General features: G+C 44.1%; 3 protein-coding genes across 3 annotated transcripts in view; all 3 read left to right on the top strand.

Moving 5' to 3' along the window:
- The first annotated feature begins 26,121 nt into the window (after positions 1-26,121).
- On the top strand, positions 26,122-30,510 carry LOC142768399 (uncharacterized). The gene is made up of 3 exons (XM_075870365.1): positions 26,122-26,232; positions 27,428-27,564; positions 28,925-30,510. The coding sequence occupies exon 3, from the start codon at positions 28,976-28,978 to the stop codon at positions 30,461-30,463; it is 1,488 nt and encodes a 495-aa protein (XP_075726480.1). The 5' UTR covers positions 26,122-26,232; positions 27,428-27,564; positions 28,925-28,975; the 3' UTR covers positions 30,464-30,510.
- Positions 30,511-34,227: 3,717 nt separating this feature from the next.
- LOC142768398 (uncharacterized) lies at positions 34,228-60,718 on the top strand. Its single transcript, XM_075870364.1, has 7 exons — positions 34,228-34,365; positions 36,672-36,766; positions 39,372-39,592; positions 40,549-40,705; positions 50,755-50,871; positions 54,940-55,085; positions 58,851-60,718. Exons 2-7 carry the CDS (start codon positions 36,688-36,690, stop codon positions 60,363-60,365), a joined length of 2,235 nt encoding a protein of 744 aa, XP_075726479.1. The 5' UTR covers positions 34,228-34,365; positions 36,672-36,687; the 3' UTR covers positions 60,366-60,718.
- A 5,021-nt stretch (positions 60,719-65,739) lies between these two features.
- The window catches only part of LOC142768397 (uncharacterized), an 18,614-nt gene continuing 12,264 nt past the window's right edge, over positions 65,740-72,089 (top strand). Inside the window, exon 1 of the mRNA XM_075870363.1 lies at positions 65,740-66,458. Coding sequence (XP_075726478.1) covers positions 66,101-66,458 — 358 coding nt within the window. The 5' untranslated portion in view covers positions 65,740-66,100. The remainder of the gene's footprint in view (positions 66,459-72,089) is intronic.

Genomic DNA, 72,089 nt, shown 5'->3' with positions numbered 1-72,089 from the left:
TGCGTGGTAGAATTAGGCGCCCATTGCCAGGGGGCGTCAAACATGTGATTATCAAAAAGGCTTCGGGCTTTAAAGCCGGTTATTCACCACAAAACTCCCCCATGCTACTTCGCCTCTTTTTTTTTTTTTTTGAGAACACATAGTGGGTACACAGCAATTGAAAAATGTTTCTTGCAATCACTGTTTGAAATACGCACTAGGAACAGGACATAGCTACCGTGGTTAATTCTTAAAGGCAAAGCTTTATGTTTGCTACTTTTTTCTTACTTCCTTCATCCCCCACCCTTCTCAGTGCGTACGTGTCTTAAAAAGAGCTCACCGTCATAATCATAACAATCGGCCTCAACATCATTTGTAAGTTGCCTTCGCAAAATATTTCTTCTTTTGGCGTCTCGACTGTGGCGGACTTCGTTCACAAGGATGGCCGTCCAGCAATCTCTAATTTTATTCGAGAGCCATAGAAAGTGTTGAAGTAATAGGAAAGCAACATCATTATTATTATTTCATTGAAATGGATGTGTGAATGCCATGGTACAATGTGTTAATTTTTCTTCCTTTCTTTGAAGAAATATATCTGACATAGACACTTCTACTTTGCTTGCTATCACTTCTATAATGTCTTCTTTTTGTTAGGTTATCACTGTTTTATTGTTACCGAATTTAAAGCCATAATTAAGCCAAATATTTATCAGCCAACGCTGATACATAAGTTACAATGCCGTAGTCCACCACTTAATTTTTAGTTAAGCAGGTTCGGTCTGGTGCTATCTCCTCTGTGCCCTAGTTTTAGTGAACCTGGACATATCAACCAGTGGCTACTAAACTGTTACTCGTTCAAGAATGAAAGCAAAACAAGGTTTTGGATTTGATTTAAAATTTAAAATCACACTGCTAAGTGCTGCAAATGTTCTTTTCTTTATGGCAGGTTCGTCAAAATAAAATAACACGAATGTATGCAGGGCCCTCCGAGAATCCCTGGGTGACACAAGGATATTACTTCACGCATTCATTGATCAGATTTGTTCCCAAAACAAATTTAAGTCCATCATTTCATCATTGTCCAACATAAATTCGCCTTAACCAAAGAAACTATCACGCACTAGGAATCATTTTTCTGAAGTCATTAAAAATCCGAATCCTTTTTATTAAACTTTTCATCATATACCGAATATTATCAAATTTAATTTTAAAATCACTTTTCTTTTTCTTGCCTTGGCCTCCATTTTTCTATTTATATTAACCACCAGCTTTTTGGACAACCCCATAATGGGTAGGAGTCAGATCAAAGAAAGAAACAAGCAAGGAATGAAACATCGACACGACTATCACCATCATTACGACCAGCATGACCATGGGCGTAGAGCAGCTTCCAAGAGTACCAGTGTACAAGTCTAAGAGGACGCGCTCAGCGGAATGCTAGGTAAGACTGAGAGTTTTTTTTTCGCCACTGTCAGCCACTGAACTCAGTCAGCTCAAAACCGTACGCCTCCCTCCCTCGGCTCACAGCCAACGGAAACTGTGACCGACGTTTCAATGTGTCGGGCCGGAAAGCTTGTCGTCAGGCTCGTTTGTGGTCGAACTATGAATGTTTAATGTTGACCTTTTTGAACACGTCTTTTCCAGGTGGCTCGAACGAGAGAACCGCCTTGCAAATTACATCCGTAGATAAGCCCTACAAATAAATGCAAGAGTTCCACTCACAGTCTTCACTCTGCCAGACGCAGAAAATGAGCATATTTCCCCCTTCTAAATACATTTGCGCGATTCCACGACGGCAACCACCCTACCCGTAGTTCCGGTTGGTGGTTCTCCTAAACACATATTTCTGGACCACTGGTTTTCAGTAGAAAAGCTTCGTTCAGTGCAAATTTCAGCAAATGTTGAGGTATAGCTGCTTCGGGAAACGTGATATTTTAGTTAGGAAGTACGAACAGTTAATTACTAACATGTGCAGTCTTTAGATCAGCAGTAGAAAAAAAGTACCAGTGGATACAGCGCTAAGCAGCATGACTCTATACTGCACATATCAAGAACATGTGCACCACAGTTATGGGGGCGGTGTCTCGATATATTTGGCTCACAACTAACCTTAGGCGCACTGCGCAAGCAGTAAGAAAGAAAAGGAACACGCTGAGATATTTCCTGTGTTCCTATTTTCTTTTTTTTCCTGCGAGCTAAGCTCGTCAACAGCTTTGAACGCCTCAACAAGATCATCTGTCAATCTAGTGATTCGATTCGTGGCATATATTTGTGTTCCAATCAGTAATAAACCCTCGAAATGGAGACGCAGGATATTTTCGTACGTCGCAAGCACAAAGAAAAATGCACATGACAAGGCAACGCGTTTTGTATAGACTGGTACCAGTTACACATCCAAATTACACATCCAAATATGATAATCACGACATGCGTGTCATGTAACAACGTGACTACATGCCACAACTGATGATGCGCTCGCGGCCGTTTCGCAAGCTTCACATATGCCAAATTTGATATTACGTGACGCCAATGGATGACGAAGGTATGTTACTTATGCAAACATGGTAGTCATGAGGTGCGTGTCATGTGAGAACATGACTACATGCCAAAGTCAAGGCACCAATACATTTCGACGTGACGTGGTGCGCGTTCTCCCCGGCGTTCATTTCGTCGCGTCACAACGGCGTTCCCAGCCAGGCGCCGGAACTGCAATATACTCGCAGGCGCGCGCCGCGCTGCGTTGCTTTGACGCATGCGCGTTTCAGCGCGTGCGGCGTCCCTCCGTCACAAAAAGAGGGAGACGCAGTGTTGTCTGGGTAACGCATCGGCGCGAAATGCAGCAGGTCGCATTTCGCGCTGGTTGCCGTCAGACCGCGCCGACGCACGCTGGTCGCGCCTGGCGTCAGATTATAGAATGCTCACGTTTTGCTAACGTAGCAGCACTGTGCCTAGCGTGCGCTTGCGTCAACGCTCCATTGGAGTAAATTGGGTGCTTCATGATGCGGTCACGGCCGTTTTGCTTGCTCCACATATACCAAATGTGGTGTTACGTGACGTAAATGGATGACGAAATATACTACTTGTGCAAACATGATAATCCTGACACGCGTATTATGTAAGAACATGAAACATGCCACGCTCATAGCGTTCTCGCGGCCGTCTCACTATAGCTCCACTTAAACTAAATTTGGTATCACGTGACGTGAATAGATTACAAAGGTAAAGGACACATCCAAACATTATAATCATAACATGGAAGTCATGTACGGCATCAATTATCTCCACCTTGTAACGTTGTGCTGATTTTAAAGTGGTATATCAACATTTCTCACTCGTGCTTCACATATCATCGATTCCCATTGTACGTCGGATCTGCCAATTTTTTTTCCTGAAAAATTAACTCTTTAATAACTGTATGGCGCAGGACCGCTTTCAAACAAATGCCTAAATTATTTTATATAGCAATTAATCCTGGTGTGAAGTAGCTTAAATAGTTTTTCTCGTGTGTGAAATAGTTTTCTCGTGAACCAGTTTGTTATGTTAACCTTGCACAAAAGTTTTATTAAAACGGTTGGATATAAGTTGTTCAGAATCGTTAAAGAGGTTTTCATCATTTAAAAACAGATCGAGTTTCACAGTGAAGCGTGAGCCGTATTACCGACAACCATTTCTGTTTCCACATATGGTGCAAATGGCATATACTACACTGTATCGTGACTCTCTCTACAGGGCTGATGCGATCTCCATGGCACTGGGACTCCTGCTGGTGGCGACGGTGGTCACCGGATGCGTGCCGCTGGTGTCATCCGTGACATACGCCCCATGTGAGTTGTTCATGACTTTGTATCGACATGAGTGGAGTCTGAAATGTTTGATGTGCATTGACGAAACGGATATAGTAATACCTGGCCTTTGCTGCATTTGTCAACTTTAGATGAGAAACGTGCAAAGGAAGTAGCCTCTTACATACTTTGGACGACTTGCAAACAAATCCTGTCCACCTTGCTGAACAAGTGGCTCTGACTGCTGAGCCAAATGTCACGGGTACGATCCTTGCCACTGCGGTTGCATTTCGATGGAAACGAAATGATAGAGACCCATGTACTGTACGAAGTCAGCACACGTTAAAGAACACCACATGTCCGAAATTTCATCTGCCTATCACTACGGATTTCTTGTAATCACACAATTTGGTGTGACGTAAAACCCCGAATAACATTAAAAATTACGGCAACAAAGTCCTGCTAGGATCTTCCCTCTGTATACAGAGACTCGGCATGTACGACCACGTTTCTGTACAAATTTCGGACTCCGAACGTTTCACAACCATCTTTCTATATCAAAAAACAAATAGGTAGATAGAGGTAAGAAACTTTATTGTGGTTCTGAAAATGTCATTGTGTCCGCCCAGTGGCGAAATTTTCAAGGCCCTTGACTAAAACGTGCCTCATGATGACGAGGTTCTGGCAGTTAAACCCCAGGTTTTACCATGACCTGAGTCCCGTTATCAGAGAAACGTTGTATCTATAAACGAATATCACGCATCACCTGGCGAAGATATTTCCAATTATTGCGGTCAATGCTGCTGTTCTATCATGTCGTAATGATGCATTCCTTCTCTCCTCTATTCCATGATTTATACCTCTTTTACAGAAGTCTTGGTGAGACAGTATTAAGTTTGAAAGTTCTTCCTACTGGTGTAACAATGAAAAAATAGAAAACAGGTGTCTTACGTATGACAGTCCTATAGTCCGATGACAGGGTGAGGAGAGGGGGCCGACCATAAAGAATGGAAGTTTTAAAAATGCATAGGCATATTGCAAGGATGAGTAACTTCGATGAAAAGAGATGTTATGATTGAGCTACGCAAAACTACAATTTAAAAGTAGTAATACCTAAAGGTACGAAATCAACAATTTGCAATAAGTGCAAATTGTCCAATAAGTACGAAATAATAGTTATTTATGATGACAAAAGGAACAACTCCCTGCTGTCACTTTAAATGTTTCTAGTGGAACAAAAATGGCGACAGCTCTTAGTAATAGAGGTAAGCCAAATCATTCGGATGAGCACAACGACACGTTGAAGCACTGGAAAGGCCCGATTGCTTTGTTCTTAGCAAACTTTAGTTGATTTATACTCCGACACCCATTTGCAAACAAATAGGTGTCGGGGTGGCCCCAAACGAACCGCACAGTAAGAGCTGAGCTATATCCACGTAAGCGTTATTTGTCGAGCCCTTAGTATACTGCACCCATCGACACCAACTTCTCGATGTAGTATTCGATTTCTGGATCGGAGTTGGCGCCAAGCACAACCTCGGTCCACTCTTTCTGATCTCTTTTGGAGCACCCGTGCGTTAAACATCTCCCGTCTGTTTCGAGAAGGTCTCGTGGGATGAAGCCCGTCTTGATGCTCCACCAGTGCAGCAAAAAAACTCTTTTCCTCGGAGACGTATCTCCGCATCTGCGTTCCCAAACTTTGCTGCCCTCATCTTCCAGAAAATTGGCTACTAAAGAAGAAATTCGTCGTTTCCTCAAATTATGGCTTAAATATACTTTCGCATAACAACAAATTTGCTGGACAGCTCCTCGGCTGTCAGGACTTCGTAGACAAGATGATGCTGTCTGTTCACACTTACTGTGACAGCAAGCCGCCACAATATCCTGTCGGGTGGGTTGTCGCGACAAGGACCACTTGTTTATCAGACTGGCTCGCCAGCACAAGCTGCGGTGGCCAAAAGGTCAGCAGGTTTGGAAACAAGGGCACCTGCAGGGTCAAATGGCTTAGTGACGGGTCTGCATAGCCGCTTTTCATTATCTTCCCTTTTCGTCAGGCGCCGTCTACCGCCCAGCCACCGTTCACCTGACCCAAACATAACTGAGACTAACTATTGCCGTTGCTTTGTACAGTGCCATCGCGTTCTTAGTGTGGAGATAGGTAAATAGATAAATAAATAAGTAAATAAATAGATAAATAAATAAATAAATAAATAGACAGATAAAGATATATATATACATATAAAATAAATAAAAAAATAAAGAGGTAGATAGATAGATAAATAGATAGATAAATAAATATATATATATATATATATATATATATATATATATATATATATATATATATATATATATATATGAATAGATAGATAGATAGATAGATAGATAGATAGATAGATAGATAGATAGATAGATAGATAGATAGATAGATAGATAGATACTACTGAGTATTTGTCTTCAACAGATGTCATGGAAGATTCCTGCGGTGGCGAGCCGCGCACAATCCAGCTTTCGCCTACCGGTCCCAGCTCGGCCATCGTCATCCGTTCCCACCAGGGGGCTCACTACAAGTCCGGTGTGACGTGCAGCTTCGTCGTCAAGACATCAAGCGACTATCGGCTAGCGGTCGTCTTCGAGACGCTGCAGTTCTCGGCGACCAGGGGCAACTGCGCCGACTCTTTACTGGTGACGTGAACAATAGAATTTAGTGCGGGATCGCCGAACGATAAAATCCCAAGGCCTTAAATGGCTCACCAAACGCGGAAGTATACCAACGAAGGTGGCAGCACCACAGTAAGCAATGATCATCAGTGATGATGGAGGACGAAGGATGCGGCATGATCGCGTGTGAATCTCATTGTGTGACGTCCTCAGAACCTCAAATATTACGAACAGTTGTCATCATTACGCCACTATGACACCAACTGCATGGACGTAAGATGATGACGTGATCTGATGGCCCCTTCGCTTGGTTAAATGTGGTCCGATCACGCAGACTGCAAAACCAGTGCAGGCTCATAAAGTTTGCAATGTATGCGGCTCTAAACACCGTGTAAAAGCAAGTTAGGTTTTGAAAGCTTACATAGAGCGGCGGGGAATGATTAACACATCTACTGACGAGGAAAAGAAAGATGTCTTTCGACTTCCAGTCGTAAGAGGCAAATTCAAAAAGAGCCACTTAATTTAGTTATATCACAAGCGGAAATTGAGGCGAGCACAAGTGCTTGAACACCTAAACTAAATTATACACACACGTCACAATGAGAAAAAGAAGGTTCTCATAAGAGGAATTTAGGTACGCCCACCTGAATGTAACTGCAATTGCCGAGTCAGGCTTAGAAAACCAAATCGTAGATCACTCTCATTTTCGCTGCAGGCGAAAATACTAGAGCGGCTGTATATACTTCGATCAGGGCGCTTGTTAAACACCAGATGATCGAAAGTTCTGAAGCCTTACACTACTGCATCTTTTATATTCGCATCGCAAGTTGAGAACTTTAAACCTGAACAATTATTTTATCACTTCCAGTCTTGCAGCAGTGTTCCGCTGGTTGCTTAAGTGGACATTTTCAATTTTATTCCTCCTGTTTTTTTTTCAATTAGGGTTTCGTGCAAGGCCGCCGCGTCCAAAACACCTGTGTCAGTGTTACAGAATAAAACAAAACATGCTTCGTTGTTTCACCGACTTACTCACAGCAAGCGCGTCTTCTCGCGTCTTCTTTCTCGCGTCTTCTTGTTTGCTCTGTCTCACTTTGTAACTGCATTTATATGGCACTAATACCTATAGCTCCAAAAAGTAAAAGGGCTTCACTGAAACCTTATGAAATAGGCCAGAAGAGTATTTTTTATTGTTGCTATCTAATAAATCTACTACGCTTCCCTGACTTCTTGCTGAGCAATCATTTTTAGGCATATTTCTGACCCTTCCAGCGGTACACTAGTGGGTAAGTCTCCTAGTTCATCTACACTGTGAGCCAATGCTTCTCTCATGAGTACTCTAGCACTCCCGAGGCTCATCTACTATCTTTCTCATTCATTAGCGTCTACTCGAAGCTAAGTTACCTCCAAGTGGCTCACCCTCTGGTGACTGTCAGTGCAATGGAGCGGACCTGTGACATGCGCATACTGACAGCCGAGCATATTCAGTCAGAAGCGGTCTCGTTAAACAAAACAGGCTATGCGAAAACTCTTAGCTGCAGGGTGTTTATAACTTATATGTTACAAAATAGCCTAGAAGGATAATTTTTAATGTTGCTATCTTATGAATCATTTAGAGTTCTCCGACTTCCCACGGAGCAGTTGTTTTAGCCATGTTTTTCCCCTGCCAGCGGTACACTTGTTCAATTTATTTATACATTCATTTATTTGTTTATTGATATGAGAGATTTACCGTTCCGAAACCACCATATGATTAAGAGAGGTGCCGTAGTGGAGGGCTCCGAAAATTTAGACCATCTAGGGTTCTTTAACCTGCACCCGAATCTGAGCACAGGGGTCTACAGCGTTTTCGCTTCCATAGAAACTGCAGCTGTCACAGCAGAGATTCAATCCCGTGACCGGCGGGTCGACAGCCGGGTACTTTAGCCACTAGACCACCGTGGCGGGGGCGGTACACTTGTTGGTAAGCCTCATATTCCATCTAAAATGTGAGCCAATGCTTTTAATAGGAATACTTGAGCACTCTCGAGGCTCATCTACTGTCTTTCCCTGTTTTTAGCCTCTCCTCGTACCTAAGTTTCCTTTGAGTGGCTTGCCCTCTGGTGACTTTCAGTGAAAAGGAGCGGACCTGTGATATGCGGATACTGACAGCCGAGTACACCCAATCGGAAGTAATCTTCTTACACGAGGCAGGATACGCGAAAACTCACAGCTATAGTGTCGAAAATCATTGCGGTAGCAATAACCATAATGCTCTGATCTTGTTTTTCGTGACAGTTGTCCAACGCCGAGGACCACTCCGGGCCGATATGCAACTCGGCCGTGAAGGAAGTGATCAGCAACAGCAGCGTCTTGCAAGTCACCTGGAAAACAGCGAACGGAGCGCCGGCGTCCACCAACGACGGTTTCAAGGCAGTCGTGACTGCATACAAGCGTAAGCTGAATCTTCGCCTAATTTTATGTTATATAACTCACAGACTATAGAGTGCTCGCGTTTTGCTAACATAGTCGTACGCGTTTCGCTAACGGCGTCAGACTATAGAGTGCTCACGTTTTGCTAACGTAGCGTCGCTGTGCCCAGCGTGCGCGCACGTCGACGCTACATTGGAGTGTATTAAGCTCTTCATGATGCGCTCGCGACCATTTTGCTAACTCCTCATATACCAAATTTGGTGTTACTTGACGTCAGTGCATGTCGAAAATATATGACTGGTGCAAAAATGATAATGTTGACAAGCGTGTCATTTAAGAAAATGACAACAAACTACGCTCATAGCGTGCTCGCGCTGGTTCGCTAGCTCGACATATACTATAGATTTGACATAACGTGACGTGAATAGATGAGGAAGGTAAACGACACATCCAAACATGATAACCATGACACGTAAGTCATGTATGGCATCATTTACGTCCACTTCGTAACATTGTGGTGATTTTAGAGTCACATATCAACTTTCCTCATTTGTGCTTCGCATGCCATCAATTCCCACTGTACGTGGGATCTGCCTATTTTTTCTTCTCTGTCAATGAATTGATCTCCCCGCTCTCTAGAGCTTTCTGTACCTAACGCCGTTTAGCGTGGCCTCATGAATCGTATGCATTGCAAGATTGCTGCAACCGACGTGCTTTCCAATGCCCGTGCGATCTGCCCATCTTTGACCAAGCATCAGTGTCATGTGATGGCGCTGTCGTGTAATGTCATGGTGTGTGACTTAATGGTGGCTTAATGACTACTTGACAATCTTTTATGGTCTTCGACGTCCTAACGTGATGATATCATGCTTCACTAGTATTGACACCGGCAAAGCGGTAGGTCGACGTTCAATTTTCACGTTTCATGAGGCATGTAAGGCTTACGCCCTTAATAGCATTCATTTTCGGTTACAACCAAGGAATAGGGACAAGATCCGTTCCCGGAACTGCGGTTCACCGGCCGTTTATTTGTGCAATAAATCCGTGCTACCTAGCTCCTTTTCCAACGTAAATACTAGTTTTCAGGTAATGTAACCTTGAAGCTCGTTTTGAATTAGATGTTCTTTGTTGCCGCTTTAACTGTCACACTTGAATGAGCCGTTATGCCGGAATGTTTGGCTGAAATTCTCCCGGGAGTTCCATTTTACACCTAAAAAACCAGGAACAAGAACATGTCTTTAAAAAGTGATGTCTCCACATGACACCCGTAAAAAGAGTGACTTTTCAATAATAAATTGGCGTTGGACATCTTTTTCGAAAATGCCAACATTTTGGAATATCCTGAATTGCTTTCGAACGAAACACTCGTCGTGAACTCGTTTGTTGCGTAATTTTTGTAAACAGGACTTCATCAAGTACAAGGCCCAGGGGACGGCTTTATGCTCTGCCGTAGTCGAGTACCTCGTACTCGAAATCGCTAGCAACTTTTTCTAAACACACCAAAACTCAATGTTTCGGGACTTGACTATGCTTTTCCAAGGCTGAGTACCTCGTACTCTAAATCATTAACAAATTTTTACAAACACATGCAGCTCTAAAATCCTAGTGCGGTGAAGTACAACGCAGCTGCGAATGGGCAAACCATAAGCTTCGAGGTCCGGTTGCCTGGTTCACCCGTTACCCGTTACCTGGTTACTGTGAACGGGTTCGTGGTGTGATTTTAAACGTGGCCTCATCAAGTGTGAGGCACATGAAAAGGCTGTATGCTCTCCAATAGTAGAGTACCAAGTACTCAATATCGTTCGCCACATTTTCTAAACACACATGAAGAGCATTACGCCACACCTGAGACGGCTCTGTGCTCTCCAATAGTAGAGTACAATGTGCTAAAAATCGATGAACACATTTTATAAACACGTCCGATTTTGTATATATGCATCTTAAAAATAAAGAAACACTATATGTGATAATTGCGTCGTAATGTTTGCCGCAAACATGCGTAATGTTGCTCTTCGATATACAATGTTGAAAAGTATGAACGCAGGAAGCAGATCAAAATGGCCGGGCGTTGAGGATGTGCTTGAACTTCTGTTGGGTGGGTGAATTATGCGACACACAGACCAAGAGAAAGAGAGACCACAATTTCTGCGTTGAGGTATCTCAAGAAGGACAACCATCTTTAAAAACTGCAATCGAATTAGAAATGTGTGCAAAATCTTTCTTATTGATTTATGTGTAGTTTAACATTCCAAAACCACCATATGATTATTACAGACGCCATAGTGAAGTGCTCCGGAAAGTCCGACCACCCTAGGTTGCGTAACGTGCCTCCGAATTTGAGCACACATGTCTACAGCATTGTCGCTCCATCGAAAGTGGAGGAGGCAACGACTATGAGTGGATAAAGTCTGCATTAATTATTAAGTTTCTAGCAAAAAAACTGCAGTTGACACGCGCACGCACACACACACACACACACACACACACACACACACACACACACACACATATATATATATATATATATATATATATATATATATATATATATATATATATATATATATATATATATATATATATATATAAGGGAAAGTACACTATACTTAAAGGCGCTCGCGTTTCCCTGTTTTGACACATTATTAATGAGATCTAACAGACAATAATGCTAAGGAAACTATAGGGTAACTTTTAGACCGAGTTGTAATGTATGTAACTATGAAGGAAAAAAAAGCGGATGGAAAGATAAGTTGCCGTGGGCATTTTTATTGGAACAGTGTCTTTCTTGATAACTTCCCCCTTCACTTCACTTCACTCTCTCGATAACTTCCTTCTTCACACACACACACACACACATATATATATATATATATATATATATATATATATATATATATATATATATATATATATATTAGAACAAAGTTTTTCTTGGCAACGCCTACGATTACGAGCGATGCCAAGCTTCTTAAAGAAATAAACGTTTCTGTTGCAATATAGCGTATGGCACATATGTAATAATCTCCTAGGACCATACGACAATACATGGGATTGATGTGAGTTCATATATTATTATTGTATCTATTTTATGTGTGTCATGAGGATTTCCGGTAAAGAAATGAACTTCTTGACCTCGCTCGTGGTACAATTCATCCTCACGCTAGCAAATATTGAAGGTGTGTAGCCTAAATTACGATAGGTTTATGGAACTCGTGTGAGTGCTGGCCCAGTCTGGCAATCTCGGCAATGAGGGCGCCAATATTATAGCCCGATGACTTATCATCCAGGCAAATAGCAACCCGAGATGTTATTTCTCGAGGAAGAGGGCCCACGCGTTTAAAACAAAAAGCACGCCTTGCCCGTCGTCTCTACCCTCTTCTCACCACTGCCTTTCTCACTCGCAACACTTCATCCGGAGGCGACCTGAGACGAGAATTCCACCCACTCTGCCTCACGTCGTATCCCGTTTCCGCCCGAATTTCTGCGGAGTGCATTCTCTGTGATGAATCACCGAGCAACCTAAACCAGATTCTCTTTAGCTGTTATGCCGATCCTCTTCCTCAGGGACAGCCCGCCATTGGCACATAGGAGGAATAAGAAGCCCTGTTCGCGTCACATCATCTAGACGCATAGCTTCGCATTGGGAACCGGGGTGCCAGTGTCCTTGTGCAGCAGGGTCTGGACACATACATACGCACAATTTGATGGCCGCACGGTGGCCCAGAGTCCGTAAAGGACCCAAGCATACGTGCCCATTGAAGTTTTTTCTTCCTTCCATCAGAAAGTCAAACAATATAATTACACAAAAAGAAACTGAGGATACAATGTTCATTGAACAGGGAACGAAGTCGGACCTTATATACGTTTCGACAAGTGGTGCTGCCGCTGTCAATGACTGTAGTAAGAACTTTGTCGGCGCCAAGATGGTGAGTTGGGCTATTTTGCTCACGTTCAGATTTCATAGATCAAGTTTACGATCACCAAAAAATGAAGAAAGTAGAAATGACAAGAACAGTACTCACACTCACAACTGACTCTCTCTATATATAAAGCCGATACACGACTATTCGCACATGTGTAACAGAGCAGGGCATAACAAAAAAGTCCGGGTCTGCATCACCACGATATCTTTAGGGAAGTGGAGTTTGCAAGCTCTGCCTTGTCAAAGGTATCAATTTCTTAAATATACACGTTAATTATTTTTTGGTGGTCATTACACTTTCTTGGTGTGTCTCTGAACTGTACACACAGCGAAAATCCCAGATTAAGAAAACGTGTTTACTAGAAAATGTCTTAGCCTCAAGCAACTTGGGCCCCGCCGCGGTGGTCTAGTGGCTAAGGTACTCGGCTGCTGACCCGCAGGTCGCGGGTTCAGTTCCCGGCTGCGGCGGCTGCATTTCCGATGGAGGCGGAGATGTTGTGGACCCGTGTGCTCAGATTTGGGTGCACGTTAAAGAACCCCAGGTGGTCAAAATTTCCGGAGTCCTCCACTACGGTGTCTCTCATAATCAAATGGTGGTTTTGGGACGTTAAAACCCCACAAATCAATCAATCAATCAATCAATCAAGCAACTTGGTTTAATTTTAACAGAATGATTCTTTGTATCACATCATTGCTTTATCTCCCACTCAAAGTATATCAGTTTTATCCCAAAACAACTTACATAAATTAGTTTCTATCCTTAAGATGGCAGTACTTTATCTGCTGCGCTTTCAGTGTTTTTATTTTAATGATGAGTGTCACTGCTCTACTTGGAACACAGCCACTTGATTGATTGATATGTGGGGTTTCAAGTCCCAAAGCCACCATATGATAATGAGATACGCCATAGTGAAGGCCTCCGGAAATTTAGAACACCTGAGCTTCTTTGAAGTGCACCCAAATCTGAGCACACGGGTCCACAACATTTCTGCCTCCATCGGAATCGCAGCCCCCGCAGCCGGGATTTGAACCCGCGACCTGCGGGTCAGCAGCCGAGTACCTTAGCCACTAGACCACCGCGGCGGGGCCCACACAGCCACTTGCTTGATATCTTCCTAAGGGAACGTTAATAAGAAGCCTGTGCGTGAAGGCATCAATAACGCTCTGCAGTTTTACCTTGTCCACAAGCGTTCAACCGTTTTCGCAGTACCGCATCAACCGACAAGTGTACAGCGGCAAAAACGCTTTATGCGGTGCTGTTTGTCACGCATCGTGTGAAGACGTTGGAATACATTGAGCTCGCAATGCATTGAGGTCTTAAACTGCAATATGATTTTCAGGCTCAGCCCCTTAGAGGATATACGCTTGTCGCCGTACCCAGTCGTCGCGATTGGTCATGTAGCCATGGTTCATCATAAAAATGGACATGCCCTACACTGTGGAACAGATGTCTATACAGAATGGCCACCCATTCTGCAAATCCGCGCCAGTTGTTTCATGGGAAACACGTTTGAAAACGCTACAGTTTGGTAGCACACGAGGGCAGTGATGTGGTTATTATTCTCGGGGTTTCACTAAGCCATGGAAAAATCCACAACGCAGCATGCACGCCTCCACAAAAAATTGAATCAGTTACCTCGAAATGCCCTATGTAATGCAACAAAATGCATTTGGTGCTTAGGTCAAAATCGCAAGTTTTGCATAACTCGCCACAAGTAAATAACAAGCTAAACGCCAGATAAAAATTTCTAACGAGAGCCACCTCATGGCAAAACTTGTCATCCACTTTATTTGACTTAAGTTAACCACGTTTTTGGCCAATATTCAGTTTTATAGTTAAAAAATGTAGTGTATAAACACGATATAGGCACTAACACTAAAAGCTTCAACAATTTACCATGCTGCATTGTCCACTCACATGTTAAGGTCGGACATTATAAAATGCAGTTCCTTTGAAAAATAGCATCAAGCGGCTCATGGGTACGCGAATGAGATGAAATCAGGACTGTGCGGCATGCTCCACAAATCACCTTTTTTATTGAGATGGCAATCATATGGACACTCTCGGCTGAATTTCGCCGCCGGCGTTGGCATCAATGTCGGCGTTGGCGTCACTTGCAGCAACCTATTTATATATGCCACTTACCGCTGCTGACGGGCAACTCGGAGGAGTTATCGTGTTTTCAGCCTTACCTGCAAGATGGCGCAATAAGCCCGCGTACCAACATCGCCTGGCGTAGCACGCTCTAATCTCCCACGCGTACGTTGTCCCACTTAAAGGGGAGAAGCGACGCTCCTTCGCACGCTCTTATCTCTCGTGGGGACGAGGGGAGGATCGTACGTCTTGGCTGGCCTCGTGCGTCACCTGGAACGGTTCTGTTGTAGTTACCGGGCGCACAAAGGTCACTACAATCATTACAGTCTCTGTTTGCAAAAAGCGCACGCTTTACAGACACAGCTAAGTAACAATTGAGACGCCTATTCACGTGCATCTGTACCTGTGAATTCGTTTTGGGCGTGATTTGTACGTGAGAAATGCGGGGCACGTTTCGATCTGATATATATACCACGCGAGACCTTCCAATTCGTTGCTATCACGTTCATTGCTTCGCCTTTGCGGCAAAGCTGGGACTTGAGATCCTCAATATTTTTTGATAATGTCCCAATGTAAACTCAATTTCGCAATTTCGCTTATTTGCAAGCGATATTTTTGTTTCTGTGTGCTTTAGGCAGTTTCACGCTGTTTTGCCTTTTCTTGACAAAACTTTGACAAAAGAGTATACTCACGGGGAAATTAGATGTACAAATAGTATCAATCACGCAAGCAAATAAAAATAGGAATAAAGCAGAGAATGTATTTTTGCAGCAGGCTACAGAGGGCACACTACAATAAACAGACGAAAAATATTATGTAAAGGACTAGTTAATGTATGGAATGCAAGCAGAGGAGAGCAAAGAGAGCACTTGTGCTAACAATGAGGGTATTATTAAAAGTACTTCTTGAATAATTATGCAGGAAGAACAAAGGTACACTACGTCAAAACATTTCATATTATGTCAATGCTTGTTTTAATGAATGTAGCATTGCCACCGATAGGGTGATGGTTGTTAGAATTACATTTGCATGTGATTTAAGTCAATGTTATCGTATGTATGTCAACATTGCCTCCGGAATATTTGAACTCACTGATGTATCAAAGCTGCAATATGCAAAGCAGCACCATTTTTGCATTTTTAAACTTTGCAATAAAACACCACGCAATACACACTCTGATAAAGACAGTGCAGCGGCATAAAGATGAGTGCGAATAACGTCGCAGGCATGGGAGTTCGCGCAGCACGGGACAGATGCTCTGAACAAGTGTCATGTCAACCTTGCCTCCGAAATATTTCAAATCATGTCAACCTTGCCTCCGAAATGTTTGGAACCACCAATGTGTGAAAGCTGCGATATGCAAAGCAGCATCATTTTTGCATTTTCGACACTTTGCAACGAAACACCACGCGATACACACTTTCATAAAGACAGTGCAGTGGCACAAAGATGAGTGTGAATGACGTTGCAGGCACGGGAGTACGCGCATCAAGGGACAGAGGCTCCGAACAAGCGTCGTGATGCCAACACAATTAAAAAGAAAGTAAATATTAAGAAAGCGGAAGATCAGCTGCATGGTCACCCACTCATTTTCGTCTAGATGTCTCGAGTGCAACCACGTGATTCTGCTGCAGCAATCAGAACACGTACACTTCATCATCTGTACTCGCTAGAGCACTATAGCAGAAACCTAATAGTGTCACAGCCCTTAGCTTCATTCGGGTGGCTTAGTGGCTGCTGCATATGCTGGAGCAGCCAATTTTAGGCATTGTTTAGTGTTTTTCATGATGGTGTTTCTATGGCAGAATCTTCTATCTTAAGATACACAATACAATGTTGAGTGTACCAAAAGTACAGATGCAGCTATCTTTTAGTACTGCTCGACACTGCTGGACATTAGTAAACAAGCTAAAATTATATATTTGTCACGCTTGCACCACAATAATGCTCCGTGCCACAACTAATAGGCCTCCAGGTACATATTGCAGCACAAAAAATCAAAACAAACGCCGCGCCGTGTGTGTGTGTGTGTGTGTGTGTGTGCGTGCGTGCGTGCGTGTGCGCGCGCGCGTGTGTGTGTGTGTATGTGTATATGTGTGTATGTGTGTGTGTGTGTGTGTGTGCGTGTGTGCGTGTGTGTGCGTGTGTGCGTGTGTGCGTGTGTGTGTGTGTGTGTGTGTGTGTGTGTGTGTGTGTGTGTGTGTGTGTGTGTGTGTGTGTGTGTGTGAAGAATTTAATAGCGAAGTACTGCGTGCGCCTATTACATGGGTGTGGCCATTACACGACACCTTATACTGTATGTATCTTACGCGTCTCGTTTTACTATACTACGTGCACTATTCAAATTTCCGTAATAATGTGAATAAAAAAGAGACAGAACGATCCCTCAGCGATTTGTTCTTGATTCAGCGTGCTGCTTCTTTATTTCGAAATCAGTTTACTGTCAGCTGTTTACGTAACTGGATAGGAAAAGCTCAGCAAACATTACTTCTACTAGGACGTAATCTCTCCGACTCGAGGCGAGTTGTATGCCTTCGTGCTTGGATTTCTTTTTGCAAGGATTGTCGGGTGAATTATACGCAATCTGCTAGAGAAATACAATGCCAACAGACGTCTGGGTTCGCGCATATCTATACTTTTTGCCATGGGCTGTATTTTTCTCCTCGGGGAACGTACTCCTTTACTTTTTGGATTTAGTTTGCAGTTTTCTGTTTGTTAACGTCTTTAATCACACAAAAATCCTACTCTGAATTGTGTGCTTTCTGTAGAGAGTTGTGATATTCCTACAATAACAGCCAATGTAAGTGTGTAGCAAAATGCACGAGCTAACAAGCAGTAATAAATTGCGCACTGAACGATACCAAATGAGTCATACGACGTTGTTGTCTTTAAAAGAAATATTGATGCACAGTTTCTATCAAGAAAACACTATGATGCGACTGTGAAAGGCGTCTTAGCGGGTGAAGCCGGAATAAATTTGACCAACTATATACGATCTCTCAACTATCTACCAGCACTGCTGAAGCTGCAAGGCGTACAAAGGCAGTATTCTTGCGAAGCACATCGTATGGTTCCCAATGGACTAGTTGATTCCAGAGGACTAGGACCATACTAGTCCTAGTGGACTAGTATGATTCCCAGTGTACTAGATAAGCGAGATACAAGAGACGACGAACAGACGAGGTGACGCCGATGAACATGTCTTGAGGGTATTACGCCTTTCCTATTGGCTAGCCTATTGGCTTTCCTATTACCTATTGCAGCGCCCGCAGCGCTGCAAGGTACTTCTCGAAGTACAGGTTCCTTTATGTACGATTACATCACTGTACACTGGTGTAATAAGGCTGGATCCTGAGCAGCTCATACAATCAGTTTCAGCAGGACTTCACAGTAATGTAAAAGTGTAGTGATATTGCAGAAATCACAATAATTCGTTTCATAGGTCGGCGAAAATTGCGGAGCTCACCAAGACTTACTTATGAAACATATTTCGCGCTTTGAACTCATTCAGGTGCCGACTCGCCAAAATTTTCTTGAGCCGGACTCACACAGACTATGGGTCACGAAAATTTTCTTCAAGCATACCTAATTGAACTCAAACTCGCCAAAATATTACTAACCCGGACTTACTCAAACTCGTAGGTGGACCAAAGTCTGAGTGAGTGGACATGAGTTCGTTAGCCTAGAATTAGCCTGGTCGACCATGATATGAATGCTTTTTAACGACGATATGTCACGTACGATGCTCTTCTTGGTGCCTTTTAACGTACCATGGAATACGAATCATAGTTGCTTTTATACGACGAAGGGGATTTTTAATGACAATAACATAACATATATTTATCAAAGTCTTTCCTAGACGACTTGATTGGGGAGGAGGGGGGAGTAAAGGCACTCCTTTCATAATTCACGCCTCTGATCAATCAATATTGAAATGGTGCATGAACGATACGTTTTTATAATAACTTTGAGTAGATGTGGGTATAAACGTGAATCTAGGTTAAGCAGATAGCAATGCCTAAGGTGAGTATGGATTGGGCAATAAGTCGGCATAAGTAACCGGGAGACACCCAGACTCACTGAAGATATATCTTTCGACTGTTTCGGACTCATACTCGACAAATGTACTTTAGCAGGACTCACTAGCACTCATTTCACTCACTAAAGTATTACTTACCGAGATTCTCCCAGACTCAAACTCACGGCCTGATTTGAGTCCGAATAAGTCGACTGAGGACTTAGCTCACCGACCTGTGCTTGTTTATGTAGAGTGCAATGTAATTTATCAGTTTTGTATTGTGGTATTTCTGCCCCGCCGTGGTGGTCTAGTGGCTAAGGTACTCGGCTGCTGACCCGCAGGGCGCGGGTTCGAATCCCGGCCGCGGCGGCTGCATTTCCGATGGAGGCGGAAATGTTGTAGGCCCGTGTGCTCAGATTTGGGTGCACGTTAAAGAACCCCAGGTGGTCAAAATTTCCGGAGCCCTCCACTACGGCGTCTCTCATAATCATATCGTGGTTTTGGGAGGTTAAATCCCACAAATCAATCAATTGTGGTATTTCTAATTCGAAGGAGTTACATCAAGTGCGCGAACTTGAAAAAAATATTATTACTTTCACAATTAGTTTCGAATAAGCAAGGCATATGCTCTTCCCCTTTGTCATAAAAAGCGATCAAAAAAGAAGACAAAAAGGCTGAGTGTGAGAATTTGAACAAATATTTCGATTGTGCATGAATGACGAACTTTTGGGAAAAATACTCTCGAAGTAACCGTTTACTTGCGCTTGTTTATGTAAGCTGCAGTGTAGCCCTGCCGCGGTGGTCTAGTGGCTAAGGTACTCGGCTGCTGACCCGCAGGGCGCGGGTTCGAATCCCGGCTGCGGCGGCTGCATTTCCGATGGAGGCGGAAATGTTGTAGGCCCGTGTGCTCAGATTTGGGTGCACGTTAAAGAACCCCAGGTGGTCAAAATTTCCGGAGCCCTCCACTACGGCGTCTCTTATAATCATATCGTGGTTTTGGGACGTTAAACCCCGCAAATCAATCAATCAAGCTGCAGTGTAATCTATCAGTTTTGCATTGTGGTATCTGTAACTTCAAGTGAGCAAATTCAAGAAAAGCATTAATACTTTCACACTTATTTTTGAGTAAAAAAGACATGCTCACTCCTTTTGTCATAAAAAATAAGTAGAAAAGAAGACAAAATACAGAGTTTAGGAATTTGAACGAATTTTTCAATTGTGCGTGAGTCATGAACATTTGAAAAAAACTACTCTAAAAGTAACTATAGACCCATGCTTGTTTATGTAAGGCGCAATGTAATCTATCAGTATTGCATTATGGTATTTATAAATGCTTTGGGATACTTCAAGTGAGCAAATTTAAGAAAAATATGATTATTTTAACGCTTTGTTTTTAACAAAAAAGACGCAGGCTCTTCCCAAAGAAGAAGTGTGTGAAATTGAGCGAATTTTTTTAATTGCGCAGGAGTCATATACTTGTGAAAAAAGTACTATAAGAGTAGCCTTATTGCTTTCCAATACCATTGAAATTTCAACGTGGATTACTTCCGGCCACCAGTGTTTTGTTGGGAAATACAAATACATTTAAAATTGTTACAATATGTTAGTATTGTAGTTTAACTGTCAGTTAGAAGTAATTTCACTATAATGGTTTTTTCGAAGTTCGAAGACAGCCTGGCATGCAGCTCTGAGGATACTTCTTTTCTCCGCGGTAAGGAGAAATAAAGCTATGCAGACATTAGAATAAATAGAAATAATGATATTACAGACTATTGGCTTGACACTTGCCTATGTTGCAATCTGAATTCTATCTGAAAAATGCAGGAGCGTAGCCAGAAAATTTTTCGTTGGATGAGGAAGGGGTTCAACCGTACTTTACGTAGGTTCGTACGTGTGTTTGATGTCTGCTTGTAAATATACATGAATAAAAATTAAAAGAAAAACTGGGGGGGGGGGGGGGGGGTTCTGCACCCTTCAACCCCATTCTCCTTTTCTACGCCGATGGTTCGCTGAACTATTTGGCGATTCACTCTATTGTTAAGTTCTGCTCACCACAAATGAATTCAATATAGGGTCTCTGGTCTTCGGCAGCACATGATAACAGTCTCCTGAGTGCCTTTCTTTGTCAAAGTTTTTTAAGTTTCAAAAATGGCTTCGACCAACACGTGCCATCAATCGCCGGCAAGATTCTGGTCAACAGTGTGAACACTGCGGTCAGTGTAGTTTTCAACATTGAGGCGAACATTGTAAACATTAGGGTCGATTGATTGATATGTGGGGTTTAACGTCCCAAAACCACCATATGATTATGAGAGACGCCGTAGTGGAGGGCTCCGGAAATTTCGACCTCCTAGGGTTCTTTAACGTGCACCCAAACCCGAGTACACGGGCCTACAACATTTCCGCCTCCATCGGAAATGCAGCCGCCGCAGCCGGGATTCGAACCCGCGCCCTGCGGGTCAGCAGCCGAGTACCTTAGCCACTAGACCACCGCGGCGGGGCGTAAACGTTAGGGTCAACTTGTTTTTCCAGCGTTGTCGTCATCACTGTGATCAGCAGTATAGCGTTTCCATTGCGAACATTGGGGTCACTATTTAGTAAATGTTACGGCTGAAATTCCCAGCTACGATATGAACATTAGGATCAGCACTGACGTCAGCGCTGTGGCTACGAGCATCGTGCTCGACTTTTCAGGAGCTTAGAAATGTTCCAATTTTCCCATTCACAGCGTCGGCTTTTTTCTCGATGGGCAGGACCTGGCAACCGTTATCACTTCGGTACCTTTCCTTCTAAGGCCTTTTCAATATTACACGCTAAACACCACGACATCACATGGAGAACGGGCATCCCCAATATAGGAACTTCGAAAACATCCAGGGTCTTTCTATTTTCTTTCTCTCTCTCTCTCTCTCTCTCTCGCATTCAATTTGAGGATCTACACGAGCCTCAACAGCGGCTTATACGCACTGGCACTACCAAAATGTGGGCTCAGTACTGGACAAATTTTTAATATGCTATTCACCCGGCCTCTGCTTTCTACGCTTGAATTAAACGCACGCACCACGCACGTTTTGTTCACCCCCCCCCTCTTACCAACGCCTTTGTTTTACACAGACCTCATTATTCCGTCCTATCTCATCGGCCTAACTTCTCCTAGAGGTCAACGGAGTCAAAGGGCTTTTCATAACAGATTTTGGCTCTTTTTTTTTTCCAGTTTGTCAGGTTTTGCGAGCTCAAAAAGCCCCCTGCTAGACTGACTGTTGAGGGATTGGCACGCCCAGAATGTAGAGTCAGTTCAGGGGGAAAAAAAATCACGCCATATCCACAGAACGGATGATAAGTGGGCACAGCTCGATAGCAGGAGATCGTCGGTAAAACGCAACTTCTCTGTAAATGTTAGCTCATTACATCATTAGAAAGACGTAAGACTGTGCGTATATTATACAAATCAACTTTTATGTTGAGTTATTCACAGCTGTTCGCCAACGCAGCTGCACAATGCCAACACACACGCCTGCGAATGTCGCTGACAGTGGTGGATCGGTGATGGCGCGTAGTGTTATGTTTGCAACGACGAAGCAGCGGACAGTTTGCAAAGCTGGTTACGAAACGGTAACAGGGGAAGGAAAGACACACGGCTTTAGAAGCTTCACAATTAAAAATGGTAACATGCGATTCACCCGAGCTATGTACACAAACGTTTAAACTATGCACACCACACACACTCTTTTCGCCTTACACTCGCCATCAACATTGACTTACACTGACCTTAATATGCCATGCTCTCCTGAGGACCTGCTGTTCAAGGTCGATTCGAAGGTTCTTTTTTTCTCCATACAGCTGCCACCGGTTGAATTCGTGGGAGCTCCAATTAAATAAAGCTGCGAAGCGAAACCTAATTAAGAAGTTTCAGGAGCTGCTTCATCCTGTGAGGCCGGATTACTCGCGAACTTGCATAGGTAACGGATCAGAGGCGGCACTTTGATGAAAGGGACCGAAATACTCCTTTAGGGCGAACCCTTTGATGCTTTATCAAACACAAATATTGACTGCTGGTGCCACTGGCGTCCATACGAGTGACACAAAGGTAATCACGTGACGACGCCATCATGATGTCACATTTCACTGCAACTTGTGGCTGAACGTTCACCACGATCACGTCATCATGACATCACAACGTGAAGTCAGGTGATGGCGTTATTGCATGAAATTGTCATTTGGCCCAAAGTCGGGCTGTTACGGAAGCAGTCAAAGTGAAACCGGGAGAGGAACCTGAATGCGTTCAATCTTGGAAACAGCGGAAAACAATGTTACATGCATAAACCTTTTTAAGGGAGGCGGGGTAAGATGAATATACGAGGCGCGTTAGAAAAAAAATTGAGACGGACAACACTGCGCACGATCGGGCGATGTTGTGTCTAAAGGGCTGAGCTGGACAAGTTTTTTTTTTTTTAAACTTCCTCAGTCGGAGTTACTATTCCGTACGGCTAACACAGCTTTGACCACGCCATAAGTGAACTTGAGTATTTATTTTGTGTGACAAAAACGGAGAATCGGAAATTAAAGCAGCATTGTGCCATACATTTTTTGTTAGAATTGTGAAACTTTGAGTAAGAATTTTCAAAAGATGATACAACCATATACGGAATAGCGTTTAACAAGATAACACGTTTTCCGCTGGCTCAAGACAATTTTGGAAGGCCTAAAAACTTAAAAGGCAAACCCCGCTTCGGGAGACATTGCAGACAAAAGGATGCTTCATCATGACAATGCACCGTGTGATATAGCTCTTTTTATTGGTAAATTTTCGACATCAAAACGGTATACAGTGTTTCCAAAACCCCTATTCAACTAAGTTGATTCCTCTTTCCTTTTTCCAAAATTGAAACATGTCCTGTTTAGAACTCCGGAGATCATCCATAAAACTGTGACCGACTAGTTGAAAGTCATAGCATTGATGATTTCAAGCGCCCCTACAAAGAGCAGCAACAATAACTCCACATGCCTAAAGGAACTACTTAGAAGGGTATAAGATTGTTGTTTGGAAAACTAAAAAAACTTTGGCGAGTACAACGAACGCAGACCCATTACTTTTCTAGAACACCTAGTATCGAGAGAGGCATCTTTATGAAAAAAAAATAGAATTTTTCACAAAAGCGTGGCTGCCACCACCTCAGAAAAAAAAAACATGGTTTTTGCCCTCGAGTCGTTTCAGGCGAATGCATAGGGGATCCTGGTATTTTTTTTTCAATTTAGCGCTTTTTTAATGTTTAAATTTGAGCAGCGTCTGGTAAAGCCGTATGTTTCTCTTGCCGAGACCTCTAGGCAGAAACAGCAGAAGACTTCAGCCTTAGTTTTATTTAGACTGAGGAGCGGCTTTAAAGCGAGCTGCTGTTTGTGACATTTCACTGTCAAGTTGTCATGTTGTTTCTCCCGTTATAACTGTCTAAACAACCTGCCTAAGAGAGTTTCTTGAACGCTGAATTGTGAAAGGCGGAGTAACCTCACCATACACGTTGCGTTGTTCGGTCACTGTATTTTGCTAGACGCTGAATTCTTAAGGTTACAGCGACGCCTGAAGAGGGAAAATCAAAGCATATGCCATTAACCAGAAAGACCCTGTGAACGTGAACATGCAATTGCTTAATCAGCTCAAAAATGCGCTATGCTATTTGAAGTTGTTCATGAAAAATGGCCCACGGGTCCCTGCTTGTAACTTATGTGCGCTTACAAGACAGATAGTAATATAGAATGAAAGCTTCATAAAATGTGGAATCATGAATAAAGATTTAAATAGTCTTGAATAGCCAGTGACACGACAATTTGTCTTGTGCTTTTGAAAGCCTCGAAGCAAACAATATAATTTCTCGAAAAAATGGCTGTATCCAAAAAACTTTTTCAACTTGTTAGTGCTTAGTATTACAATGTTTCAAGCTTGTTTTTCACATTTGCACAATTGGTTGTCTGCATTAATGTTTTCTTTTTGAATATATATATATACACTTGTGTGAACGTTTGTGCAACCTTGTGCCAATCGCGCAGTTCTCTAGAAGTGAAACAATAATGTATAAGGTCCCACGAAGACAAAAAGTTCAACTTCATACCAGGGAACAGCCCGCGAAAACAGGGCAAGAAATACAGGCCGCACGTTGCCCAGAATAACAACAGGGCCGTTAATTACGTGCGTGCAAACTTATTGGGCTCGAGAAGATAGCCTGCCGCCACCTACGTTCTAACGTCACTGACAGGTTCCCAGGTTGCATCGTGTGTTAGAACACCACATTTCTAGCACTTCTTCAGTACGCGTTTTCATCGCGGGCACCACGTGTGCTTCTCTCTTGCTTTGAAGTTAATTGCTTTAAGAAGCAATATGGCCTTATAATACGAACAAGCAAACCACTACTCAGTGCTAATCATGACACTCCTGTTTATAACGACGTGATACAATCATGACTTACAAGGGCCCTACTATGATTTTCAGGGTAGGTATGGAATGCAGTCACTGAGGGAGCTTGTTGCCTCAGAATTTCCCTGCCCCGAATTTTTTTAGAATTCGTCTAGTACAATCAGAGCTAAAGACATGCCACACGCCGCAATTGCACCCTTTTTTTATATTCCGATGAAATCACTGGAAACCAAGCAGGAGGGGATGAAATGGAGGAACAAAAACACGTCACGCATGCTGCATGACCGTGAGCACTTCTTTTTTCGAATTCGCTACTTTTTAGTGCGATTGCATGCGCACGCATGGACAAGTTGCAGACTCCCGCGGCAGGCCCCAGAAATGATCGTTCGCACTATCCTCAAATCAGCCGATAGCGGATGCTTCGTTGTTAGCTCACTCTAGTCCAGTGTGTGTTGTTTTCGTGCGTCAGTTGTGAATGAGCAGCGTGCTGCGCGTTTAGACGCGCTTGCCGTTCTCAGCTATACATTCGAAGTTGTTGCTATTGCATTCATTGATAAGCCCTTGCGGTAAACTGACTTTTTAAAGCTACGTGCACTTGGCGTGGTGCTGACTCTGGCCTCCAATGATGAATACCAGCTGGCACGCGTTCTGATCACTTCATTGTTCTTAACGAGTATTTCTGATACCTCTTGAAAACATTTTATTTGGGTGCCTAAAGCTTGCATCGCTTAATGACAGTTGCTTATTTGAGTCTACTCTGCGTGTGGTTTGGAAATCAATCTATTGATTCACATCAGAACAGCAGTATACAAAACCTGATGCTCATTTTCATTTTTTTTGCAGCTGGAACTGCGTTCTGCACTTTCAGCCAATTCAAATGCGCCAACCAGCGCTGCGTCGCCGACAACTTCGCGTGCGACGGCCACAACAACTGCGGTGATAACAGCGACGAAAAATGCGGTAAGAGATGAGTAAAGCGTAGCATTGAGTTTCATGATATACACTAGAGGGAAATTGGGAGGTGTCTAATAAAGATTAAACGCATAGTGCTTTCATTAGCATGAAAATAATGAGTAGTACATGAATTCGCCTGAGCTCCATATTTTTGGCTCTGTTTGGCTCGATGTGGTCTGCAGACGCTTTGTCTTCAGACGAGGTTCAGCAAGTTCAGTGATTGATTGATTGATTGATTTGTAGGCTTTAACATCCCAAAATCACCATATGATTATGAGAGACGCCGTAGTGGAGGGCTCCGGAAATTTAGACCACCTGGGGTTCTTTAACTTGCACCCAAATCTGAGTACACGGGCCTACAACATTTCCGCCTCCATCGGAAATGCAGCCGCCGCAGCCGGGATGAATGCTTCAGCCGGGATGAATGCTTAGTGAATGCTTCATGGCGCCGTTTCACTAAATAGACCTCTCTGGACCCACCAGTTTAAGTCAAATCTGGAACACCTCAACAGTATATTCTGGTATCCCAAACAAAAGTCAAAACAACAATAAACAAAGCCACGAGTGCATTTCCAGTGGGTATTATGAGTAGTAAGCAAATCAATGTGCCACCCATCAATACCACAGTGGCTGAGTCATGACAGCGCCATGGTTCTGTCTTGTAATACTGTAGAAAACTCTGTGATGCACGGAGAACTAGGCAGCATAAAAATGAAAACTATGAAAAACAACATCCGGTATTTCTATAGCCCAGTCATACGAGAAATGATTGGAAATTGAAAATAGGCGAGTGATATCTTCTATTCAGCTCACCTTGGTTGTGACGCCATTTTTTGAACAAACAGGCAATGGTCATTTATGGCCTGAAAAATTGATGATGCAGTATGTAAGGAGTCGAAGTCCTTGCTGATTAAGTCACAAAATAAAGCAGTAAAAACACGTACATTAGGAAATATTTCGCTACAAGGTAGCGAAAATCACTGCTCTAGGAAAGGATGAGCTTCAAAAGCATTGACTGCTGTGCTACTTCAGGCATCATTCTGATAGCGTTGAACGACAAAAAACGCAGAAGAGGAAGAAACGATGTCGACAAGATGTACACAAAGTTTCTTCCTTTGCTGTGATTTGAGTCACTCGATTATTCCAAAGTATGGGATACGTTTAGCCAGTCTACAGCGTCTACTTTGTGCTGTGCTCGCAGACTTCGGGCGAGGATTCTGGCACGACTGGGGCTCGACAGTGGTCATTGGTGTCATCGTCGTGGCGTTGAATGTATGTGCGATAGGGGTACTGCTGCATGCCAGGCGGTCATCGTCCTCACCGGAGTCAGCACAACCAGTAAGTGACCCTCGCGTGTGACAAAATCAGAACGTCTACAATGAGAGCCAAAGTAGAGACGAGAGCCCGCGGATTAAAGCATAGGGCTTTGTAGATGTAATTAGGTGACGCAGTCAGGAGGACAAAACGACGACAAGAATGTAGCATGTTTAGAACATTTTGCTGACTGCAAGCGAACATTATATCAAACAATATGTTAGAGATGACTATATTACACCATAGCTATGCGTGAGCAATAACTCGTATTAAATTATTTTTCTACTTGTCAGGTCAAGAGCTGCTATTTTGATTTTACTGGGCGAAGTTCTTTGAACAGCAATCTGAAATAATGTAGCGTAAAAGTAGTCAATAATTTTTGGCGTGTAGTAATCCATAGTGTTATTAAGACAATACTTTTTTTGGGACATCTAGAAGATGTTCATTCTACTTATGAATCTTTCCTTACGAATATGTCTATAGGATCATTTACTTACGAATTTGTCCATAGGATCATTTTAACGAGAAGGGCCAACAGCAAGAAAAACGACAGCACAGGGCGCTACCTTAAATGGCCCTGACTATTTTCATTTTCATTTTTGCCAAATATCCCAATGCAGCATGCAGCCTGCCCGCAAAACAAAATCAGCTTCATCATTGCTTGTTTTCACTATTCACGCCAACATTTTTATATTTTTTGTTTTTTTCATCAAAGAACATTCACTATAAGAAAGCAGATGGTATCTTGTGCAGTTTGTTCAGATCTTTCGAGAGAAAGTTGGGGGATGCAGCCTATACAGGGATGCAGCATTATATAGGGAGACTGACATTCGTGTGCCGTACGTGCAAATATCAGCCTGTGTGACACATATTATAGGTCAGAATAATAATATATTCTGCTAGAATGCAACCGGAGGGCTGAAGACTCTCTGAGGCAGAAAACAGCTCCACTCAGACGAGTGTCCGAGAGTGCGATCTATCACCACCTGCATCACCACGTGTGCTTGGTCAACGAACCTTTTCTGTTATAAGTGCTCTTCATCGTTGGCCAGCTGTCTTGAAAGTTATTATTATGAACATAAAGTCGAGCTATATGGTCAGAATTTATGTTGAAAAATGCGAACACTTATACAAGAGAGAAGTCAAGAAGAGCTGTCAGGACGAGAAAAGTCTGTGTTTAACACGCCCTTTTTTTCAAAATAATTTTTACTTTGCGCTCGTGAAACCAGTGTTTGCTGAAACTCTTCAAATTATTTGAAACTCTCGAACTTTTTAAATTTGTGTTTGTGTATTAGCGGTCGAGGTTCTTTCTTGACCATATTTCGCACCATTTCCATCTGCCAGCCTGGCCAACACGGTCACTTTTCATCATTTGACGTTTCAGCCGACTTGCGTCGTTCAGCAACCCGATGGCACATTTAGGAACGCGAACGCCATGCCACCCACTCCTTACCCCGCCGCTGGCCTGGCACCCAATGGCTTGGAGCCGAGGCCTCAAGCGGTGAGGGACTTCCCGGGCGTAACGGGCATACCCGTCAACCTGGAGACGGGCCGCCAGATGCGCTATCAAGCACCACCAGCCGAGCTTGCCGACGTCGACTATCCTCGCAGCACCCCGATCAACCCAATCGTCATGAGCCTGACGGACACCTCGGCACCTCCGCTGCCGGACGCGTTTGGCGAGGCACAGCCGAACGCTACCGGTGCCGTACCCAATGAGCAACAGGCTCCTCCACCGGGGTTCGCCGGTCTCCGGCAACCATTCCGCACTGCGAACGTGCAGATGCCTCCGAGGCAGAGGACGCCGCTGTACCAGCACAGCCACCCACCTCTGAGCCTGTACGACCAACCAGATCCACTCAGCTCTTTCGGTATATTCGGCATGGGTGGAGGACCTTTCGGGCCTTTCCCTTTCGGTGGAGGCCCCATCAACCTTGGTGGGCCAATGGGCATGCCGTTCGGTGGGCCCGTCGGGCCTTTTCCTCCTAGGATGCCAACGTTCATCATAATTGAGACTGGGGACGATGATGACGACGACGACTCGCAGTTGCAGGACCCACTCTTCATGCCTGGAATGCACGGTGGCCGCTTACCATCAAGCGCGAGCTCTTCAAACCTGGAGCCGGTGTTCCCAACCCTCTTGATTCAGGAAAGAGAGCGGCAAAGGCAGCAGCAGCGACAGCAGCGTGCCGAAGAGGAGGAACGCCGAGGTGGCAGGCGGCGCTCCAGGAGCCGTCGTCACAGAAGGACCGCTGGTACGCTGAGCCTCGCAACTCGTGGTGGGAACAGCGGGTTACAAAACACCATCCAGGAGAGTAAGGAGGAACAGAAGGAAGCCAAAGGGCAGCAACATCAAACAGAGAAGGCTTCGCTGAGAGCTCCCACACCAATAGAGGCCGTCCCGAAGTCTGCAGCGTCACCGAAGCCGGAAGACAAGAAAGACGTCGATGAGGATGCCACCACGGCCCCAGCTGCCAAGACGACAGTTATGCGCATCGACCACATAGAGACGCTAACGACAGCAGCAGAAGCTCTTCAAAAAGTGGGAATGTTCGGCGATCACAAAAACTCTTCGTCTGGCAAAAAATGCATCGTGCCTGACCCTCTGGTCATCAAGTGCTCCAAGTCCACATGGGACACTCCGCTCGAGTCTAAGCACGAGCAGAACGAGGTCATTATTGACCAGCTATCGTCATCAACTAGGGATTCCGCTAGCGCGAGCTCAAACTTGTCGACCACACACAGTGAGACGATGAGTTCGGTGACTACCACGACCACCGACTCTCCTGATTTGTGCCTAGGGGGGACCCTGCATGTGCAAGCATCCGGTGGTGACAGCGACGCCAGCTATTTGAGGCCCACTGTTTCACTGCAGAGCATCACGGAGCTCGAAAATGCTAAAAAAACTGACATGGACTTGTGATACAGAAGGGGAATAGAAAAACGGGAATTTGGAATGGCCGTACATAACCACCATTGCACTCCCCGTGAAAACAAAATTCAGATTAGATTGTTATAATTTGTTGTCACGGTAATTATTATAGAGTACATGATATTTAAACGTGTATTTTAGATTATGCTGACGATTATGAAGCGTGAAGGAAAGTTTCTGGGAACGCGCACTATTCTTTCACTGCGCCATTGTTGTTGTAGTAGCAGTGAATGAGGACTGCTGTTTTTGAACCAATAGGTGCTGAAATCTGTAGCGCTGCCAGCGCGAAATACTGAAATTGTAGGTCGTTCTGTGCATAACTGCTTTTAACACCGGTTGGTTCGAGATTAACTACAGCATCACGCAATAGTTACTTTCATTGAGTTTCGGAAATGTGTGATACAACGATCACAATATTCTTAACTACATAATCACTTCATGTGATTCTTAGGTTTTAAATTGGAACGGCTGCGCCACTTTCCTCCTGTCCAGACGAGCATCATTCATCATAGCCACAATTTTATGTATGTTGTTCTTTTCATGGCAAATATCTCCAGTTAACTTGCGATTTCATGCAAAAAAATTCACGTATTCTTGCTGTTGTAATAGCGGTTCCTTGAATAAACTGAAGATGGGCCATGTGACAACGTCATATTATTATAATAACCAGTGCGTACGAAATGGCCCAAATTTAAAGGGCCTCCAATTTTCGTCTTAACTAAAAATGTCGCAGAATCTTGAAACATTTTAATGTTTGATATTGTCTTCCCTGTTGGAGCCCCCACAGTATGTAGGAAATTTCATACTCTAAACATCTTGGTGAGATAGTTAGGAATATTTAAGGAAAATTTCAAGAACGCACTTGAAAGAAACAACGCGGACGAGCGCACCCACGCGAGTGATACACTTATTCTATTGTTCTGCTTCATATACACTGCAGTGTGTAGAATACCACATCAAAACAGCTTACAAGACATGAAACATGCTTAAGGACCTATGCGAGTACTTTCTGGGCTCGCTGACCCAACACTTTATGACCCGTATGCGTTACCGTGCCCCTTTTTTATTTTCCAATTGGTGTTAAAAAACAAAATATGCGCTTTGGATAGTTTTTTTACAATGGCACAGTAATCATAAACAAAGCCTTACGGCAGAAGCCATCTGTGCTTCAGCGTTTTCTGCTCCGGCGAACCCCAGCTGCGAGCCTGAGTAACGCTGTCATGCTTCCTTGTAGATAGAACCCAAGTCAAGCATCGCCACAAGTATTCATCCCACCACCAGCAGACAATGTCCAGTGCTCCACGGTGGTCCCAGGTAACTACTTGGCCGTCTGGCCGATCCACGTCTGATTCTTCCTTGGCGCAGACAGCCTCCGAACGCTACCAGAGCAGATCGAGTCGAGCGAAATGGCCACGAGTGTGCCATGCGCGTAGCATGTAGTCATGTTTTACGTGACACGCATGTCATGATTATCATGCTTGGATATTTCATTTACCTTCGTCGCCTATTCACGTCACGTGATTTCCAAATTTGGTATACGTGAAGCCAGCGAAATGGCCGCGAGCACGTCATGAGCGTGTTATGTAGTCAGGCTATTACGTGACACGCATATCTCGATTATCATGTTGGCACTAGTAGTATATCTTCGTCATCAGCTTACATCACGTAACGTGAAATTTGCAATTTGTGAAGCTAGCTAAATGGCCGCGAGCGCATTAAGACAGTAGCATGCAGTCATGTTCCAAATGACACGCTTGTCATGAGTATCATGTTTTGACATGTCATTTATTTTCATCGTCCGTTGGCGTCACGTAATACCAAATTTGCTATATGTGAAACTAGCGAAATGGCCACGAGTGCATCATGAGCAAGGCATGCAGTCATGTTCTTACATGACACGCATGTCATATTATCAAGTTTGCATCAGTCACATACCATCGTCATCCATTCACATTACGTAACATCAAATTTAGTATATGTGAAGCTATAGCTAAATGGCCGCGAGCACGATATGAGCGTAGCATATGCAGTCATCTTTCACATGACACGCATGTAAAAACTATGGTTGCATTAGTCTTATACCTTGGTCATCCATTCACATGACGTAATACTAAAGTCGGTATATGTGAAGCCGCCGAAACGACCGTGACTGCACCATGAGCAAGGCATGTAAACATACCACGCTCATGATGCATTCTTACTTGGGTGTCACGCATGATGCATGCGTGATGTAATCAGGCGTGATGCAATCTTACATGCGTGTTAACACGCTTTTTACATGCATTTCGTGTTCTTACATGACACGCATGTCAGGGCTATCATGTTTGCAGCAGTAACATACCGTCGTCATCCATTCACGTCACGTAATGCCAAATTTGGTTTATGTGAAGCTAGCGAAACGACCACGAGCGCATCATCAACGTGGCACGTAGTCATGTCTTTACATGACACGCACGTCATGATTATCACGTTTGCATTAGTCATATACCTTCGTAGACTGCCTAGAAAACTTGATTATTGAACCGTGAAGAAGAACAGCAACGCAAAGTCTTCGGTCTCTGAGTCCCACTGAATCTCGACCGACGATAAGGTAGATGAATGGGGGCTGAAGGTTAAATGTTGCTTCATTCTCTCTGTAATTAATTTTTGTAGTTCACCTCCACAACTCTGATTAAATTCTATTTACACGTTGCTTGCTATGTTGGAAAAAAAATACTCGACCACTTGCGGTACAATAGACCAGTACTTTCTTTGCCTCGAAGAGACCGGTACTTTCCAAGGTACCGCGAAAAATGAATGACCGCCCACGTTCCGTGCCGATGCCTACAAACCATACCTCTTATCGACCACAACACACCGAAGGCACTTTTTTCTTTTTCAGGCCGTACAACTCTGTTATGTTGAGGCTTCAAACTCCTTGGCAAATACACGCTTCATGCCGGGAAGGAAGCTCACCATATGTAGTATGGTGAGGTAGAAGAGTAAAATAACGACCAGGTGTCACACCATGGAAATTGCGTTACGAGTGGGTCATTAAACGCTTTCAACATCTTACAAACGGCTCAGACATCATTGTTCATCGCGATCTGCCGCAGCTACAAAGTACTAAATATTTCTTACAAATGTGAGCGGGTACGCTTCTCTGCAGAAAAATGAATATCACCGCAGTGGGTGCTTCTCATCTTGAGAAAACTTATTTATGCCGTAGTGGGACCCTAGCTAGTGTACTTGTTTTAGTAGTCTCGAAAATTTTACAGCAGACTCCAGAAATGGTGCTCTTCCAGCGTTGGCTGCGACTGTCCTGCGTTTTCCGCGTAGGTCCGGAGTCTTTTCAGGCGATGGTCTTCTACGAAAGACTGACTCATCGAATGGTCCAACACACTTCAGTGATTTCAATGCCTTTCTTTTTTCATCTCTTCTCTCTACATCTTTTTATACCGCTTTCCTAAGTCTTCTGCGCAGTATAACAAGAGTGTACTAGCCAACTGGAAGCTTTTATGCTTAACGTCCCCGCCATCTACTTTTTATTTTTTTCCTTCGTTCGCGTGTTTGCATGCCATGACCCTCTCTGACCTCTTCTAGCTTGTGGGTAAGTGTCTTGCTTGAAGTCAGAGACAAGACACCCTGGTCCCTAATCACAACAACCTGATTTAACAAACGCGAGATGTTAGTTAGGCCTTTATTATTTCTTTCACATACGACATGCCCCAATCACTCTTGTTTGCACGCCCAATCATTTCCTTGCAACAGGATGTCCGCTAGCGGGTAACAATACTGCAGCAGGAAAGACGACGAGGAAAACGTGGTTAGAGGTGCGTTTGTCCGTCAACACGGGCCAGCCTTCAAGGAGGCCAATGCGCAAGTCCAGGCGACCGTGCTCAGCGGAAAGCTAGGTAGGATTCATTTGTTTTAATACGTGCTGGTGCTTAGTGACCTACTTAGGTAGACCCCAATACCCAAGGCACCCCTCGGCTGTTCGACGGGCTTGCTGCTGACAAAGGCTTATCGCTAAGTTTGCAGAGACACGTGAAGACGGGCTGAGTTTTCTCGTCGTATCTATAGATCTGGCTGTCGGGTTGAAGTAACAGTTGGCGGGTCAGAGTGAGCGTGTAGGCGAGTTCTCTGAGCGTGGTCATCGCGTAGCAGGGCCAAAATGGAGGAAACTGCAGAGAAGGTGACACAAACAGCACTTTCTTGTGCCTTCTTGTTTTGTATCTTTTTGCGCTGTTCCTCAATGAGCACTTCCCAGATACCGAAGTTGCTACGCTTCCGTCAACGCAAATTCAATCTCCAGCTTGCTTGACAGGATGCGCTGAATTTCGGTCGAGTCGTGTATGGTTGGCTGCTTCTCTGATACGACGATGCTGGGGACGAGTTCGAACAAGCGAAACTGAAGTTCGAAAATCCGGTCGGTCGCACACTCGCAACTTTGTCAAGGTGTAGGAATGCGAGGACTTGCCATGATGGTGCCTAGCCTTTTCGAAGCCCTGCTAGTACATTTCTGTGTAACAGGTGCTCTGTATAGATGTGGAATCTTGTGCCGTCACCTTTGTTTCATTTAGAGTTTGTATCGTGGTCAAATTAAGGTTTTCTTGAACTGCACTTCGCCTGTTAACGGTGTGTGGGAGATAATAGTGAAGTTAAGGATTCGTTGAGAAAGAATGTTGCTTAAAAAGATTTTGGTGTGCTAGCATATGCCTAGAGATTACCTCAAAAGCATAGCCTCGTCGTTGATTCTCAATTGTAGAGTGCTGTTTTGTTAACGTAAATGTTAGCATAAATACAAAATAAGTCAGCACTCTTCCGACAAATGGAACAGATATGGGTGGTTATCGGTGACTTGATCTTTGATGAAATTCGCAAAGACTTGCAGACTTCTTAAGCAAACCACAGAAGTAAAGTACCCGTTGAGCAGTATCTGCTCTGGAAGATTACCAATATGAAATTCTTATAAGGTGTGAGGTGAACGGTGCCTTTCGCTTCGCTCAGTACTAACGTTCAATTGTGCTTGGAGCAGCAAGTTACTTGGCTTTACTTTCCACACATAATTCCCTCTTCAGCAGTACGTTTGAAAACATCCTTACTGAGTACCATCACGGTTCCCCTCAGTAACAACAATGGTGAACGTTGTTACAATTATCCGCTAGCACTCCTGCACTATAAGCAACTCATATGGAATTAGGGAAAGTTTAAAGGCTCATTTTTCTTTACTACATAACATTATTAGAACTAATAGACAACGCAAGGAAAGTATACAATCTAATATACAATCAGCAACCATGAAAGTGCCTCGCGAAGGTGGTCTGCTGGATGTGTGAGGCCATGTACGAGATTCTTGAACGAAGGGCAGGTAACTTCGACTGTAACCAGCTATTCGCTCCTGTTCGAATGATCGTTCGCAGCTGGTGTATTCAACTGGGATCCTTCCAACAGGAGTGAATCGCATGACTGCAATACGAGGTTGTGAAAGGGCCAGTTGGCAGCATTTGATTGGCATTGGCGCCTGGTGACGTTTATTGCCTTGTTCGCTCTTTGAAGCCATGAAACCTGGGTGTGCGGTTCCCCAGGGACTTCTAGCAAGACCTTCCCTTGTTCAATGCCTGGCGAGAGCGTGGTCTCATGGGACGGTGAACAGACTTTAAGTTCATTAGCACACTTTCGTGATCTCAGGATAAAGGCGAGTGCTGGCAGGTAAAAGCCACAATTAGGACACAGTCGACACAAATGAAGTACTCGTGAGAAACGAAGGAGAAGAACCGGACCCGTGCGTGTGGCGACGTCCACGATAAACAGAACAACTGAGCGAGCATGTGCCTGAGGCTCGTGCTCGGGCCTCCCACACCTTCTTCCTCCTTTACTTGTAACAGTCCCTGCCGCAATACTGGCTCCACTTACTACTACACTTTGTCGCGTACTACGAGCCCTGCCCCAGTGCATTTGTTCAGATACTGCCATGCAGTGTTCTCTGGTGTTAGCTAGCGAATAGCTATTGTCGTATAGGCCTGGCTATAGTGTGGGTAATGATGGCTAACGTAGTTCTTCACTAATGTTGACTAAATTGTAGCAATGCTGTCTTATTGAGGTGATTTTTCGGAGTAAGAGTCAGAAGCTCACACTAAGAAACTTATGATCTCACCTTTTTTGTTATCAAATTTGGGCATGGTCTCACGTAGCGCGCGCGCCTGCCCTTTATTTGCAGGACCGATGCAATCTCCATGGCATTGGGATTCCTGTTGGTGGCGGCTGTGGTCACGGCATGCGTGCCTCTGGTGTCATCGGTGATATACGTCCCCTGTGAGTCTCCGATTCTGGAATAATGCATTCGGAGCTATTGGTGTGTTCATCATCACAAGCCGAATACAGTGTGCTCTTCACAAAAATGAACCCGAGGGGCACCGCCTGTGCCTCATGTTTCTAGCACATGTCTTCCCGAAGTGTGCACTGTATTAACCTTTATTTTTCGCACAGGCATACACTCAGCGTAAAAACCTAGTCCATTGACACTTTGAGGTATAAGAACATAATATGAGGTATACGTGACATGTCAACTGCATTGTGAGGTCACTATACTCTGTTCTACTGGTCATGTGGAGTGAAGGTACCTATTTAAAGACAGTCGTATAAGTATTACGTCAGGGCTCTGTGAAAGAAGTCACACACACACGCTTTTTTAAGGACGATAGTCTTTCTGCGGATGTGTGTTAAAAAATTTGTCTAATGATTTAGAGTATCTAGTTCTCTACTGTGAGAGAGCATAAAACCGCCTCAGTAAATCACTCATAATGAATATCCAGATCAGTGCTTAGAAAAAGTTGTTAAAAATTTAAAAAAACTTCATACTCTACCTTGAGAGAGCAAAAATCCATCCCGTAGGCCTCACATTTCACAAGTTTGACGCAAACATTTAGTCTCAATTTTTTTTGTCACCCGCAATGGTTATATCCAATGACATCGGCAGTGCCACCAATACTGATCTGTTTTTGACAATCATAGTTGTGCGTAGTTTCGAAGGAAAGGACATATGGTGTCATCTGAGGTGCAACCACAAGACGTCAATATCTGTGGCGTGCTTTTTTACACTATAAAAGGCACACACAAGTGATTCTAAGGAACGTAGCCTTTGTTACACTGCACTGACAATTCAACGCTATGCACGAAAAAGCGGGCGATTCCTGCGCTTTGATGAGACGATACGGCAGTGGCACCTACCCGTCACCTTGCATTCTACAAATTATGGCCTCCGAGATAGCGCGCGCATGCCGCACGTTTGCTATAGACGGTTTTCAGCAGTGGCGAACGGGCGCTGCCACGTTTGAACACGTGGTCTAGTGGCCTTCCCGTTACCACTTCTTCACCGTCGTAGATGGCCAATGGCAGGCCGATTCGACGCTTCCGTCCTCGGGTTTAAGGCCAGCAAAGCGGGCGCAGCGCATAGTCCGCGCTGCCCATTCCTCTTTCTTTCTTTCTTTCTTTCTTTCTTTCTTTCTTTCTTTCTTTCTTTCTTTCTTTCTTTCTTTTTGTCTTAGACAATGCGCCATGTCGTGTTATGGCTGACAAAAATTAGGTTCCTTTTTGCTTCTTTAAGAATCACCACCACCGCCGTTTCTCGCTGTGGGCTGCAAGTCAATGTCCGCCACACGCCACATCGCGGCCGCGCCGCCGAGGAGAAGGCCGTGGCGATTCGGTGCGGTGGCGCCATCTAGTTTTGCATCAACAAACTAGCTGCGGAAAATAGTCTCTATTGGAGGCCATTCATTCCTTATCAGAGATTACTGCCGAATGACGCTAAAGTACCACTTATCACCATTAGAATTCTATTCAGCAATTTTCTGGCGCAGTACATCAAATAAAGTTTTTAATTACTGTTCCAGACGCAAGACTATCGTCTCTCGAAGACATTTTCATAAAAATATGCAGATACGGAGCCAATGTTTTTAGAGTGTACATATATTTCACAAATGGACAACTTGCCACCGCAAGACTTCATCGTGAAAAAAAAAAGACTTCAAATAAACTCATTTCTCTCTGGTGTATTTATAATGCTAGTTTTATCGGATTGGAACATACAAAAAATAACTTAAAATTATTCCTTCTCATCGAGAGCACTAAATTCTAATCTATACTTTCAAGGAGCCACTGAAGAGTTTAATGGCAGCTGAACAGCTTGTGTCGCGTGGCTAGATTAAAAACCTCATTGACGATTGCGCTGGTACCTCATGCGAATTCTAAACATGGTTGTTTAGGTATTTTGATTTTGCGACAAGTTCACGCAAGAGCAGCTTCAGAGAGTCATGCGTGTATGTGCAGTTGCATAACACGCTTTGAGTAGCAAGACCTTCAAGGAGGATTCCGTGCAGCAGATTTCGCATGAACTGCAGAGGGAGCGTTGCGTGACTACCTCGCTAACAGGGAAACAGCGAAAGGCAGTGCATCGGCGCGTTCCACAGCAGCCGATGCAGAGATTCATGCGTCTTTGTACTGATTTATTTGGACTTTCCGGAGTTCTCAAGGAAGAAGTCATTGGCTACCGCGCTACGGCATGCACCACTGTCACACCACAGGAGGCCGCCGCAGAACCTGCCGTCTCGCCCCTGTCGTTGCCTCCTCCTCACCCTGTCCTCGCTATCGCCGTCTTTCATAATCTGCAGCGCTTCGCGTTCGCTCTCTTTTCCTTTCCTTCGCTGAGCTGGTTAGGACGACAGCAACGCCGCCCAGCGCAGAAACGGGCGCCTAAAATAAATTATAGGAGTTCACCCGGACGCTAACAATTGGAGTTCCTCATACTGTATATTGTATGCAAGACAAATTCCTTGACCGTGAATAACAATAAACAACCTGCAATTTAAGCCCAAATAAAGTCAAAGTTTGTCTAATAGGAACAAATGTATCTCTTTAATAGATATCATGGAAGATGCATGCGATGGCCTGCCCCGAACTATTCAGCTTCCACCTACCGGTCCCGGCTCAGCCATCATCATGCGTTCCCACCAGGGGGCGCACTACAAATCGGGCCTCACGTGCAACTTCATGGTCAAGACGTCAAACGACTTCCGGATTTTGGTCGTCTTCGAGACACTCCAGTTCCCGGGGACTGGTGGGAACTGCTCCGACTCTTTGCTGGTGACCTGAACGCTTGTATATTTATACCATTTCTTGGATTCTCTAAGATTTTTATGAAATTAACAAAATCCACATTTAATGGCGCGTGTATTGCTGTTTCGCCAAGGCCAGTGATGAGCTTGTCTAATGGGAGGCGGGGGGGGGGCGGGGTGTTTCGTAAGTTGCGTAGTGCAGCTTAATGATCAACACGTCAAATCTTGGTGTTTTGCGATCCGAAACCACGTTATCATTGTGTGAGACACTGTAGTGAGTGAGTGAAAGAATCCAAAAATTTTCATTCTATGGTATTCTTTAACGTACACCTAACGCTAATCACACTGATCCCTAGCATTTTGCCGCCATCGAAATGCGACCGCTACAGCCAGCAATCGATCCCGCAACCTTCGGATTGGCAGTTTAGTGCCGTAATTACTAGACCACTGCAGTGGGCTCAAAGGTAACACCATTTTGCCAGATCATACTGTGAGAATGAAGGTCTACAGCGACGTTGCTCTATCAATGATGGTACTTTTAGCATCGGACAGTAGCGAAATTTTACGCTATCAGGCTGAAACATGGCGAAACGCTGTTTTGCGATACATTCCACCAGCTCAGCATGTGATGTCAAGTGATTGTATGAAACGGTTGTGCTGGCGTAAAAGACCACGCTGTTTACAAAGAAGTCAGGGAAAGTATATAGAGACTGATTATACTGATAGATAGATAGATAGATAGATAGATAGATAGATAGATAGATAGATAGATAGATAGATAGATAGATAGATAGATAGATAGATAGATAGATAGATAGATAGATAGATAGATAGATAGATAGATAGATAGATAGATAGATAGATAGATAGATAGATAGATAGATAGATAGATAGATAGATAGATAGATAGATAGATAGATAGATAGATAGATAGATAGATAGATAGATAGATAGATAGATAGATAGATCTCTTTCTCACCACAGCTGTCGAACGTTGAAGACCCTTCCGGCCCAATATGTACCTCAGCAGTCAAGGAAGTGATCAGCAAGGGTAACGTCATGAACGTCACCTGGAGCACGGGAGGCGGAGCTCCGGCGTCTGGCAACGATGGCTTTGAAGCTGTCGTAACAGCCTACAAGCGTAAGCACTAGTGTGGATTTTAATATTAAGTTCTGTGAAGCTATCTCAAGGCATCAAAACAATGAGCTCGGCTACTCATTTGCCTGCAATTTAATATGCGTCAAAAATACTTTTTAAATGCGAAGTTTTAGCAATAGATAAAACGACTCGGGAAGATGGATTACCTAGTTAAGGGTACCTATGAAATGTTGTCGTGCTTGTTCAATTTAGATTGCACACAGTGAAGTGAAAAGCGTCATTATGCCAGCATTCTTCGTAAGAAGAAAAGTGGACAGTTTGACTTATGAACAAATCAAACAAAAGCGGATGATTAACGGTGTAAGACATGCGAAAGGAAAACTACATTGAGTCCGTCTCTGTAGCTTAGTTCCGAAAGCGCATGTAGATTATGGTTGACAATGCATGAATCGAAGCACGGAAGGAAGCGGGTGGAGGGTATGTGTGAAAGGCATAGTCACTGTGCAAAATATGTGGCACATTGATTGGTATCATGCATGCTCGATAACCATTTTTGTTGATGTGGAAAGGGAGGACTAACACGATATGAAGCTGACAGAATCAAACTGTGCTCGCGTCATCGGCGCCTTGTAGAATAATGCACATGCGGCATCCGTCTTGTGAGAGATGCCGGGTCAAAAAAAAAAAAAAGGACTAGGCACTCACGTCACATACACAGGATGACCCGCGTTTACAAGTGTGATTCTAGAATCGGCTTCCAGTTTTAAAAATTAATTTTCTAATAAACTGAATGACTAAGGGTTGCGTAACTTGGCACATGTCACCATGGTACGAACGAGAACATATATGTTCAAAGTTTTATTGAAATCAGTGCATATCGAAACATCGCCAGGGTTCCGCTTAATTTGAGAAGGCTATACTAACATGAGAACGAAAAAAAAATAGGCATCGAGGAAAACAAACGCATGAGTAACAAATTGGCCCAGTATCTGCATGTTTCACTACAAATAACGTCGAAAGACGTCTTGCGCCTGGAGGGAGCGAATAAAACGTTTATTTGGTGAATGAATCGGTGAATGAGATTCTGGAGGCCCTGCGTGAGACATGAACGCCATCTGGCAGTAATCTTGGAAAACAATATGATGGCCTCCGGTGTCGTTATAGCGAGTGCATGGCGTGTTTGCAAGATCTCGGAGGCCATGATTTGTAGAAGGCAAGGCGCCGTATCGACTTAGCAAAGCGCACGAAACACCCACCTTTTCGTGCATACGTCACTGTACATTGAACAGTCGCTTCATTTTTGTACGTGACAACCTGTTATGGTATCCATGCTGCAGGGCTATGAATCGGATCGAATATATATATATATATATATATATATATATATATATATATATATATATATATATATATATATATATATATATATATATATATATATATATATATATATATATATATATACCGGATATATACAGGATGTTCCTGTTATCACGCAGCAAGATTTATTAAAAACAGAATGGCGTTACGTGATCCAAACTTAGTGTATATTATTCCCGGTGTACTGCAGTATCTAAAACATCTTTTTTTTGTTGACGAAGGCTACTTATTTAGTCACACTTTTGTTTGTAACTCAGAAAATGCAAATGAATCCATAAAAATGTAAATGAGGCAGATTTGCGCATTTTGAACCAGTCCCTGTCTACGCAACTTTCAAATACGTACCCATTGCACGCTCATTTTTTTCTCTTACTAAGGAAAAGCCGCGGAATATGAATAATAACACTTGACTGTGCTCCCACCCACAAAATAAAGCAGCACTCTCAAATATGCTGAACGCAAGCAACCGTTTTTCCACTTTTGCCCTTGCCAAGGGTTTCGTAATAAATATTGGCAAGTGTTTAGGGCGCCAACATTATGTGTCGCAATATTGCCGGAATTCAGAAAGGGAAAGAAGACAGTGACCCATTTGTAGCACGAAGCCACGAGTAAATTCAAACGGATTTATCAGAAAGAAAAGCCTCTTCGTGGCCGAAAATTTCATCCCGGCCCGAGGTTCGAACCTAGGATTAACGCCTATTTGTCTTCCTTCTGGTTGTCTTCTTTTCCTTTCTTAACCATTCCGCCACCTTACGGCTTTTCACAGAACTTATTTGTGATTGCCGGAATTCAATCCGCATGATTGTAAGTCACTATCGTTATCTATATTTCGCCGGTTCTCACTGATAACGCGGCCGGAGCACTGTTCTGATTACAGCTTGGCCGTGTAATCTCTAAGCGGTGCGTGTCTTCGTACTGGAAGTGGCAGATACACTGATCACTACTTTTTTTGCTTATTTCTTTTGGTAATACTAGCTACCTCAGTGTGAGCCTGTTTATGTGCGCTGCTTTTCGATGCGCGGCCACGTGCTCACACGTTCACGTACCGCTCTACGTAAAAGATGCACAACGCTAAGCACCATCCCTCCCCCTTTTTTCTCATCAATGTAGTCTGTTGGTGTTACATTAAGCCCGCGGCTCTCAGCGAAAACGTCGAAATGTTCGCCTACCTTGAAAGAAAATCGCTTGTTCTAAGAATGTATTGCTCCGCGCGTGATTGCTTCATTTCGACGCGTTCAGGGCGCGAGCAGCGGAACGTAAAACTGCATCTCTCGCTCTGAAAGCGGACCACTAATCGGCTAACTCGCTCGTCGAAATCGTGAGGTCTATGCAGTCCCTAGCACGGTCTTGGCCCACTACGTTATCGCTAATGTGAGCAGTAGCGGCACTCGGCTAAAGGCGTTTGATGTCAAGACTTATGCTAACTAGACAGACACGCACATGACCTCATTTTACAGAAAGAACCGAACGTGTTAGAGGTGCATTTGAAGTAAGTCAAAAGCATACCTTCTAATTGATTGATTGATATGTGGGGTTTAACGTCCCAAAACCACTATATGATTATGAGAGACGCCGTAGTGGTGGGCTCCGGAAATTTAGACCACCTGGGGTTCTTTAACGTGCAAAGCATACCTTCTAATCACGCAGAGAACGATCCGAAGCAATCGCGATGAACGGCACGCTGTTATTTTGCTTTTGGGTCGTCCTTGGAAAATGAAAACACCCGGACCTCCAGTACATTGTCAAAGGTGGTGGGCCCGCCGCATTGCCCCATTGGGAGAGCTTGCAGGTGTGTACTGCGCGAACATTCAGTGAACGAAGCACATCATGTCACCTTGCAGCACTTCACAGACGCAGAAAAACATGGTCATATCTGTGCATTCGCCAAAAGAAACACCGGCATCCCACGACAGCCTTTGTCAGGCTTAGCAACCCTGCTATCTCAAACGGCGGGAGCAAGCATGCGCACGTTAACTCGACTTGAGTCGAGGGTGAAAACTGAGTGACGTCAGAAGTCGTGCCCAGGTGTGAGCAGGCCGCGGTGAAGGTTACTTCAGGTGAGCGAACCCGGCGAAGCGAGCGCTTGGCGGGGAGGGACCGAATGTGTTCTCGTTTGTGGCATGCCGATAGATGACTCGTCGGACTGAGGACCTTGGCGGGCTGTTGAAAAATTCCGCTATGCATATCCGGCACGTTGGCAACGGTTTCCGAATCTGACAAAACCGGGTTAACGCACAATAACAACCACGCGACACGCGTAAAGTTACGCTGTGAAAGAAAACATGATAAGGGAGGAGGTTGACAGTGCGGCGAGTGTGTTGTGGCGACGATAAATGAGCGCCGCTACTTTCCTCCCACGGGCATTTCCTACACCGATAAGAGGGGGGAAGGAGAGAACTGGGCAAAGTTTGTAGCGCCATTTCTCGGGTTCCTTGCGAAGCAGAACATTATCGGGCAGCGGATAGTACCAGCGTTCGCTCATCTAAAATATTCTTGCGCCGTGGAGCAGGCCTAAATCCTTTTTCTGTGTGTCATTGGCCGTTCGCCCTTTTTAGCCATGTGATGAGCGCATAAGCTGAGGTAAGAGAGAGTTAACTCTCTCTTGACGAGAAAAGATAGTCTCTCTCTTGCGCTCAAGTAAATCGACCGTCACGACAGCAGGAACAGCGGACGATGGACGGTGCACACCGACACGCTAACCCCTTGTTCACACTGAAGCATGCGTTTTCTACAGCGAGCGAAATTTCCCTGTCACCGTGTCATTCGCACTGGACGCGCAACGCGCCGCCGAATTCGCCAAATAGCCATAACGCCATCTGCCGAGTGAACAATCAACCACGGGTCGAACGCGGGATGGATGCGCGTTTCTTCGGATGTTGTAGGTGGCTCGCAAGTTCAGTGCGCCCGTTATGAGTTAGATATTCGTGTTTTGCACGTTTGAACGCTACTTGCAACTCGGAAGAGAAAGGCAACTACAGCACAAGGTGCTTGCGATTTCAGACGCAAAGCAACATCGGAAGAAGAACTCGTACTTGCCAGTAAATACGAGCTTCGTTTCTTCTAATTTTTCTTTTTAAGTCACAACAAGCTGTACTTGCGCTTGGGGTGACATTTATCGTATGGGACGGATTGGTTGCGCAACATTTCATCGCACATTTTCGCAAAGCGCACGTTACGTGACTGTGACACGACGAGCGCGTCAGACTTGGACACCCTTTTTTTTTCATATTCTTCGGCTAGCACTCCCATTGTTTCCTGGCGAGCCGATCTAGCAGCGGACGCGGCGAAATTCGGTCCGAGAGTCATTGGCGCAAAGAGCGTCCTTTCGGCGGATTTCGGCGCCGCCGAATTGCCCTTTCGGCAGTCGGAACGCCCAGTGTGAACTAGCCGTAATACCTTAGTTGGCACGGCAAAGCGGGCAAGCAGGCTGCTTCAGAGCGACGAGGCAGCGAGTGCATGGACCTGTTCAGACCACACGCTTTCTTTGGCTGACCGCGCGGTAGGCCTCTCGCGCATGTGTCGCTATCACGTGGCAGTGCTTTTCCAAAGGGTACACCACCGCCGTACCTCCACCACGTGGCGTTCTCATTGGCTGCGGCAAAGCGGTCAAATTCGGCGTGCCGCAAAATATCTCTCCGAGAGTGATCGCACTCTCGGCTTCGTTTTCTGTCCGCCTTCGCCTCCTGAAGAGGAGGGTTTTTCCCGTTTTCCGCTTTGCTGCTTTGGCCTCCCCACTTTCGGTGTGAACGGGGTTTTAATGCGTTTCGCCCCTAAAACAAAACGAGCAACGCTCGCGGCAATACGAAGTCGGTATGCTGTCACAGATCGCCAAGATTTGTAACATCAAGATTTCACAGGGACGTCAAATAGAGATGTCGTCACATGACCTTACCTGTCATCGCATGACATCACATGGCTTGGTCAAAAATTGGTATTTCCTGGAGGTGATACAGAAAGGTGGTGTTGCGGAAAGAGCTCACAATGCCTCCGACTTTCTAGGTCAGATGTATCAAACGTGACGCCTGCGAGGCACTCGGTTGTGGCCCACGACCCGCACCTGATTGTTGTCACTGGCATTTATTTTGTTTTCCGAATGAGTATGTTTGTGAGCTAAAGAGACATGACTAGTTTAAGGCGTTATCTTCGTGAGGTATCCCATGTGTTGATTATTTTTTAAAACATAACTATGAAACAGCAGTTATACTTCGGAATTGGCACCCAGATTTGAGAAATGCTGGAGATTGGTGTTGATGTACTTTTAAAATCTTGGCCTTCATCAACCCAATTGACCTTCATATAAGATGAGGTATGAGAAAGCTTTATTTTCTACCTTTCCATACAGTGGCTCTATAAACGCTTTTATCAAGGCGGTGATTTGTTGGGCTAGTTGGTTCGACATTTCGCCTCGGGAAACGCCGATTAGGCTAGGGAGGAATAACACACGACAGAAAAGACGCTCACTTGCAACAAAGCTTGTTGGAAAAAGTTTCACACCATCAAGATTATACGCAAGAGCTTTGACAACAAAACACGATCCCATAGAAAAAATTCCAAATTGATGGGAAATTTAGTTACAATCTAAGGTAGTTTCCTAACGGTACATTTAATTCCGTTCATTTATTTATTGTCGCCCCGCTGCGATGGTCTATTGGCTAAGGTACTCGGCTGCTAACCCGAACGTCGCGAAATCGAATCCTGGCTGCGATTGCTGCATTTCCGATGGAGGCGGAATTGTTGTAGGCCCGTTTGCTCAGATTTGGATGCACGTTAAAAAAAACCCAGGTGGTCGATATTTCCGGAGCCCTCCACTACGGCGTCTCTCATAATCATAAGATGGTTTTGGGACGTTAAACTCCACAAATCAATTTATTTATTGTCAGGGAAGTTTCCTTCTTCATGATGAAATGCACCGAAGGCGCACTGATACACAGGTGACCACAGAGATGATGCACACGTGACCACAGGGATTTCTCGAAGTGTTCCCGAGGTGGACAGAAAACAAAAAAAAGGAGACCTAAACAGCGCGTTAAAGAACGAAGTTTACTATTACTGCACAAGCAGTAGCTAGTAAAAACATCAGCTACGTAAGAGAACCAGCGAAAAAAACGCCCCCACTGTGAGGTACTTCATCGGCGCATCTACACTCAACCCTCGAAGAGCATTTTTGTGAAAGCGAAACGGAAGGAAAGCTGAAGGTCTTTGTGTCACGAATGAAAACAGTGAGATGGAGTTGTTTGTCGACGTAGAATATTTCTTTTATTCCGGCGTGGAGGAAGGATTGAGAAGTTTTGTGGAAGCATTCCACAATGTGAAGGAAAAGAAGAACGAGAACGATGGAAAGAAAGGAAGAAGGGAAGAAAGACACCAGAAAGAAGAAATTAAGGAAACGAGAAAAGAAAAAGAAAGAAAAGAAAAAGAAAGAAAAGAAGAAAAAAATGAAGGAACAATAGAAATAGCGGAAGAAAGAAAAATAAAGAAAGAAAGATAGAAAAAGAAACAAAGAAAACAAGGGAAGAAAGGAAAAAAGAGAAGGGAACGAAGAAAGCAAAAAATAAAGAAAGATCTAAAGGAAGAGTGAAAAAAAACGAATCTATTGGTACGAACATGCCGAGTTTCGCTCAACCCTATTTTTTTCAAAAAGAGAGTTACTTCCCATCTTTTTTTTTACTGTTTTTGCTCAGTCTTAGCTGCCACTCACACTATAGGCGAAATCTACAAGGTCGCTTTTGATCCAGCGGGGGCATCTTGTATAGGTGGGAGTGGAATCCGCTGAGCCTGCAGCTGAAAAGCCGAATTGACAGAAAGAGCCGTTGCAGCGTAGGCTGAGCTTTAAGGAGCAGCCTTGATCGACCTCACTGTAAACTCCCCCAAGGCGCCCACATAAAGTTCCATTGGGAGGTATCTACTTTTATTGAGCGATCAGTCGGCTGAGCATCAAAGGGCAACTGAAGACCCGCAGACCAGGCTCGGAGCCGCCTACATAAGGCACACATTTCCACATCCCACTTACGCCCCCCTAACTCTTTCACTGTCTTATATGGACACACAATCAATGATTTATTCACCCAAAAATATTCGCTTTTAATGCCAACTTATCCGCTTTGATAATTTGTTCCCTGTTTCTCAGCACTTGATTCATCGTAGAATAGTTGACAGTGCAACGGGTTAAAATCGGACAGAAAAAAAAGGACCCAAAAGAAAAAGTGCATCTAGCCCATTGTGCTCTCAATTATTCTACGATAAGCATCCATAAACTGACTCAACTCGCCATTCCGCTTTAGCACTTGATTCATTTGGGAAAATTATTGACTGAAAATTGACTTTGACTGACCTGTGACTTACAATTTATTAATAATAATTTTTCTGCAATTCCACTTTGCCGTATTCGACTTTTGAATACTACTTGTCACTTATCGTGCAATTCCTTCATTTATCACTTTAAATGACGTTTCATTCACCTCTAGCTAGCTTTAGTTTTCACCGGAGAATGCGAGTATATTGTACCACACTTGACACACCATTTGTGTTCATTAAGTTCGGGACCCCGAATTTCATGCAGTCGTGAGCCTTATAAGGCTTTCTGCCAAAAGAAGAAAAGGGTAACGTGGTCTCGATAACGTTGTGAGCAATCAGGTACACACTGCGTTATCTGCAGTGTTGCTGTTTTTTTCTGGTTGATGGGAGATGAGAAGCCATCGAAGAGATAATGTTGGACAGGAAAGGATTGCAACATGAACAGTGCAAGACATATTGGACTGTTCGTCGTTTATTTCGCCCACGCGTGTCGCACTGTCTGTTCCCGTCTTAATGATGAACGAATCTGTGCAGTTGGGTGAACTCCCGCAGGAAATAGTCAGCGTTTCGACAAGCAGAAAGCATTGAGAAGCATTAGTCATGTTCTGGAAACGTCGGGTCTAACAATACTCATTGTCGCAAATTTATATCTTACTTCAGGCCCCCAATGCTATAACCCAATTTGTCTTGCAAAGCCTAACTATGTTGTAGTCAGGAATTCTTTTTTCTAATGATATGATCATTAGCGTATATTCGTGATTATCGCCACCACTCTTGGCAGAGCTCTGTTTTGGTATTTTTGTTTGCTCTATACATGGTTCTGTTTGAGTTGTAATTGATCGTAGAAGAATGCACACTGCTCTCTCCTTCGAGTGATCAATCCCTGGTTTATTGCTTCTGCATTGCTGCCAAGGTGGCATGAACACGTCAGGCAATGAACCTTCAGTCGCGTTCCCAAGGACATTTTGTCATAATTTCTCGTTGACTGAACCAAACCAGACCAAAGCCCCACATTCACCTGAAATTTTGCCCTCTCTAGTCTACAGGAGTAGTTTACTGCTCTCTTATACAACGCTACCGCTACGCACTGCCAATATCAAAAGCCGAAGTAGTACAATTACATCACCGACAGGGAATTTCAGTGCATACAATTTATACTTTGCATTTTCGTATCCTTCTCCACTCTGAGACCAGGATACTCAACCTCACAATAGCTAGCGGGCCGATGTTATGAATTGGCCGCCCTAGTGGCAGAGACAGTGAATAATATTGATGCGGGAGGAAGGGGGGGGGGGGAGAAGGAGGAGCTTGAAGGAAGTATCTCCAGTGTTGCGATTAAAAACGACACCTTGCTCGCATCTTATATGGGAGCCAATTCTGACCAGGAAGGAGGGGTAAATTTGAGTCCTCATTTTTTTTGTTAGACACAATACTACTGAGAAATGACAGACAAATCTGCCAAGGAAAGTATACAGGATGTTATCAGAGAAAACTGTAGTTTAATTGTGAAGAAAGAAAAGTGAACGCCAAGACGATTTGTCGTGGGCAGGGAGCGAAGCTGCGACCTTCGAATAACGCATCCGAAGCTCTACCAACAGAGCTACCTCCCTGTCGCCCCGTCCATTTTATGGGGTATGTATGTGAAATAAACGCCGGAGCATTATTCAGCGCCACCTGAAGCCATAACAACGAGTGTGGGGAACTCATTTTTTGCCTGTTCGCGTCACGTGGCACATGATATGAAGAGGGTCTCACGTGAAATTTTATGAAAAGTATTGGTACTTACCTACGAAATGACCCAAACACGCGCACCCAACCGAAATATAGCTTTCCTTACACGGCTATGCTTTTATATGGAAACTTCAAAGGTGGCCTCCCGAGTAAATATTCTTGAGACCTTCCGCATCTTTGAAGCTCATGGTTACACATTTAAAAGAAATGCGAAGAAGAAATATGGGGTGAAGACGGACAAGAACAAGGCCAAGCCTCTAGCTAAAGATCCGAAAGCCGCATGCGACTTGCGTGTTTTGGGAACCTTGTCTTGCACGAAGCAAACTTCAATTCCTAACAAGTTTTAGCGTTGTAGTAGAGATGAAATAGGTATGGTTTCTCTATTGTACCAGTTCCTCTCTTTTTATGGCGTACTTCTTGAGGCATGGCGCAAAGAAGTGAAAATTCGTGCTCGTGGTGATGGACTCGCCTTCATAGGAATGTAAACGCAAAAGGACGCGCTACGAAACAGTCCGCAACTCAATTAATATCTGAAGCTCATCAAATATTCGAAATATTTAACTGTGTAGACCAGATAAATAGTCTTGTCAGCTTGCAAGGTCTACGGTTCATGCTCTCTGCGACGTTGCGATTTCCATACTGCCCCGAGATTGACCTTCGATTCCTTTTGCTGTTCTCTTCCCCAGCCGGAAACAGGTTCTGCGGTTTCAGCGAGTTCAGGTGTGCCAACCAGCGCTGCGTCGCCGACAACTTCGCGTGTGACGGCCACAACAACTGCGGCGATAACAGTGACGAAAAGTGCAGTAAGTGCAACACGTTTTGGTACAACTTTATCATCAACTCAGGGGTCTGTTGTTAAAGAGCACAATTGGGCGTCATACGTTTGGGAGTCGGTTATTTGACGTCACAGTAGTACGTCATACTCTTGGAAAAAAGGCTTCTCGGGGATGGTAGAGCGCCCTTATAACAACATAAAAAAGCAGGATTGCCTTTTTAATGGGAACGCACCTAAAATGGCACTAAATAATTCATAGCGAATGGTATTTGTAGTTATTATGAACGCAATGTGGACCAAACCAGCCGTCTTCGATTGACGTGTCCAGTGCTCTACCAACTGAGCTACACCGTGGTGGTCAAGCCTGGTCCCCTTTGTTGGGCAAACTTGTGCACCTAAACGTGGCAGCATTGATGATGTCCAACAGACAACCATATAAAGTAAAGTACAGGGGATGGTATTAGAAGTATTTGTGTTATTCAGTGCCGCTAGAAGCCATGATGGCACTTGCAGAACAATCTTTCTGTGCCTGCTGTCGGTGCACGTAGCACTTGATCCCATTACTAGGTGGCAGCTCGCCGATAATCCCTCGCATACCACCTGAAGGCATCCGACCTCCCATAACGAGACCTTTGCTACGAAAGAATATTGTGGGAGAAAACTGCATCAATATAACACGCAAATTTCAAACTTTTGTCTGAGCCATGCTCTGGAGGCACCATCGAGCGGAAAACAATGGTCAAACCTTTGACCAGGTTTCCAACGTTGTTAGCGTCGCTACTTAATCCCGTGGATTAGCAGATCCGTCTTTTGTAGAAACGTGCTTTGTGTGAAATCCCGATAAACAATCATCTGAATTGATATTTCTTGTGACATAATATTTACTTTTACGCTTAAACAAGTCACGAATACTGCGAGTAATCTCTTCAATATTTTCGTATCACAAGTATAGCAAGGGTGTACTTTATACTATTCATTCATTCATTCATTTATTGATACTGTCAGCCATTTTTGTCGGTCTTGAAATCATATTTAAACAGAAATGTACAGAAAAGAAACACGAAAAAATATTTTTGCGCAGAAACACATAGCCCTTCACGGCCCGAATCAAAATTCAGATAATTAAAGTATTATAATTGGAAGCTCCTCAGTAAAACAAGGAAAGCAAGTATCACTGCTGAAACATATATCATACAACTTATCAAAACACAAAATAAAAATCATAGTTTATTACAAGGCACATAATTTACACAAGCCATCCCAATTTAATGCATGAAATCAGAAAACACTATGGAGCTTATGGGTTCTAGAAACTCTGTAAGGGATTTAGTTTTAACAACCGGATTTGGCAACTAATTCCCCTGTTGAATCGCCCTAGGGAAGAAACTACCTGAAACAATTGTTATGAGCTATGGGAGGAGGTATGTACATACTGTGTCTGTGTGTTGAAGTTTCCTCTGTTTTAATCTCGAGGTACTTACCATAGATTATTTTAACGTGATTGTGGAACATTAGGAAAATGAATTTTCGTTTTTCAAATTTGGTTCGCCTTTGAAGTGGTGAAAGCTCTGCAAGCTTACATAATTGAGTAGGGGAAGGAAAGTAGCGGTACTTATTAAATATAAACCTAGTGCTAGGGCACTGTATTTTCTCCAGTTTCGAATAGTCAGTTAGGATATAGGGATCCTAAACTACTTTGGCATATTCTATGATGGGTCTTAGCAAGGTTTTTCTAGCTATAATTTTAATTTCGGGAGAGGCACAGCAGAGTTTACGTCTTAGACCTCCCATAACACCTTATTAGCCTTGGAACAAAGTTTCTCTATGTGGATATTCCAGAGCAAGCCAGGCGTGAATACCAGACCTAGGTATCTGTATTCATAAGCTTGAAAAAGCTCATGACCGTTAATATTGTAAGGGTGAGTAAGAATGTTCTTTTTTTCTGGAAATGGACGGTTTATATTTTTTTTTGGGGGGGGGGGGGGGGGTTAAGCTTCATTTGCCACTCATTGCACCAGTTCCTAATTTTCTGTACGTTAAGTTCAGCCTGGTCACTCGGGGATTTTATTTTTTGTACAGTATGCAATCATCAGCAAATGTTATTATTTGATTTGTAATATTTTTCGGCAGACCGTTTATGAACACCAAGAACATGAGGGGCTCCAAGACACTACCCTGGGAAACCCCACTTACCACAGGAGATAAAGCAGATTGGTGGTGTCCTAGTTGAACACATTGTTCTCTTTGTGATAGACAGGAACGAAACCAGTGGTTCAGGGCAGAAGTTTTAAACGTAACATTGATCTTAAGGAAAAGCTTCTCGTGCGACACTTTATCAAAAACCTATGTGCAATCTAAGAAAAAATATTATGTCAGCTTGATCACGGGTAATAATTGTGCTAGAGACGCCGTATACGAGCTCAATAACCTGATATATATATTAAAGGTGATACATATATTACAGATGAGAGTTCGGCTTTTTCGTAAAGATTTCTTACTTAAGATACATCAATTATACTCCGAACGAAGGAACGACAAAGCGAAGGAGACGTTTTGTCTTACCAGTTTCCGTTTGCATTGGTCTTTGTTCTTTTAACGCTGTATGTACACTTGCTGGTCAGCAACTCTCACCTAAACTAAGAGCAAAAAGTGAGCTTCGGGCTTAGATTTTCTTGCATATCATGTTTACGTTAAAAGGCACTATCTTCACTTTAGTTTTATTCTAACTGAAGACACGAGTTATGTTTATGCTGATATTAATGCAAATTATCAATACTAACCTTAGCACAATGGCGATACGATGGGTTAGTTCTTGTATAGTTGTAAAGAAGGTAAAAGTACAGCCAGCGTCACTATTGAAAATCATTCATTGTGATGTTCCATAAATCGAATTTGTTTCTATGACGTTTGCTTCATCCTAAGATGCAACACACATTTGAGTACAGTGTCTATACGAGGACTAATGTATACAAATTACTATGCATTATATACATGAAACATTTTTACTGAAATGCCAAGCTCCAGTGGAAGTCCATAACACACACTACGAGGGATTGAAATGTACACATTTATCACAAGCTCATTTTTACACAATGTACGCGACTTCATGAATATCCAAGGACATATTTGAATCGATTCAATGAAAGGTCATGCAGCGTATATCTCGCGCAGTCCTTTCACTCTTGTACTTGTTCTGTGTGTGTTACTTCTTTCGGTAAGTCCCAAATAGCCACCCATTTGACTCTCTTTCAAGCAAGTCTTTTAGAGTCCTACTAATCTCTGAAGAGAGCATTATGATCTCCAAGGAGAGTTAATGCAATTCTTTGAAGAGAGTGATGTACGAGTCTCGTGTTATACGGGTCAAAAGTGAAATAGGATAGATTTATCAACGCAAAAATGGACGGAACCTTCAGGAAGGACACAAGCACATCTTCTTTTTTTTTTTTTTGTGCTGGTAAATCTATCTTAATCATGAACCGACTCGCCCAAGCAGCAGTTTTAGCGAGATTGAAATGTCACTCTCTTTTTCTAACTGAATGTAAAGAAATTAGCCTTCTCTTCAATCCAGGTAAGGAGCACTCTGCCTATGGAGGCTTTACTCTCCACCTCACCATACACATCCGAGCATTCAGTTAACTATTATTTGAATCATTCTTCAGATTCTTGAATAAAATGTAGTCATTCTGCTTATTTTCCCCCGCACCTACACAGAATTTTACGTATTCTTTACTTGAGTTCCCCACAGTCTTTTCATTAGAATTACTAATTAGTATTACAGTCCTAAATATTGTATCTCTGACACTCTATTAGCCCTTACGAACTCTCCAGCCTACTTTACATGTTTATTTCACTATCAACTATCTTTCTTGTCATCGCACCCCATGTTGCTATTCCTATTGTTTTGTACGCATTTATGAATCTTTTTTCCCTATTTTGCTCCCAATTTTCTTGTTTATGTAATTCATAACAGGAAGTCCTATTGCAGTGTTAACAAAAAGAGATCTTTTCTTTTAATCCCTATATGTAATTGCCCTCCCCCCAGTACGTTCAATAACTGAAACTGAAAAGATAACTGTCACGCGTATCTGTCTCGCAGGCTTTGCTAGGTCCGTGTGGCATGACTGGGGCTACCTTCTCTTCCTGGGAGTGGGAATCGTAGCCATAAACCTTTGCTTGATCGTGCCGATGATGGTTCGCAGAGCTGCGGCCAATGGATCCGATAATCAGCAGCTGCAGCAACCGGTAAGTGATTGTGTGTGCGCGATCGTCGGCAGAATGCGTACACGGAAGTTGAATTAGTAACCGCTATGGGGCATCATTGACTTGCTACACCCAAACATTTCTGCAGCGCAAATGAAAACAAGGCTGAGAAGAGGACACAACACGGTTACTAACATCTGAAATCAGTGCCTGTTTTGTTTCCTTGCCTCCGGCCAGGTTAAGCTGAGTGCAGTTTATTCCATTCAACCACATGAAATGTAGATAAAGATGCTTTAGTGTCCCAAGCTCAACTCAGCGAGCGGTGACGGATAAATAGACAAAATTAGTAGGGTGGGCCCTAGCTCGGTGATGGCTGAAAAATAGAGACGGCCGCTGAAGGGTCGTCAAGAATAACGAATGCGCTACCTTTCTTGACGTCTGTGTCGTCTTCCCGTTTTCTTTTGTTTCGTATCGATCTAATACAAGCTAAGCTCAAGGACGGTACACCCGTGCTTTTAATTATAAGGCTCATTGAAACCACATGCATTCACGGTTCTCATTAACCTTCGTTGGGTGAATAAAAACAGTGAATGATAGAGTGAGAATGGTCGCTTGAGGGAAGTGAGAAGGAGGGAGGGGCGAAGTGGGTACGTTTTTGAAATCCCTCGAAAAAGGGAAATGGGCACTTGCTCGGGATTTTACGTACACAGATGTGGTTGGCTGGAAAGGAATCGCATTTCATCGTCTGATGTGCTCTTTTCCTTGAAAAACAAACAAAGTGAAATAAAAAAAAGATTATAACAGCGCAAAGCGACAATTCCAATTGCCCATCACAAGAAAGAGCAAAATAAAACTGTTCGATATACAAAAATACTCAAAAGAAAGCGAAACGTTATGTAGTGGAAGTAATTAACCATCAAAAAATGACCCAGTAGATAAACTTGCGATGTGCAAATATGTCCTTATTGAGTAAGAACTCTCCCAGACTACCGATCTGTTAGCCCATGACAGTGCGAGTTGGCTTGACGATAGAAGGCAGGAAGCGAGCAAAATGTTCATGATTCTTACAAGAAAGCATGGATAGCACCTAATTATTCAAAGTATCTACGAGAAAAGACACGCAGGACGAGAACAAACTTGTGCTGCCTATTCACAAGTGAAGGATTTATAGTAATCTAAGGCCTATTTTTCTGTACAGGGGCTATTTTCTTGTTTCTTTAATTATTTGGTTTGCTTCGTAGTTCATCTATCTAATTATCTGGTTAGGTAAGTCGTACGGATCTTTTTTTCTATGACTGTATTCGCTGCTGCCTGTAAGGTCCTCGGGTCCTCTTGAAGCTGCTTTGGACAGCTTTTTTTCTTTGCCACGCCATGGTGGTTTATAGTGGCTAAGGTACTCGGCTGCTGACAAGCAGGTCCCGGGATCTAATGCCGGCTGCGGCGGCTGAACTTTCGATGGAGTTTAAAATACTATAGTTCAGCGTGCTCAGATTTGGGTACACGTCAAAGAACCCCCGGTGGTCGAAATCTCCAGAGCCGTCCACTACGTCGTCTCTCATAACCATATGGTGGTTTTGGGACGTTAAACCCCACATATCAATAGATTTGCCAGCTTTTTGCCAAGAGAAACTCCGACTCTTCTCTGTTGGAATTAAACTTCAAAATCTAATAATAAAGAAAGCGAAAATAGCGCATGCCATAAATCAAGACGTGGGCATGTGTGAAGTCAATATACGTGTTCGTTTTGTGTCATAATTTATTTTTCCCGGTGAACAAACAAAACCACTTTGCACTTGTGCCACATACTCGTTAGTTTACTGAACGACACTGTTTCCCTCACATGGGGGAGGAGGATAGGCGAGTGTCGATAAGCGGCCACAAAGTGAACTGCTTAGATTGATAATTGAGAACGGTGAAGGAAACAGCGTCATGATTGAGAGAATTTTCAAAGTGATGGTCTAGTGGCTAAGGTACTCGGCTGCTGACCCGCAGGTCGCGGGTTCAAATCCCGGCTGCGGCGGCTGCATTTCCGATGGAGGCGGAAATGTTGTAGGCCCGTGTGCTCAGATTTGGGTGCACGTTAAAGAACCCCAGGTGGTCGAAATTTCCGGAGCCCTCCACTACGGCGTCTCTCATAATCATATGGTGGTTTTGGGACGTTAAACCCCACAAATCAATCAAATCAATTTTCAAAGTGATTGGTAGGTGTGCTGTTTTGTGTTTCGGTTTTGGTTTCGCATGCCAAATCAAGCAGATTTCATTACTCGGTGGTGATTACCAGTTGCCCTTTCTTTTTTCAAACATTTTAAAGTAACTTTTGACTATCTGTACGAAGGACTTAAATTCGTCCATTGGACTGAACCGGCTCTTTCCACTGGCTAAAAAGTTAATTGTTTTATATTCTCCAAATGTAACGGTAAATTATATTTGTGCACATCTAAAGATATCTTCTTCCACAGTAAAAAGACTGTAAAGAGTAGTGCGCTGATGCCTGCTTTCTGTGATTTTTAAATAATATTGGTCACTATTCTTGAAACGCCGTGTATAAAACTCTGCTGTGAGTGCTTCTGTTTCTACAGATAACACAAAACAAACACAATTTTAAAGGGAATCTAAAGAAGGAAACGATTTCTCGCGTACTAGTGAGGTACTTCTTCCCAATGCCCGAAACAACAGGCTCGCTGTGGGAAAACACTTAATCAGAGTGAAAACGCACAAACTTAAAACGCCGCTAGCAGTGGCAGCCTGCCAAACACCTTCACGTCATAAATGTTTACGGCACCTAATTCACTTGAGGTTCTTCAACATTAAAAGTTAAGTGGATTCTCTACTGTGGGAGCCATATAGCACATTAAGTTTCAGCAAATTTTGTAAAGCTGAAGTCGTAAACACGCGAAAAATACGTCTTGAAATTCCTGCCTTCTCGCGTGGAGATTTCAGCGCTAAGTTTATGAACGAAACTTTGATCTTAATTTTCTCCTGGTATAATAAATCTATCATGATTGGAGTAAGGATAATAAAGGTCTCAGAGCATAACTTATTGCTATAAACCAACTCGTTGTTCTCCTTCAGCGTATTACGCACTTTCTCTGTACGGGCATCTAGCTTCTGTATCGGCAACAGAAAGGCTATAGCAAACTCCGTCAGGCTACTAATGTTTTGTGGTTCCATCTTGTTGCTATTTCTGTGGCGAAAAAAATGTTTTGTTTTTAAGATAGTCAAATAAAGTGCCAGTTTCAAATCCCACTCAACATGTAGAATGTGGATCTTTCGATAAACTGCCGCTTCATAAAATGATGAAAAAAAACGATGCAAATAGCAGGAAATAGTGCTCCAACTCGGTGCTTCCAATACTTTGTCACAGAAGTTGTTCGATGCTAATAACTGATTTTTGTGATGATCCACTTATTTGTTAAACACATAACAGAAATTTTTCAAAATTCGCTTTTCATTACTAACAAAAATTTCGAACTAAACAAGGCTCCCATCTTTATGCCACACAAAAACTTCCCCACAAGTCATTCGCAGCAATAACCTTGCTCTATCATCCTACAAAAGCTTGAAGGAAAACAACCCTGACCAATGAGAGAAATGGTTATGATAGTGAAGTTGTCAGACATAAATATTTAACCAAACGGAGCGCTAAAGCCTTTCTGACCCGTACGGTAGCTTTACCCTGAAGCTCGCATTGTGCCGCGCCTGTGGCACCTGCAACAGCTATTCAGTACAGCTTCTATTTTGCCACTTCTCCTTGCATCGTTTTTTTATGGTTTGCTGAAGCGGCAGTTTTCATTGTTTGCTTTTCAGCCGGCCTGCGTCGTACAACCCGATGGCACAATTAGGAATGCGAACACCATGGCTACAACCACATATCCCGGAGCTGGCTCGTCACCCGACGGGCCACAGCCACATGCACAAACAATGGGAAACTTTCCGAGTGCTACGGGGATACCAGTCAACCTGGAGACGGGCCGCCAGATGCGCTATGAAGCGCCAGCCGAGCTCGCCAACGTCGACTATCCTCGCAGCGCCCCTGTCAACCCAATCGTCATGAGCATGACGGACACCTCGGCACCTTCGCTGCCGGACGCGTTTGGCGAGGCACAGCAGAACTTAACATGCCCCGCAGTCAACCAGCATCAGGCTCCGCCACCGGGATTCGGTGGTCTTCAACAGCCATTTCGAGCCGCTAACGTGCAGATGCCTCCGAGGCAGAGGATTCCCCTGTACCAGCACAGCCACCCTCCTCTGAGCCTGTTCGACCAGCCAGACCCATTCCGACCATTCCCGTTCTTCGGCATGGGTGGAGGACCTTTCGGGCCAAGCCCCTTCGGCGGAGGTTCCATCAACCTCGGCGGTCCAATGGGCATGCCGTTCGGCGGGCCTATCGGGCCCTTCCCACCTAGGATGCCCACCCTCATCATTATTGAGACTGCCGACGATGACTCGCGGTCCCAAGATACGCTGTTTATGCCAGGCCTATATGGCAGTCTTCTGCCATCCAGCACGAGCTCTTCGAACCAGGACGCAGTGTTCCCGACGCTCTTGCTTCAGCAAAGGCAGCAGCAAATGCAACAACAGCGGGCCGAAGATGCAGAACGAAAGGCAGCAGGGCGACGCCCTAAGCACCGTCGGGGCACCAGAGGCGCCGGGAATCTTGAAACTCCCACCCCTGATAGCGAGTTTCACGATGCTGTTCAGGGAAGCAAGAATGACCAGAATGAATCTAAGAGGCAGCATCGTCATGCAGGCAAGGCTTCACCGAGGGTTCCCCCGGCAACGGGGGCCATTCCGCAGCCCGCGCCACCGCCAAAGCCGGCAGACAAAGACAAGGACAAGAAGGCTGCCGCCAAAGACAACGATAAGATTGTCATGCGCATCGACCACATCGAGACGTTCACGAACGCGGCAGCTGCCCTGCAAAAGATGGGAATGTTCGGGCGGCCCATAAGTGCACCTTCGGGCAACGACTGCATCGCACCAAACTCTCTCGTCGCGAGGCGTGCCAAGTCCCAGTGGGACGCCCCGTTAGAGTCGAACCACGAGCAGAACAAGATAATCTATGACCTGCCGTCGGTGTCGACCTACGAGTACGCGAGCGTGTGGTCCAACACGACCTCCACGATTGACGAGAGGACGATGACGACTACGGAGACCTACACTAGCCATGGGACATCTACGCAGACACAGTCGGCTTGCGACGAGAACGACGTCAACTATTTGAGGGCGACTGTTTCAATGGAAAATGTTACCGTGCTGGAAAACTCCCAGCCACGTGACAGAGAACTGCTCGAAAGAAAGGCAATGAAGAAATGGGACTAATTGTGGTGCACTTATTGCTGGCATCTCGCAGAGCGTTCGTTAGAAGACTGCTTCAGTACGCTGTCTCTCAAAAGGATAGTTCCGATCAATTGCAGCCTGACTAGGATGGCGCCGACTCGGGGTTACATGATGCGTGGCAAAAAGCTTCGTTGTTTTAAAAAATCAACAACTACATGGAGTGTCTCTGTGTGCAAGATAGTAGAAAACAATTCAAGTAGCGTGCTCATGTTATTGTATGCCTGCGCTTGCCAAGTTGTGCTGCGAAAAGTTTGTACAGCACTTCGTGCTCGTGCACAAGCTAACAGAGCCTAAACGTAGTGCCGAGCTGACAATAAATTCTCGACTAACATTAACTAAGTGTAAATGGAGTTGATTATCATCTAAATGACAAATTAGCTTTCCAGTGTTCTGTAATATATAATATCACATGGATACGTCAGCTGTACTCGTCTCAAGAGACGCATCTTTTCTTAGTGAAGCCTTGTTCTGTAGTTGGTTATATTTTGTGATCAGGTGATGTATATATATACTATGAAAAAGACATCACACTCGTATAGTATTATTAGTGACATTGGCAGAAAATTATTCTTTTGGTTGCGCTTGCTGTGCACCAAACTTGTGTATGAGCGCTTGGAAGAGGAAGTACCTCCATGTGGAATATACGGGGACAAAAAAATAAAAGTCAGTTTCGCCGTCGCAACTAAGGAATAAATACGACTAAGACCAATTGGAATTACATTCGAAATAAACCTGTCAGTTCTCTCCTTCCGAAAGCAACCACCATGCGAAGTACGAAGGGGTTCAGCGTTAGAAATTAAGCGAAAGAATTACTTAAGATACCTTTACAGTGAAGCTGTGTCATCACTGTTATAGTCGGAGTAGTAGTAGCAGAAGCAGTAGTAGTAGTGGTAGTAGCGGTAATAATAATAATAATAATAATAATAATAATAATAATAATAATAATAATAATAGGAGTAGCCGGCGCCACGCATTGGCACCAGCGTCTTCTTACATACATTTAATAAAAAAGTAGTAGTAGTAGTAGTAGTAGTAGTAGTAGTAGTAGTAGTAGTAGTAGTAATAGTAGTAGTAGTACAAGAGTGTGCAAATGTAAGATTACACGTGAGTTCTTGGCCAACATTCCCGATTTCAACAAAACTTACTGTGATACACATTAGCGCCAAAACAATGGTCTCAAACTTTTTAAAAATCATATTTTTGCCTCAAAAGATATGCAATGCTTGGCAGTAAAAATTGTTTTTCAGTGGATTCCGCAATTTTTATTATCTTTGCGCACATAGGACAAAGTTATGCGTGTTTCAATCACAATACTACATCTCTCTAAACAGCAAAAACAATGCCAAACATGGTAAACCATAGAAACAACTTGTTATTCAGGAATTTGTTGCTACAAACAGCTTTATCGAGGATAATGACACTCGACACGCGTTACCTCTTTGTTCCTTTCTTTCTTCCTTCCTTTTTTTTTCATGGTTTCTCTTATCTTACTTCCTTACGTACTTCCTTTCATTCCTTTTTCTTTTATTTATTTATTTATTTATTTTTATTTTCTCATGACTTTCTTGCTGTTTCCTTTCTTCTTCCCTTCTTCCTTTCACTCGGGGACATTGCGCAACGCCGAGTCCTAGGTGCTTCTACCGCTCCACGAAATGAACCATCATCCATGTGACTAGGAGAAGCGCAATGCTCCTGCTGCTACGCGGTGCCAACGACACTCGTGTGTTCGTATCCAGGCAGTAAATAAATTTTGCAACTTGAAATGGCAAGACATCTTGATAAAAGATCTGATTGCCTTAACAGAAACGACTGAAGCACCCTCAAGCTCATGATCGAAATTTTATGAATAATTGGGAAAAAGGTTCACACTAGTACGCGTGGGCCCAGTGGAACTTCAAATGCCACAATCTCATAGCCTCGCCGGTGCCACAATTCTCCTTTACGATGCCGTCACCCTCACCGCAGTCTATTATTCGTTCCGAGACGGGACGGCTTTGTGCTTTCCCGTAATATAGTGCCAAGTATTCAAAATAGTTATTCACTTTTTCCAAACCAACTTCAGTTGAAACCTGAAAGCTTATCATGTGTGAGGCCCGCGGGACGGCTTTATGCAATCCCATAGCCTCTAAATTATTAGCCACTTTGTCTACACACACATGGTTCTGGCCCATTTTTGTAAACACTGCCTCGGAAGTGTGAGGCACACAGACTGGCTATATGCTCTCCCCTAGTAGAGCACCTAGTAGTCTCAATCGTTACCTACTGTTTCAAAACACACAGCCGGGGCTCTTAGGGTGTGGCCACATCAACTATGAGGTCCACTGGATGGTTTTATGCACTCCCATCGTAGAGTACTAAGTACTCAAAATCATAGAGTACTAAGTACTCAAAATTATTAATCAGTCTTCTAAACACAGTCGTTCAATTGTCAGGGACAGTTATTGCTATCCCATAGTAGAGTACCTCGTACTCTAAATCGTCAACGTTTGTTCTAAACGTTTGTTCTAAACTAGCATCGATGTGCAATCTGAGAGCGTCGTCCAAACTTCTTACACTGCGCTAGCTCTTCTGCAGCCGTAATTTTGGTCGATACGGCCTCATAAATTGCGAGTCCCATGGGACAGCTTACCGCTCTCCTATGGTAGAGTACCAAGTACTCTAAAGCGTTAACCACTTTTAGATGCGAAGCAACTTTTGGACTAGCCTGTGTAACACTGTCACGTGAGTCCGGACAACCCCTCACCACAGGTGTTGGAGCGGTGCCAAGTAGGTCAAGTCGCAGCTGCGCATTGACATCACACACTCTCTCTCTCTCGCCCGCAGCAGCTGCCGGCTCCTCCTTTTTCTCGCAACTCACTTCTCGCTCGCTTCATCCTCTCCAGCTCCCGCAACGCTCAACCACACGTCGAGTGGCAAATATAAGACTGATTTGTGAGCATCCGTGGCAGCTGTACGGACGCGGCTTGCCGTCGCGAATGGCTAGCAGCCTGCGTTCGTAGGGCTTCTGCGGACGCGTGACTAAATCTGTCAACTCTTTCGGCTCGTTGATATGCGACAAAACTTGCACAAAACCCAACCCGCCTCACATGTCCTTGCGTTCAAAACAACCGTTTACTCGAGTAAACGCTACACCAAGTTTCGCTTCAACCTGTTCTTCCAGCACCCGCGTCAGCCGAGTCAACGCCGTGCTCACCACTGCTTCTTCGCATCCCATCAGGTTTCCCTTCGGGCACCTCGTTCATACCTTTTTATAAACACACAGCATCAAAGGAGTACCACACGTGAATTTTGGCATGAGCTACGGCACGCATATGCATAGTGATATTTGCGCATGCATCGCATTTCCTTTGGCCAACAATGATATCGAGAGCACTAGCACTTCGAACTTCGTGAGTCGCACTTCGTGACTCACTTCGTGAGTCGCGCTTACTGGACACGTGCAATATTGAACGGGCAGTATTGAACCAATTCGTCCTTATGTGAAGACTGAGGCTGGTCACGAATTCGAGATAGGAAAAATTAGACATCTGCTATAGCTAATAAAAATCTGAGGTTTAACGTCCCAAAACCACGATATGACTATGAGAGACGCCATAATTGAGGGTTCCAGAAGTTTCGACCATTCTGGTGGCGTTGTTTGACGTACTCTGACACGCATTGTGCATGGGCATGCAGCATTTCGTTTCCCCCGAGATGCATCGCAACCTTATATGCGACACAATTGCTGACTTCTGAAAACAAGAAAAATTCATTGAAGATCAAATGATAGAAGGGTAAGCTTGAAAACTCGTACTCTTTTGTCAGGCAAAATATTATTGAGAACTAAAAAACGATGATTCGAAGAAAAGTATCGGAGATGTTATTAGAAGTAATTGTATGTGAAGGACGAAATGTGGACGAAAAGGTAACTTCCCACTAACAGGATTCGAACTTGCGCGGCACCTAAATAATGCGTCCGATGCTCCACCACTGAGATATGGTGGTGGTCATAGCCCGTGCGCTTTGTGGGATATATATATGTGCATTTAGACATGAGAAAATGAGTCAGCGCTGCCTGCTTCCACTACGGTGAGTGTGGAACACTATGTTTTTTTTGTCGGCGTCACCAAGCTCGACACATTATGTGAGCTGGCCGCTAACCACAATTTCCTTACATACTGACCGAAGTACCACTAGAGAATAACTCGCCAAATCGTTTCTAGATGTATATCAGCGTGATTGCCAGTTCAGTAGTGGTGTGCTAAAATCTAGAAGACCTTTTGCATCGTTGTATTTGTTCGCGTTGGCGTCAATGTACAGCATTATCACGTGTCACCACAATGATTGAGTGCTCTTCTAAAGTTCCGAGTGACGAAAATTTGCCATGTTCCACAAGCGTTACCGCAAATACCTGTTTTACCGTATTATTCTACTCTGCATCAATGGCGTAGCACTGCGTGAGGTGGGGAAGCATGTGAGAGGATCAAATAATGTTAAAAATTTTATTTTGCATGTGTACACGCACATATACATGTTTACATGTATGAACGTACACATAAAGGTCATTTGACCCCTCCCTTACTCTGACACACACACGCACACGCACACGCACACACGAGGAAATGTACGGCAGCTCAGAACCTGAAGAAGTGTGTCACACGGGAACCCACCCATTCCCATTCATAGAGTCCCCACTGCTCCGTTAACCAAAGCGTCGATGGCGCCAATGTTTGATTTCTGCCAGGTTTTTTCCTCCATAAGTTATAGTCACGTTACAATTCTGCGCCACCCCAGCGAAGTCGCGACGCAGAGTGGGCGCAGTGGAGGACCAATCGCTGACTCGCTAGGAGGTCATGCAGTAGCACCCTGCCTTGCTGGATAGAGACCTATGTCTGCAAAATCATTTGTTTAAGTTATCGTCATTACTTCATGACAAGTTATGTTAAATACATTTTTCTCAACCTTGTCCGTTTATTTTAACCCAAGTTTCAGCACATCAAGCTTTGTTAAGGCCCGTAGTGAGTGCTCTACGGCGAACGTAATCACGCCAGATTAAATGCGTAGAGAGCCGACAAGCTAGGCACCTCAAGTACGTCGCACTTAAAGATGTTTGGCTAAACACTCGCACTACATACACATATTATGCCTAAAAAAGCTCAAAATCTTTCCTACAATATCAATTCTTTAAGGCATCTTACATATGTATACCTTAATTGATATAGAGTCGCAGTTGTGTATCTCCCTGTGATTTACAGCTCCGTGCTTTCTTTCCCCATCTTTTTATATTTATAACCCCACCTCCTTTCTTACTAGCTGCGTGTCTGTGTCTAAATGATAACATGAAGGGAAAACACAGTGAAGAACGCTTTATGCAGAGTCGAGCAAACACCCCCGCCCCGTCCGAACGTGCTGATGAAGACAGGCCTTCAACAAGTAGCACCGGCGACAGGACCACAGAAACGACTTCATCGCAGCCGACGACAACTGGTAACGAGTGCGAAGCCGAGGCAAAAGCCGCCAGGCACGGCCCTCCTGCCACGAGCCCCGCGAGTAGTCGGGGCTCCAGCAAAACGCGCACTTCCCCAGGCAATCTCCAAAAGCATGCGACTGATGTCAGCGGAGTCAAGGCAACGAAACAGAGGCTACGACAGCGCCTAGGGCGCGATCGCCCTCGAGGAGGCAGTGGTCATAAACGTGGTCCTCGCTGCAGCAGTCGACAGCCGCTCATTACCCCCGAAATGCTGGGCGAACCATTCTCGACATCGAGCTATAGGTGCATACGCTTACCGCCTGGCAAAAAGTTGTCTTCTGAGATCGCTCAGAGGAGTCCTATATTTCACGTGTACGCCGGAAGTATGGGGCGCGATGTGACCTCTGGGCCAGTGACGAATGACTTGCAGTTGCCTCAGCTATCGAGCTTGCCGACCAAGGTATCCACGTCATCACGATCACCAGCTCCAGCCGACGAAGCAATCGACACAACGGCACCATCTCGGATGTCGTCCTATGGGTTGGTCACGGAGAGGCCCACGACGCCATCGTTGTACGTCCTCCGGTCGCGGTCCAGCCTCAGCCAAGACGGCAACGTCAAGTGTGGTGAGTTCTATGAAAGACCAAATCAGAGGAGTCTGTGGGCTTTGGCATAGGGGCCTGGTATGGTAGCTTAGATATATCCAAAGGATCTTATGGGAAGTTCTTGCAAGTTAGAGGACGAGCTTACGATCCCTCCTAGCTTACGGTCATGGCTTATCGAGTTTTGGTGGCTTCCTCGGCTCGCTAGAATGCCCAATATTGATGTTTAAAAGCAGATCGGCTTAGCACTGACTCTCGGAGCATGGTGATCGATTGAGGATAAATCCCCGCTATTGCTCGTTATCCCTGGACAGTACCATAGTATGTGCTCCGGAGTTGCTCTATAATACAGTTATATTCGTGGAAGTTCTCGCGAAAGGTGAGGCGTTCAACCCTACTTTATTCGTGCATGCTTTTCTATTTTTAGGGGCGAAACTCCTTATAGCAGCACCCGTTCGTCCCCTGTAGTATGTAACAAGTATAACATTTTGACCTCCAAGGTGGTGCCGGTGAGAGACTTCTTCTGTTTGTTGAACAATAAAAAATAGCGCTCAATGTACATGTCAATGGCTGCTAATGGGGAATGAGAGACAGGAGCATTCGGCTTTTAGATAACGCACAGGCTGCGATCACCATTAGCAGCCAATGGCATGTACATTGAGCACTATCAGACAAGAAAGGGTTGCTACGTTATACTCGCTGGGTGGAACCTTCTTAGCTTTAGAAAGGTTTAGCGAGCGTTGAGCCGCAGTGCCATGAATACAATGAACTTGTATATACCACGAATGAACTCGAGGTGGTTAAAAATGGGAAGTAGATACGAAGCCCAAGCCGTAAGAAAGTAAAAGCTGCGTTCTCCGCCTCTCATTTCCCATTAGCAGCTATTGGCATGTACATTGAGCACTATCTGACTGAAAAAGTTTGCTACGTCATACTCGTTGGGCGTAACCTCCTTGGTTTTCGAAAGGTTTAGCGAGCGTTCGGCCGCAGTGCCATGAATACAGTGAGCTAGTATATACCATGAACTCGAGGTGGTTAAAGGTGGGAAGTGGACCCGAAGCGCAAGCCGTAAGAAAGTGTGCGTGTGCCACCTCTCGTTTATTCCTTGGAATGTCCGCTGGATGGCGGTGCTTCTATATGGGGAATATATGATGAAAAGATGCGAGATGCTGGTACTTGGAGTGTTGAATAGATGGACGAACGGACACATAGACAGATGCATGGATGGACGCACGAACGGACGCAGGGGCGGCTGCATGGACGAACGCAGGGACGGACGCACGAACAGACGCACGCACGGACGGGCTGATGGACGCATGGACGGTCACACTGACGGGACGGACGCATGGACGGACGGAAGAAAGAACAAATGGACGGACGAATTCTTCGCCCCACTCTTCATCATTCACTCCGTGGATATGCTGCAATTTTTTTCGCCTCATGTGTAATGGGCATCTGCGAATGGTGCTTACAATGCAATGACCATTAAGTCGCATCGACCGCCCAGCGTCCTGGGAGTGTCGGTCGTCCCTCGCCGCAACGACACGTGCCCGGGGGCTAGGCACTCGAATTCGTTGCGTGATGGGAGACATGAATAGTGTTTCTGCGATAATTTGAATGAGGGAGCGCAAGTGACTGTGAGGTTCGAAAGACCTGTCGACACAAGGGCAGGTAATTATTATAATTAATTATAATTAATTATACCCAGAGCCCAACCGTTTATGCTGAAGTGCGGACAAAATGTTCGTACACTAGCTCAACAGGGAAGCATCCCGCTTCGTAAGAGATGTGCGCAACTTGTGCCATCGGAAAGAATTGGGTCGCGGTGTCTTCTATCTCTACCACGCCTTCCATGAGACGCCGCCTTGGAGGGTCCTTGCCGCCGAAAGTTTTCACCCAGGCTTTGAGGGCGTAGCGATGCTTGCACTTCAGTTCAGAGGCCTACTCACCATCAGGACAAGCCGCTGGCACCTACAGATCTTGCAGCCGGCCAGGAACGCTGCCCTCGTTGGTGCTAGCTCTCCAGCGTCCGCCGGAAACATGGTATTCCCAAACTCTCCCTCACCGCGAAATCTCGTGCCACCTGTTCCGAGGCCTGTCACTGGCCCAAACATCGCCGATGATTACCTACAACCTCCGCAGTTTTTACGAAGCCGCTCGACGACCAGAACGGCTGAACGCTAACCGGCTGCCGAAGAGTTCAGGTATGGTCCATTCCCCCCAAACCACGATTCCGCTCATTTCAGCAGATTAGGCAGATAATTGAGAAACGTGTAAAATACGATCTCCACTACTCGACGTTGACGTTATACTCAACGCGTGATTCGGTACCGAAATGCTTGCCTCTCAAACTAAATCTCTCAATGGCAACATTAAATCGAGAATAACAAGCGTAGGGTGAGCACAAACTTAATGACGGATTGCTGCAGCTCATACAGCGCAGTGAACGGAAATCTTGGGAACTTAACGAAGTAGAGGTGTCATTAAGGTCAGTCTAATATCAGCTAGGCGGACATTACTGATCTCGAGAGATACTGAAATCAGAAAACAGCACCGATAAAAGAGCGTAGCGTCGCAAACCAGAGCAGGGCGGGATAACTGAGACAATTACTACATTGCACCTATGCCTGGGAAACCAATAGATTCAACCATGACGTAGAAACGGCGCCTTCGATCGAGTGTAATTATACTTTCTTCAGCGTAGCTATCATTGGCTCAAATCAAACTGCTTTCAAAGGGCCTCACGTTCTGTCCGACCAGTGGAAAGTTAAATGAACTCCAGCTGCATCAGGGTTTAGATAATGTTGCTTCAAATATGCGCCCCTGCAAGTACTGGCATGACCGTGAACCGAACCGAACAGCATTTGGGAGAGACGTCTTGCGTTATGAAGCTTCTGTAGAAAAAAGAAAAAGTAATAAAGACAAAGACAAGACTCAGCAAACAAAAAACGTATACGGTAAAAGAAAACTTACTGCTAATGGAGTCGCCATGTGAAATAACCTTCCACAAGAAATAAAACAGAATAAGAATTTCTCTCTTGCACTAAAAAAAATATTTATTAAATAAAATATCTACGCCCAATAACACAATGCTAGAAATAGTTATATTAAATACATTTTCAAGAAACGTTATGTAGCACACTATTACAATACTTACGTACACGCCTATTTGCAATTATATAATATGTATGTATGCATTAAAATATATTTTCTTTCAGTCCTTAATCATTACTGTTATGCTATACAGATACATATGTCATGATTAGTTTTCATATATCACAATGCACTCAATTATTGGTTGTGAAGTTTGATATGTTCTCAAACGATGGCTTACATACCTTTCTTTTTTTTCTGCCTGCATCCATGATCATGATCATTCGCCAAGCACTGTAAATTCATTACGTTATGTTGAGTTCTCCATGTGTAAAATACTTTCATTTGTAAACTTTCTTTTGTGTGTAAATGACATGCCCTTTTCTAAATTACTTTTTTGAATGAATACCAACAAGCCTTTGGCTAGGGATTCAGACGCATTTTTTTACACTGTTGCATACTGTACACTATTTTTATGTCAATAAAACTCAATTCAATTCAATTCAATTCAATTCGATGTCTCTAAAATTTGTATATTATGCATCGGAGCTGTCAAAGTAGGCTCCACCGACCAGCGAACGCTGATTGATTTTCTTGTTCTGCTTGCTTTTTTTTCTTTTACCTTTCTTTATTTCTCTCGTAAACTCTAAAAAAGCTTTTAGTAGTAACACCACAGTTACCCCGAGAAGGCCCTTTACTGCACCGAAATAGGAAACGTGTGCGAACGTTTTCACCAAACGGCACGGCAAAAAGGAACGCTTTCTCCCTCGTGGAGGAGAGCGCCCTTTTCTTTTGAGTATGTATAGAAATATTCGCGCGGTGTGCAAACGACTCATCGGTGCCTACATTTACCTGTACTCTTCTAAACGGAGCCTTGCCGAGGTGTGTATTTGTTAGTGTACGAGCGTGCTGATGGCGTAGTCGTTAGTACGAAACCCGCGTGTTTGCGGTAATTGTTCTGAATCTTTTTTTCTTTTCTGAGTGTGATACATGTTTGTTGATTGTACATGCCCCGCCGCGGTGGTCTAGTGGCTAAGGTACTCGGCTGCTGACCCGTAGGTCGCGGGATCAAATCCCGGCTGCGGCGGATGCATTTTAGATGAAGGCGAACATGCTGAGACCCGTGTGCTCAGATTTGGGTGCAGGTTAAAAAACCCCCAGGTGGTTGAAATTTCCGGTGCCCTTCACTACGGTGTCTCTCGTACTCTTATGGTGGTTTTCGGATGTTGAACCCCCTCATATAAATCAATCAATCAATCAATCAATCAATCAATTGTACATGTAATCACGTGCCCATACACACTTTAATATTATGGTTAGGTTAAGCGAAGCTTAATTTTGTTTTTGCTCAAAAGAATTGTTGATCCGTTGCGGTGTAACCGCGAATGCGCGGATTAACTTCGCAGTTACCCCTAAAAGGGAGGAATGGCTAATGCAGGTTAGTTACTGCTCTAAAAGAGTAACCTTGATGCCCCTCTGCCTCATTTACTTCTTAGAGTTTGATACCTTTCTTTCTTTCTGTAACCTTTCTTTCTTTTTCTCCTTATACGTCTTCCTCTGCATTCTTCTTTTTTTTTCAACTTTCTTTTTTATATTGCGCACCCCCCCCCCACTCTATAGTTTTCCTTTCTCACCTTAATTGATTGATTGATTTGTGGGGTTTAACGTCCCAAAACCACCATATGATTATGAGAGACGCCGTAGTGGAGGGCTCCAGAAATTTTGACCACCTGGGGTTCTTTAACGTGCACCCAAATCTGAGCACACGGGCCTACAACATTTCCGCCTCCATCGGTTTCTCACCTTGACATTCTTCACTGAATGAAACAAAAGTGTTGTGGAGGCTCAAAGATAGAACCACGTGATAGATTGCTGGGGTCTTTTTCATACGTAAGTCCCGTAGCGTCTGTGCGGCGACGCCATCGGTGAACCTACATAAACTTTAGTTAAAGTATCCTACCACCGACCTGTTATCATGAACACGTGTGTTTGCTTTTTCTTAGAATGTGTGTTTTCCTGGAAATGAACCTGAGTTGTTAGCCTGCGCCCGTTCGTGCTTCATTCCTTCTTGTTCGTGGTTCTTGCGCATTCTCATCCACAATGCCATACGAACTCGCCCAACGCTTGGTTCGTAGAGCTATAAATTCAGTGAATTTACCTTGTTCGCATTCTCTTTTAGATAAAGCAATATACTAATGTGTTCAGATTTTCTATGGTTATCTTACTGCCAGCATGAAAGGTACTGCTGGCATGAAAATAAAGCAAAATGCTGGTCAGCCTTTCCCAGAACTAGCATATTTTGTTCGAACCGGAAAGTAATTACTTCTTTTTGTGAAGCTAAACTTTCTCGCGGAAGGTGCACCGCTTTAAGCACTGTGGAAATCTCGGTGCATCCAAGTAAAACAACAAGAACCCGACTGAGAGTTATGAAATGCTTAGAGCTCGAGCGTCAACACTGAACTGTAGTTGTGCTTCGAGCGGGCTTAAAGTTAGGTTTCGAATTAAATGCCGGTGTGCTTCGAGAACAAAACAAAGTTGTCAAAAGCTTTCCACAATCTGTAT

The sequence above is a fragment of the Rhipicephalus microplus genome, chromosome 8, assembly GCF_043290135.1.
Source record: "Rhipicephalus microplus isolate Deutch F79 chromosome 8, USDA_Rmic, whole genome shotgun sequence".
Lineage (NCBI taxonomy): Eukaryota > Metazoa > Arthropoda > Arachnida > Ixodida > Ixodidae > Rhipicephalus > Rhipicephalus microplus.
This window is presented reverse-complemented; position numbering and strand designations above follow the sequence as displayed.

What these genes read in the sequence shown, in the direction of transcription:
- LOC142768399 (XM_075870365.1), top strand. Translation starts at nt 28,976, where the DNA reads ATGCCACCCACTCCTTACCCCGCCGCTGGCCTGGCACCCAATGGCTTG.
- LOC142768398 (XM_075870364.1), top strand. Translation starts at nt 36,688, where the DNA reads ATGGCATTGGGATTCCTGTTGGTGGCGGCTGTGGTCACGGCATGCGTG. An exon ending in TGTCGTAACAGCCTACAAGC is followed by an intron (nt 40,706 to 50,754) that starts GTAAGCACTAGT and finishes TCTCTTCCCCAG; the next exon opens with CCGGAAACAGGTTCTGCGGT. An exon ending in TAACAGTGACGAAAAGTGCA is followed by an intron (nt 50,872 to 54,939) that starts GTAAGTGCAACA and finishes TCTGTCTCGCAG; the next exon opens with GCTTTGCTAGGTCCGTGTGG.